Source organism: Cornus florida, unplaced genomic scaffold (assembly GCF_030987335.1).
Source record: "Cornus florida cultivar Cherokee Brave unplaced genomic scaffold, ASM3098733v1 CherokeeBrave_3.0.0_Hap2_Chr11, whole genome shotgun sequence".
Classification (NCBI taxonomy): domain Eukaryota; kingdom Viridiplantae; phylum Streptophyta; class Magnoliopsida; order Cornales; family Cornaceae; genus Cornus; species Cornus florida.
This window is the reverse complement of record NW_026775581.1, coordinates 108,070,781-108,122,108: the sequence shown is the minus strand read 5'-3', so window position 1 is coordinate 108,122,108 and position 51,328 is coordinate 108,070,781. Positions and strand designations below refer to the sequence as shown.

Below are 51,328 nucleotides of genomic sequence, written 5' to 3'. Positions count from 1 at the left end.
CGCAATGGGGGATGCATGTGGTCGGTCCTCTGCCAACGGCAAGAGCTCAGAACAAGTATGTGTTACTGGCCACGGACTACTTCACTAAGTGGGTGGAAGTAGAACCATATCCAAGCGTGACTCAGACTCATGTGAGACGATTTATTTGGAGCAATATTATCTGCCGTTTCGGCGTTCCAAGGTCAATAGTCATGGATAATGGCACGAATCTCGACAGCAAGCAAGTAAGAGAGCTGCTGGAGGAGTACGGAATTAATCAGAAGTTGGCTGCAGTAAGTCATCCTCAGGCCAATGGATAAGCAGAAATTACAAACAGAACAATTTTCGCCTGCATTAAGAAGAAGCTAGAGGACCATAAAGGGAAGTGGTTGGATGAGCTCCCGAACGTCCTATGGGCTTACAGGACCACCCCAAGGCGGCCGACTGGGGAGAGCCCGTTTGCAATGGCATATGGTACCGAGGCAGTTATACCGGTTGAACACTTGGTCCCAACTATCAGAAGCTTAGCATGGAGTCGAGATCAGAACGACAGAATGTTAAGATTGAACCTCGATATGATAGACGAAAGGAGGGACGTTGCAGCAAAAAGGTTAGCATCATACCAGCAAGTATTGGCAAATAGTCACAACAAAAGAGTGAAACACAGAGATTTTGCCCCTGGCGATCTGGTTCTAAAAAGAAAGGTGGGGATAGTCAAAAAAATGATGCCACCCTGGGAAGGCCCATACAGAATTGCAGAAGTCATAGGCAAGGGAGCATATACGTTAAAGACCATGGCGGGAAGGTTGGTCAGCAAGCCCTGGAATGCCACGTCTCTGAAGAGGTACTACCAATAAAAGCTAAGTTTCGGCTTTATTGGGTGTTGTTTGTTGTCAATCAAGTACGTATGAATGTGCAAATTCCTGAAATTTATAAAAATAACTTTCCTCTTCAATGGGTTTTTTTTTAAAAAAATGAATGAAAAGCCAAGTGGCAAGTGGCATTCTAGCCGAGCGCCAGGCACTTAAGCAAGATAAGTGGCAGCTGGCACCATAAGCCGAACGCCAGGCACTTGCTAAAAAAATGAAAAGTCAAGTGGCAAGTGGCATTCTAGCCGAGCGCCAGGCACTTAAGCAAGATAAGTGGCAGCTGGCACCATAAGCCGAACGCCAGGCACTTGCTAAAAAAATGAAAAGCCAAGTGGCAAGTGGCATTCTAGCCGAGCGCCAGGCACTTAAGCAAGATAAGTGGCAGCTGGCACCATAAACCGAACACCAGGCACTTGCTAAAAAAATGAAAAGCCAAATGGCAAGTGGCATTCTAGCCGAGCGCCAGACACTTAAGCAAGATAAGTGGCTGCTGGCACCACAAGCCGAACGCCAGGCACTTGCTAAAAAAAATGAAAAGCCAAGTGGCAAGTGGCATTCTAGCCGAGCGCCAGGCACTTAAGCAAGATAAGTGGTAGCTGGCACCATAAGCTGAACGCCAGGCACTTGCTAAAAAAATGAAAAGCCAAGTGGCAAGTGGCATTCTAGCCGAGCGCCAGGCACTTAAGCAAGATAAGTGGCAGCTGGCACCATAAGCCGAACGCCAGGCACTTGCTAAAAAAAATGAAAAGCCAAGTGACAAGTGGCATTCTAGCCGAGTGCCAGGCACTTAAGCAAGATAAGTGGCAGCTGGCACCATAAGCCGAACGCCAGACACTTGCTAAAAAAATGAAAAGCCAAGTGGCAAGTGGCAAGTGGCATTCTAGCCGAGCGCCAGGCACTTAAGCAAGATAAGTGGCAGCTGGCACCACAAGCCGAACGCCAGGCACTTGCCATAAACACGCACACGACAAAGTTAATATATATAAAAAAAAAAGAATAAGAAAAGGTATATATATATTGAAAATGGGTTTGAACAGAGCGTAACACAAAGGAAAAAGAGAAAAAAGAGTTCTGTCATCTCATTCATGATAAGCATTGGAGTTACAAAAAATGAAGTATTCAAGTCACATTATTACAAAAAAGTATGGAATCGAAGAGTCTGGAGGAGTCCTAGCTAGCTGCACCAGTACTGACAGCCTCCTGGTTGTGCCGGTCCGCCTCCTCGGTCCCGTCAGCCATCTCACCCTCACGAGGTGGGGAATCAAGATGAATAACAGAGTCATTCTCCTCGGGGCCAACGTCAGCAGTGACTATGGGAGATACCACAGTTGACGAATGAGGAGCGGTTAGAGGCTGAACGGTAGGAGGAGCTGTAGTGATCCTAGAGGAAGCAATATCCTGACATTCATCAAATATATGCTCCGCTTCGGTGGGTTCCGGGTCAACATAGACCCCCAGAGGATCAATCCCTAAATCCTTATCGACCTCATCTGGAGTTGAGCTGGTCTGTCCCTCAGCCGGAACTCGGTCGGAGAAACCTTCTCGGAATCCCTGAGCATATCTAAGAGCTTCGACTCTTGAGAATCGAGCATGAAGAGCCAGCATCCCACCGTTCACTCTGCTGATGGTATCAATCAGAGCAGTACGCTTGTCCAGAGCTCTCTTCTCAAAAGCCATCCGAGCAAACTGTTCATCAGCCAGAAGGCGCTGGAGCTCTGCCTTTTCGTCTCTGATTGAATCACGTTCAGTCTGCCAGACACTCTTCTTAAGCTGGAAGGCATCTTTCTCATCCTGAAGAGAGTCATTTTCCTTCTTCAAGACATCTCTTTCTTGTTCGGTTTTTTCAAGCCGAGCCAATACCTCGGTATTCTTGCTGGCGAGAAAGTCGTTTTCCTTATTGGCCACCTCCAGGCTATCAGAGAACTTACGGTCCCTGGCATTCCCTATTTCCACCTGCTTCTGCATAGCCATCATTTCGAACAAAGTCTGCATAGATATACATTAATAATGGTTAAACCGATAGTCTGGTCGGACGAAGGCAAGACCAAATAATATGAGAGGATTCATGAGTTGGAAAATAAAAGTCACCTCCATGGCAGATTAGGGAAAGCGGCTGAACACATCCTTCTTGGATAGACCTTTCGCCGCCTCAAGGTCTTTCAGAGTCCACATGCTCCTATAATACGCCATGGCGGTCTGGCCATCCTTTAGCATGGTCTCGTTCGGCTTCACGAACGTCCCATCCGTTCGGGTGTACCGAGGAGCCCATGGTGGTAAAGTGGGAAGAGAAGGGGAGGTTGAAGCAGAAGCAGAAGCACCAGCTGCAACAGGCCCGGAGGGGGCAGGAGCTCTGACTGGGCGATGCAAGAGAGCACCCGGCCCAGAGACCCGGGTCCTTCTTATAAGAGGTTCCTCCTCAAGGTCGACTCCACCGTCAAGATGAGGCCTTTTGCCTCGTTTTTTGTCCCGAGCGCCCCCAGCGGCAGCAGGGGCAGTAGTGATTTGTGGAGACGCGCTCGGGTTGGTAGCAGGGGTGCTGACAACAGAATCAATAGCCACCGTGCTCGAGATGGTGTCAGAGATGGTGGCTGAGGAAGAGGCTGATGCAGGAGAGGAGGTTGCCCCAGCAGCAGAAGTGGCTGGGGGAGTATTTTTCTTCCTGCCAAAGGATGGAATCTGAAGCCTGCTCATGGTATAGCCGAGGGATGAGAGCGCTAGAAGGTTGTCTGAAGTGAGGAGGTCTGAGCAGGAAGGAATATCGTTCAGAACGTATTTCTTCAAGTAATTACTCCTATCCCTGCAAACACTGTAGCTCAAGTCATCATAAGGTATTCCTAAGGAGCGACATAAGAAAGTACAAAAGCGAGGAACACATGTTTCGCAGGGGCAATCGTTTTTGTGAGATTTGAATTTCTTATATGAGGAAACAGAATAGACGCCAAAGGCGCTCGGGATTGGGTAATCCTCTGCAGCCGGCGAAGACCAGGCCCCACTAATGCCCACGATGTTATCCCTCCAACCCTTTTTAGATTTGATTGTGTCCGTACATATGGACATCTTGTCGATCGGGTAGAGGTGGTAGAATGGCTCGTTAGTTCGGATCTTACTGACTTTATAACACAGAAGAAGATCTATGAGGTCAAGGTCCAGACTTCTGTCACGAATCAACAGTAGCATAACGGATATGATTCTAAAGAAATTGGGGTTTACCTGCAGGGGGGATATCCCCAGTCTATTGAAGACATAATTAAAGAAGGGGTGCAGAGGGAACCTAACGACATTCAGTTGAAGGTTTGAAAATAAAACTTCGCCGGGAAGGAGGCCGGCACCGGTCATAATATTAACATGCTTAGGGCAAACCCTAACTTGGATGTTGTCAGGAAGTCTAAGTCTCATACGAAGAACATCTAGATCTACAACCATGGTGGAAGTGTTTGAAGGATCTAAAAGGGTAAAAAGAAGCCTGCCGAAAGTAAAAAGGAACAAAACTAACCTCTGAGGTAGAAAGCAACAAAGAGCACTGCAAGACCGCTGGAAGAATGACTCTTGAAGGATTTCACCGGAAGAAGTTTAGCACTGTTCTAAAAAGATGAACGAGAGATTTGACTGATGATGGAGACGGTAAAAAGGCATGAAGTGGTATTCTAGAGCCTTATAAAGGCGAGGGGGACCCGAAGGCCGAAGCGTCAGGAAGGCGAGAAATTCATCGAGCCCCGGAACATTGATTCTGGATCTGACCGTCCGTTCCCCCATGTGGATTCCTCGAGCCGTCAACGTCATGATGAGACGCCTTCAATAATTACCCCCTTATTAAACAAGGGGTAATTATGGGGGCAGTTGAGGAGGCCCGAAGTGGCATGGGCCGGATATGACTTGCAAACGCGACATCTGGTCCGTACAGATGGGTCAGGCCCATAGAAAGACACTGCCATATGGGCCGAACGCGAATTAGCCCATCAAAGATGACCAGATCTCATAGAGGAACGGGCCTAGATCCAGCAGTCCATCGACATTTGTAAATATCTATAAATAGGAGAAGTAATGAGTAGAAGGGGGGAGATATTTTTTGGGGTTGAAATGCAAGAGTTTTAGAGAGAGAAAGAGAGGAGGAATCTCTTGCATCTTCAGAGACCAATTCTCTCTGCATCAGCCTGATAGAGGCCGTAGGTAAGCTATTTATGGAAAAACACAGGACAGTCTTTTGGACAGTGAATGCAGCAATTTCATTACATTGCACTGATGTTAGAGAAAATTAGAGCTATGGATGAGAATGCCAAAATCATACATTTACAGTCACGCCTCAGTTTGAAGATTCCACGATACCATTAGTTGTGACCTAATTAAGCCTTCCAAGATTAGGTCACCATTATTGATGCCCTTCTTCTTCACTCTAGAGACGATTGTTTCAGAGAAGGCGAACCTAAGGAAAACGTTTGTTTAGGTGAGCGATGCCCTTCTTCTGATGTATATCTACTGTCCTTTGGACTCTGGTGCCGTAGTGGGTGTAGTTTTGGACCCGACTGCAAATGAGGTATTGTTCGTGATCATCGGCTCATTTAAAACTCGATTTGGGTTCCTCATTAAGCAAACAAGTCCGAGTTCAAATGTGTTTTCTAGAATAGCTTATAAATGAGTTGATCTAAACATACGTTCTAGTATCCAAAGATGGTCGTGCCTATCATGTTGCACTCTCTGTTCTTTCCAATTCGAATAGCTTACCTGTTGTTACAAGTTGTAGCTTCGAGGCGGATTTGGGTCGGATTCTCCCCGCAACTGAAAAAAAGTAAAATTAGAATATTAGAAATGTGGTGTTAAAAAAAAAAAAACTTTCGTAAATAAAAGTTTACTCGTTTACTTTCATAAATATAAGTTTGCGTAGGCTCTTTATATTCAGTAAGATAAGCCGGACCTAGAAAATTTCGTGAAAAGTGGCGCTTTTTAATTTGTGAAGGCAAATTTACATAGTAGATTCATTTTTGTAATTTTAATGGAGTGTTTTTCATAATTTTTTTGAAATGTAAAGTATAAAATACAAAAAAAGAAAAAAAAAAAATTAGTGGCGTGAATTGTAATTTTAGTGGGGCTTCATAAATTTCTAAAAAATTTGAAGTAAAAACTAAATAAAAATTAGTGGGGCAAATTCTAATTTTAGTAGGAGCATCTTTATAAATTTTAAAAAATTTAAGGTATAAAATGAAAATATTGAAAACCTAGCGGGGCGAATGTCCCAACTGGTCCTATATTAGATCCGTGCCTGGATAATCCTTGTGTAGGGCTATGAATATGTTTACAAATTTAAATTTATATAACTTTATGAACATTATGCTCATTAACATAGACTTATGTCAGTTTTTATATATTTAAGAATTCATCATTTTGAGCTCGTCATAAACCCAAATTGAGCCCAAAAATGAATGTGTCAAGTTCGAGCAGCTCGGCTTGATTTGATTCGACTCATTTGCATCCCTTATTTTGGTTAGAAGTAAAAATAAAAAATAAAAAATAATAATAATACTAGAAGGGTGTGCTACGCGGACTGTTCAAAACATATATATAAAGCAATCTTATTAACGCCAAAAGTTTGACTCGAATGAAGAGATGGCGACGGCGACTTTCTCTTTTTAATAATACACGTAATTAGTTCCACAACACTCCTAATATTGAGTATCTAAAAGATATGAACTCTTGGCTCTCTATTTTTTATAAACTCTTCTGCTTTAAAATATTTATTCATTTTTTTTGCTCATGAGTGATCAAGATACCATTATCATATATATATCTTGATCACTCATGAGCAAAAAAAAAAAATCATTCCTATACCATGCACAGTGAGGGTTGGATGTAAAAAAAAAATTGTTACAAAAAAAACCTAGGTCTGCATTGCATACTCCTCAAGTGTAGGTGCAGTTGGCAATTTATTTGCAAACCCAAGTGAAGCAAAAAAAATTAGAGTGGGCATATTAAGTGGTGTCTTCATAGTTCCATACAAAATAATAATATGCAACCTCTACTGGAGGGAGGTAAGAACTCCACATTTCTACCAAAAGAATATATCAAGATCAATCCTTCTGGATCAAAACAAGCTATTCGACCCAATTCTGCAGGTGTTATCGAAGATTTATTACAATCTAAAAATCACAATTTTTATCAGTACCAAAAATAAATAAATAAAAATAAAGCTGTAGGTATTTCCAACAACACAAAAACTGTAATCACCTTTGTGAACACATACTAGGTAGTCAGAACATCATCTGATCCTTGAATGCCTCATGGACATTGCATAACTAGAACAAATTTATATAAACCCCTTCATGCAAAAGTAACCAGCAAATTCTGAACTCCAAGCCCAAACCTCAGTGCAAAATTGCAAAACCAATTGTTCACAGAACCAATATTTCCCATTCAATTATGACATATAGCAGACAAATGAATAAAAGTAGGAGTTTGTCAAGAATGGCCAAATCTGTGGTGACAGAAGCTCTTGATCTACCTTTGTGCCAAACAAGGCCAGTCCAAGAACCCTAGAAAATTTAAATCTGATCTCCCAAACTGTCTGATCCTCTTCTTTTTCCACTTTCATTTTAAGATATCTACTCACCTGGGTCCTCCTGTTATGGATGAGAAGTAGAAGGTCCTTCTCCATTAATAGCCCCTCCATCGGCAGTTGCATCTCCACAATCCACGTCCATCCACGCTGCTTCATCCACAGGCCAATCATCCATTGGGTCCATTTCTTCATTCACTGTGCCATCAGTATGACCCAACTTGAAGTTCCGCAACTGCATATTATACTGAACAAATGTCAGATCAGTCAATCGTTCTTGCTCGATACGATTCCTTCCTTTTGTGAGCAGCTTCTCGGCCAATGTCCTCTTGAGCCCATACTTTGAAGCACCATCGCACGTCTGGCTTTGAACTCGAATGGCCAGTCTCTGCAGTTCAGGACATTCTCCTCCATAGTAGGACCACCAAACAGCTGCAGCCAAATTTTATAGGATACAAAATTAAAGTCTTAATTTCGAAATGATCAAAATAGATAAAGACGTAAACAATCAAGAGGACACAACAGATCTCTGTAACCTGGAGGAACATTCAATCGTTGGTCAATGGCACTTCCCTCGCCAAAGGCACCCTTAGCCTTTCGATACTCATCAATTTGTAGCAAAACCAGATCCTGAACATGTTTGTCTTCCACCATATGGAAAATGGAGCATGATAGGCCACTGAAAACCTCAGTATCAAAGAAGAAATCACTTGAATAAGTAAGAACTGGGTTCAAAAAGTAACCGGCACAATGAAGAGGACTGTGGAGATGCTGGTTCCAAATCTCATCAATTACTTCCCAGAACGGCATGTACTTCGCTTCCTTCTTTCTAAATTCCTCTTTAATTGTTTCCTTAACCTGATCCATCGTTTCATATATTAAACAAAGTTTCGGCTCATCATCCCCATTGATTAATTCCAAAGCACGCACCAGAGGGATAGTTGCCTTCAAAACCATAGTGGCTCCAGACCAGAAAGAGCTGCTCTCCACTAAATTAGCTACTCTTTTCCCTTCCATGCTAGCAGCCCAGATTGAGGTATTCCACTCAGAAGAAACAATCATTTTCTTTAGGTTTGCCTTTTCTGACACAATATTCTCTATAGTCAAGAAGGGCATCGCTGACTTAATGTTGGAGGGCTTAATTAGGTCACAGCCATCGGTGTGATATCTTAGAAGCTCTAAAACTGCCGCATGACCATAAATGAATTTTGTAATGATTTTGGCCTTCTCCAATACCCCTTTAATGACATCTATAGCTCCAATTTTCTCTAACATCAGTGCTATGCAATGAGATGCACTGACTGTCCAGAAGACTGTCCTGTGTTTTTCCATAAAAACCTTGCCTGCAGCCTGCATCCAGGCTGATGCAGAATATGTAACTATTTGTACCACATTCTCAACCCCAACCTCCCCAATAACTTCATCAAGAAACAACTGGAAGGCATCAACATTTCCCACATAGGATGAGATATCAAATGAACGAAGATAAATAGGTCCTTGTGGGCAATCAACTAGAACATTGATCAGATCTTGACCCTTCCCATCGATCCATCCGTCCAGTATAACGCTGCACCCAGTGCTTTTCCATGAATCTCTGATCTTCTTCACATACTGCTGCATCTCTTTTACTTCTTCCTGAAGGATCCACCCTTTCAACCCCTGACAAGTGGGGATCTTAAATCCAGCTTCACCACAAGCTAGAGTGGCGTTAATCATTTTCTGGAAGCTAAGAGATTTCGCAACACGAAAATTAATGCCAGATTCACAGAAGAATCTACCAATGCATTTTTGAGCTTCCCGTGACAACGGACTTTCTATTGCATTGGTAGCTGCTAGGGAACCTATTCTTCCCTCAGAAAAAGAAACAGATGCCCTCTCACTGTTTTTTGATGTAGAGTTCTCCTTAGCCCGCTTTTTGCTCCCACATCCAACTGTTTGAGTGGTTTCCAATGTATTACCATCACCATTCGAGTAAGGAGACCAATTCCTCTTCCAAGGAAGGTTTGGGTGGCGGAGCTCCCCGACTTCCTTGCTCAAGTTTCCTCTTTTCGATTCAAAGAGCTTGTTTCTCATTAGTTCCTTCACCACTGCAGGAACTTCCATACAAGGAGATACATCTCCCCTTATGCCTCCTAAATGGTAACGAAGGCGGCTGAAGCCACTGCTTATAACTTTATCACAATAGTTGCATTTAACTCTTCCCTTTTGCCCATCAAGAGCCATACCGTGATCATGAACATCAATGGAGACTTCATTCGCAGCCATTTTTATTAAATGGATCCGGAAGCCCTAAATAGGTGGTAATCAATCCTACGGTAGAGAATGTATTGCAAAACTGACCAATCACCTTCTTTTTCCTTTTGTTTTTACCTCTTCTTTCTTCCCCAAGGGTTATTGCTCCTCACCAAGTAATACTATAACCAACTCCTGTACTTTTATACTGATCTAAACTAATTTTAGTGATGTGAATGAACAATTGAACTAGCCAAAAATCATGAAAAGCCCATGTATGAGTAAAGCATTTCCACTAAGGTAGGACTGCAAACAGTTGCGAGCTCTAGAATTTGGTCCTGAAAAGTCAAATAATTTACAACATAAAAAACAGAGGTTTACACAGAGTAGTTCAGCCATAGTCCACCGAGTTCAACCATTGACATCATAAATAATTTACATATGAATATATATATATATATGGAAGAAAAAAGGCGCAATAAGTAATGTATTTCAAACAAAATATATAAAATCACAATAAAGAAAACAGAGGCAATATAGAAAATCTACAATATCACAACTGTGATCTTAATGAAAAAAAAATGCAATGCACCAACAATGATAAATGCATTCCCTATACATACTAACATAATAAATCCTTCTAAACTCTAATATTTCAAGATGCAGAATTATAATCAATGGCATGGGTTGCAATCACATGCACGTTTTTTTTTTTCCCTAGTTAATCACATGCACTTCAATACTACTGTTTCAAAATGTTTTCAACAAAATAAAGAGCATTGATAAATTAATCCAAAATCTTACACAAGGAACTCAAAGAAAAAATACTGCGTGTGCAATTCATAACTAGTTCATCAGAAAGAAAGCAAAATAAGAAGAGGACGATAACAACAACAACAAACAAAGCCTTGTCCCAACTACTTGGGGCAGGCTACATGCCATTCCACTCTATTTAAGGTCATAACAGTCAACCATATTTTATCATATCCTTCATTACTAACTCTACCCACGTAAATTTTGGAATTCCCCTTCGCCTAACATTACCCTCAATGTGGACCATGTCACTCTTCCTAACAGGCGCAGTTAAAGGTCTTCTATGCACATCCAATCTAAACCGGTTTTCTCTCATTTTATCTCCAATTGGTGCTACTTCAATGAAGCAAATAGAGATAAACAAAAACTTTTTACAATAGTAAGAAAGACTAGAATTACTCCAATCACCATTGGAGCCTAGATTTCTATAGAAAAATCTGGGAAAAGCCTTAAGAGTAGTGAATAATCTAAAAATATCTCAAAATTATATTGATTTAAGATTTGTTACAACAGAGGGAGACAGAGTGTTGTTCCCTCATATGATATGACTACTAATGACTCTTGATTTCTCCTAGAATGCCTTTCAGAATCCCCACACAGCATTAGTAACATTTTACAACTTCCCTAGGCTAAAACTTAGTAGTTTCAAACCTTATTTAATAACTTATCCTCAAACAAGGAAAAATCTTGACTTCATTAAACAACAAGACACTTTCCATGGCACCATTCTTTATTTGCATCATTCAACCATCTGACGAATGTGTTCACTCTAAGGTCTTCTCTGCACATGTCCAAAATAAGACGAGGACAATTACAAAATACACACAAAAGGATGACATGAGAGCGTATTGGAGACTTGGAAGAACACCCAACTGTACTTCAACACAAATTTAGAACAGACTTATATTTATACTAAAATAAAATAAAAAATATCTTTAATGGGATCAAATTCCAGATAATTGCTATCACAAAAAAAAAATCAGATTTTCTTTCGTTGAAGAATAATCTAGAAGAATGCATTATGAAACCAAAGGAGACCAAAACAGTAAGGCATGTAACCAAGATTAATTTTCTAGTTTAATCCGGGAACAACATTTTGCTCCTGAAGTTACCTACCTTTCAAATAGCCTCCTAGACCTTTTTTTTATCCTTTCCTAATAAATCCACGCCCTCCTTAATTACTTTTATGATTAGGTATCCCTTTTTTTATATTAGTTGTTAACGAACTGAAATTGAGTAAACAGAAAAGAGGATGATCATCACCTAAGGTGTGTATAGGCTGTGACAAGGCATACATTGTCTACTTGTAACATCCACAAAACTCTAAATTTAACAGACAAAATTCTTCTGGTTCAGATCAGATGAGATGTCTCAACTCATACATGATGACAAACAAGTGAACAAGAAAAAGGTAAGTTGTACTTTATACAAAGGTTTGGGACCTTTCATTGATTTGAATTTGAATTTTATATTCCTATAGGTTAGTTTACTTCAGAATCTGTTAGACATGGATTAGAGTGGTGCTTAATGGACTATATAATAGGTCAATGTATGTTACTGAATCTATATATGAGGCTTTTAGCAGGTGCAGAATAGTCTTACTACTGAAAGTTCAAACAATTTCTCTCTTTATCTAACACTTACAACCAGCACCGCAAACCCATAACAAATAAAATTAAAAATAATAATAATGATATGAAGTTAATGCTCAGAGTTTACTGTTACAGTGCTGGAACAATTCAGGAATGACCCTAATATGCACTTATTTACATTCCATTTATCTGACCAAGCCCACATCAACCCTTACCTTTCTTCCTAACTTTCTCACCTTTAGTTCAACACATAAATTATAAAATTAGTTGGTATATAGAATTTTCAGTGAAACCAAATTTCTGAAATTCTTATGGTTATCACTTGTAGACCAAACCAATTACATCCCTTTTATCAACAGCTCCTACAATCTATCTTCCCCCTATTGTTTAAGTCATAAACCTACAGCATTACAGAACATTAGCCCACCATAAACTAAACCATATAAGGTATTCTCCATGTTTTCAAAAGTTATCGTGCATCAATCAACAGTAAGCTCTTTTCATTATTTATCATCTTCCACTTACTTACTTTTCCAACATTTGTACTGCTCAAAGAACCAAATGTCACCCTAAACCAGTGCTTTTTCTAACCCAACGAAATCTTTGAGTACCTACAAAAGGTATTTTACTCTTTCTTCTTAAGGAGTTGTCCTCCATTTTCTTGCATTATGACAAATTTTACTCAGAAGCTTAATGGCACCAAAGCTTCCAGCTAAGATGAAATGATGAAGCACGATGTCTCTACCACCATACAAATTGAAAACAACACCTATGTTTCAGTAGTGACTTAACCAAAAAGGTCAGGATGCCGGATTTTTTGCAAGATCTAATCAAAATGTATATTTCGACCAGCGGCCATGCATGAATGATATCCTTTTTCATCTTAAAAAACCAAGAGGTTATTTCAGTCATTATTTAAATGATTTTCATTCGAGAAATCACACAAGTTTCTGGATACAGTGACGGGATTGGGCATACTAATTACATGGGACAACCAAGTGTTCACCTAGGGGCCTTTACTTTGAAATTACTGCTTGCAATATGGTGATGGGATTGGAATTCATTATATTGAGTTTCTACCAACAGGATGTGCATGTTATTTTGATTATATAGAGATTTTAAACAGGATGGGATCCTTCTGATTCACAATCACTGATTGTTCTAGAAGGTAACGAATTTTGAAGCACCAGATTTTCAATATTGATGAGATTCTAACATGGGTTGTGGATTTGAAACATATGGATCTAGATATTGATGAACAAATAAGTTATTCAACCATCTATTACATGTAATCTTCATAATGCTCAAGAAAGGTCAAATGTTTCAAATAATTTGCAAGGTTTCAATCAATCATTATCTCATTAACAAACTACAACTTTGCTTCAAGATGAGGTATCCATACACAGAGAAGGGAAAAAAAAGGAAAACAAAACAAAAAAAACGAAAAAAAAACATAAAAAATCTCACAGTTCCAATGTTTCTAAATAAAGCTTTTACACATAATTATACACACTAAGGAACTTTACACGCAGGTGATGCAAATAGTTTCTCCCATACCATATAATTAAAATAAGATTTCTTGATGCTCACAATAAAGAAACTGCTCTTAAATAGTATAAAACAAGCACACATAAAACAAAACCAAAACCAAAAGCTAAATATTTTCTTTCTATTGTGGAGGATGTGTGGGCATAACACCGCATGACAAAGCCTTCGTCAGTAATTATTTCTCAGCCGAACTTACTGCACGAGATTTTCTGCACACATCACAGTGTCATCATCCATGCATTGAACTTTCTCACATTGGACCTTCCATTATAGCTTCGTCATGACATTTAATCATAAATTCCCTCAGTAAGATTACAGAAGCCCAAATACTACGTAATCATTGATCCATTATTTACTTTATGAAGGTTGAAAATCCAAAGGCCTGTGATTCTATCAAGATCATTATTTCAACTGAAAATTGATGACACAGAATACATTTAAGAATGCTAATTTGGAAAAGAATCAACGACTTGACCAAAAGACATTAAGGATTTCTCATGGAATAATAAATAGGTTCTAATCAGATCAGAGTTAATCAAGTTTTCTACTCTTCTTTGTTTTCTTTTTTTGCATTACCTTTCATAATCACTAATTTAGAATTAAGCATGAGAAACTAAGAGACTGTTACATTGTCAAGGAGAGTAAAATTAAAGTCAAGTGAGGCAGTTCGTTTCCCTATAAAGAAAGCATGCATTGAAGATTTCCCTGAAAGAGCAGTCATTTAAAAATGAAAACAATCTTAGTTTTTTTTTTTGTCTTCTAAATAATGGTATGGACTTCTTGACGCCTGAAAGAACTACAAAAGTCAGACACATAGATATGGGTAAAAGTTTTGACATTGTTTATTTATTGGTAAATTTTTTTTTTTACTGCAATACCAAAAGAGCTGGAAAAAAGAAAAAAGAAAAAAGAAAAAAAAAAAGAGGGAAAAGAAAAGGAGATTCTAAGGAACAGAAAGATAAAGCAGATAAATTTCAGAGGCCATAGCAACTTGACAGAGATTTCCTTTCTAAGATCACAATCAGAGCGCGCGCGCACACACACACACATATGTACTGTAACCATTCAGACAGATTCACAAGATCAAGAAATAATGATAAACATTTTAATAGCTGAACTAAATTGGAATTGGAGAGAAGAAAAAAATAAAGATTAAAAGGAAGACGGAGGCTTTACCTTGTCAGACTGTGGGGTAAGGTAACAACTAACCCAGCAGTAGAATAGAAGCAAAGAAGAAGAGGGGGCCTGTCTCAGCACTGTTAATTTAGGTTGCCATATGTTTTTATATCATCAGCTATGACAGAAATAAAATTGCACCCGACTCATTGGATAGAGACGACGTTTGCTATTATTATGACAAATATGATGCCCATTCTTTATTCTCTGTGTGTGCGCACGTGGCAGTCAGCCTGTGGGCAAAAGAACTAGAACTGGTAGTGGTAAGAAGTGATAGAGTAGTAATGTTCTAGTTGGTTAGATTCCTCCCTTTTTTAGAGCTCCGACATGTGCTGGACATTTTTTTGGTAAGTAAAAATATATTAGAAAAACGTTCAAAAGGGGAACGTGTCCCTAATACAAGAATAAAAAAGGTCTAAGGACCAATGGAATCCAAGAGATCAAAGAAATCATCAATCGAGGAACAAGCACTTCCTCTTACATAAGAGAACAAAGAATAAAGAATATGAATTTTTAAAGTAGCTAAAGACAATTCTTTTCCTTCAAAGGATCTGTTATTCCTTTCATGCCACAAGCACCACCAGACACAATGTGGAACAATCTTCCAATAATCCCGAGCTTGTTCTTTGACAGGACACCTTGTTCTTTGAGAGGAGTGCTTAGGCATGACCCAAAGAACGCCAAACATGCTAAAAATAAAACTCCAACAATCAAACGCCACAGGACAATGCAAAAGAATGTGGTCCACGGATTCACTATCAGCTTTACATAAACAACACCAATTAACAATGATGTTGCCTCTCTTTCTCAAATTGTCCAATGTCAAAATCTTCCCCAATGCTGGACATATGACGTCTCAGATGCCTATTCCCACCTCAACCCGCAGCCCGACCACAAACTCATGCTTCCGTAAACACACGACTTTCCTACTGTTTCCCCACATCAGGGCATAAATATTGCACCAATTGACATCACTCAATTAATCTATCCCTTCCCACTTGCAGGAGAGAAAGAAAAGAGAAGGAGTGATAGAATTGTCCCTCACATGATGGTGGAATGATGATTGATGATGACGACTATGACGATGCTGAGGTCACCTCAGTCCTACGTACAGAGAGTGTACCGAAAAAAGAAAATTAAAAAAGAAATGTAAAAGAGAGAGAGAGAGACAGAGAGAGAGAGAGAGAGGGATTGATAGGTCATTGAATACAAGGGTACCGCCAAATATTGAGGACAAATCCAGGTTAGGCCAATCTGAGGTCAAGTGAAGAAGGAAAAAGAAATACTAATAGCGGCTTTGAAAAGTCCATAGTAAATGCTTTTTGCCAAATGCCTTTAATGTCAATTAATTGTTGTTAGTTTACAAGTTCACAAATTTTACCAAAGCATTAATGCAACCAACGGCCACATTTATAAATGCTGAATCCTCCCAAATTTTTCTCCAATTAATTTATGTTTCTTGGTTTGGAAAAATAAAAGAGAAGGAAACTTTTCCATCCAAACATCCAATTTTGCCACCAATCAGGCACCTTTGTTTCTCATTTCAAAATTCTATAACTCTAGTAGCTGACTAGTCTAAAACAACAAATACTTAGACAACCCATAATTTGCTTGTTTGACTGTACTCTGAGAGGGATGGAATTGAAAAAGAGTAATGCTACTGAAGTACCATTTTCAGTAGGTAAATTCTCCTTAAGTTGCTTACCTTTCAAATAGGCTTCTTAGCGTTTAAAAATGAATAAATCTAATGGCCTCAACTTTTACTTTCTAATAAACTGGACTCTTTGGGAAGCAATGTATAGGATTGTAAGTTTCTCCTTTAAAGGAAGGAATTGAAATAGAAAAAACAAAGGAAAATGATATTTTAGTTCCTAAGATTCATAAATTTTGTTAAACGGAATAACTTTTATAGTGCTAATATTCTACAAAACCCAAAACTCTTCCTGATCTAGGCAGGTGACATGCCTTGACATACCTAATGCCAAGAATAAGAACAAATAAGAGGCAAGTTAAATTCATGCCAAGAGCAAGTGGGACCTTAAGTAGTCATGTATTGGTATAATTTGAGTCTTCATTTTATATTTCCATAGGTTAATTTACTTCTTGGTAAATTTAAAGTTTGTCAAACATAGGCTTCAGTGGTAATTCATGGGCTTTATAACGAGTCAGTTTGTGCTACTGGGTCAATAAATGTAGCTTTTAGTAGGTCTATAATAATCCTGATAGTCAAAGTTGTTTCAACTCTTCCCTTCATCAAATAAGTATTCCTAGGAACACAAACCTACAAAAAACCCCAAGTCAATCTTTACTTTATGAAGGTAGAAATTTGCAAAAGGTCTAGAAATGGCAATCCATTAAGGTCATTATTTAAAAAAATAAAAAATCAATGACACGCTCAAATGAAGAATGCTAATCATAAGACATTCACGATTTCTTATGAAGCAAATAGATGATCAGACCACTCGGTGAATCAGGTTTTCTAAATTTTTCCCCTTCTTAAATGGGGCTTTAGGTTAAGAATTCGAAACAAAGGAGACTAGGAGGATGATCATTAAGGAGAGTAGCACAAAAGAGGCTATTGCCTTCTCAAGGCAGCATAGATGGAAGAGTAACCCGGAGATCGGTCAGTTAAAATTGAAGTTTGGTCAAAAATAGCAGTTTTGACATTCTGATGCCTGAAAGAACTACAATAGATAGAATACGGTAAAAGCATCTAAGACTATTTATTTACTTATATATTTTACTTCTATTCAGAATTTGTAATGCAATACCCAAAGCAAAAAAAAAAAAAAAAAATGAAAGAAAGAAAAGAAAAGGAGGGTTTTAAAAACACAACGAGATAACTAATAAGACAGATCACTTGCAGAATACAAAGACATACATAGCCATTCAAATAGGTTCAGGAAATCAAACACAGATAAAAAGGAAAAGAAAGAGGCTTTACCTCAGATAGTGGGGGTGAGGTATAACCAAGCAGGCAAGCTTGTTTCACTAGTGAATGGTGATTTGCACCTTAAGAACACCACCTACAACAAAAACAATAGACGGAAAACAAAGAATTAGAACAGAAGCAAAGAGGAAGAGGAGATTTGTCTGAGGACTGTGGACTAGGGTTGCCAATTGTATTTTGTAGATTTATATTCGTATCATCGGTTACAATGGAAGTAAAATCGCACTCATGTGATTTGGATAGAGATGTCATAATTATGTAATGACAAATATGGTGCCGTTTCTCTCCCTCTCTCTCTCTCTCTGAGTCAAGTCTGTGGGCCAAACCTAGTAGTAATCTCTCTCTCTCTCTCTCTCTCTCTCGGAGTCAAGTCTGTGGGCCAAAAAACTAGTAGTAATGGTGGTGGTAAGAAGTGATAGATAAGTAACGCCCATTTGCTTAAAATCCGTGGTGGTAAGAGGAAATAAAGAGGTAACGCAAATTAGCTAAAACTCCTCCTTCCTCCAGTGCTCTGACGTGTGCTAAACAAATGTCTCATATGTCCATCGCCACCTAAATCCCACCCTAAACAGACACACATGGTTCCTCGAAGCTGTGGCTTTTCTATCATCGGTTACAATGGAAGTAAAACTGCACTCGTGATTTGGATACAGATGTCATTATTATGTAATGACAAATGTGGTGCCGTCTCTCTCTCTCTCTCTCTGAGTCAAGTCTGTGGGGGCAAAAAACAAGTAGTGGTGGTGGTATGAAGCGATAGAGAGATAATACCCATTTGCTTAAACTCCTTACACCTCCAGAGGTATGACGTGTGCTAAACAGATGATGTCTCAGATGTTCATTGCCACCTAAATCCCACCCCCAAACAAACACACATGGTTTCTTAAAGATGTGGCTTTTCTAGTGTTCCCATCTGGGTAGTGTCCGCATCTTCCAATCAGGCTGTCCCATGTCAGGGCATAAGGATTGCCCCTTTGACGTCTCTATATTCATCCCCTCCCTTACCACATCCAAGAGAGGGAGGAGAGGAGATTGAATGACATAATTGCCCCTCACACAATGATGAATTGATGACAGATGATGATGATGACAACGTGATCTGGACTCCTGACTGCAAAGCAAGTGGAAAAAAAAAAAAAAAAAAAAAAAAAAGGGTAGGTCATTGTTCACAAAGTCACAACCAAGTGTGAGGACAACTCAGCGATGTCATGCCAGGTTGAGATGGGAGCCAAAAAGGTTTAAAAAAATAAAAAAAGAAAAAAAAACACTATAGCAGTTTCGGAAAGGCTGCCAGTAATACTTTGAGCTGAGTGCCCTTAACATTAACCAAATCAGTAACTTTGAATCCTTTACAACTTCATTAGCGTTACTGAAGTGTTTCTACATCCAATTACGACATTTATAATTGGTGAATCCTATCAAAATCTATCCAACCATTTTGCTTTCTTGTTTGGAAAAAGAGAAGAGAGCAAAGATCTCATTCTATTTATTGAAATATCAAATTTTATCCCCAATTCAGGACATTTTTGTTTTCCATATTTAAATTCCAGTGGTTGACTTGTCTGAGCAACAAAAAATCAAAACCTTTGCAACCATAATTCACATGTTTCACTGTGTTCTAGCAAGAAGGATGGACTTGAAATAGAGTAAGCTAGTGTTTCTCCTGAAGTAATATCCTTAATAGGTCACTTGCACCTGAAGTTGGTTACCTTTCAAAGGCCGCCTTAACTTTTAATTGATATATAGCCTCCTAAATGACTTCTAATTAAGTAGCCATTTTGGAAAGCTATATAAAGGCTTCTAAGTATCTCCTTTTAAGGAATTAACACATTTAGGTTGTGAGAAGCATACATGCTCTACTGGTAATAATATTCCACAAAACTTTAAATCAAGAGACGGAATTGTTATTGTTTAGTCAGGTAAAATGCCTCACGCTACCTGATTCAGAGCACGTGAACAAGAAAAAGGGCAAGTTAAATTTCATACCAAGTGCAATTGGGATCTTATGAAATCATGTCATGGTATAATTTGAGATATCATTATGTTTCTATAGGTTAGTTTACTTTTTGGTAATTTAAATTTGTTTGGGCTTATTGGTGGTCAACTTATATTATTGAGTCTACATATGTGCCTTTTTACAGGTCTAGAATAGTATTTCATACCAAATTAATGTTCGGAGCTTACTCTTCTACAGTGCATGAAACTTCAACAAACTAATTTTCCATATTAATGGCCGTTAATATCATTCAGTGGTGTGGAAGTAACTTAATTGGCCATCTGCTTGTTCACTTTTCAAATAACCTCAACTTTATTTTGATAAATTAAATAGCTGCCTTAATTATTTTCTAAGTAAGTAGCCTTTTTGGACAGTTACAGAAAGGATGATAAGTTTCCCTTTTTGAGGAAGCAATGGAAATAGTGCAAATAAATAAAAGGATAGTTTAGCTCCTAAGGTGCATTTAGGTTGTGAGAAGGCATATTTTCTCTAATGGTTGCATTCCAAAAACCCTAAATCAAGAAGACCCTTCTGTTCTAGTCAAGTGAGATGCCTTAACCAAGTTGATGCCGAGCATCATATGAACAAAAAAAGTGCAGGTTAAATTTCATGGCAAGAGCAATGAAATACGTTAGACATGGACTGTAGTGGCAATTCATTGGCTGTAGAAGGGATCAATTTATGTTGTTGGTGTCTATTAAGGCTTTACTAGGTCTAGAATGGTCTCGTTAGTCAAAGTTTGAACAAATCTTCCATCATCAAAGGCTTAATCCTTATAACCCTTAACACACACACACACACACAGACACAGAGGACCAAAGTAATGCTCAAAACTAAGTACCTATAAAGCACGGACATGTGTGGACAAAATTGAAACGACATGATAACCATAAGCCAATAAGAAAAAATTCTTAATATACAAGACAAGATATGGCAACGACACAAAAAATATATTTACATGTATATTTTGTATGTATATACATATATATATAAATCAAGTATTCCTTTACAGATCTAAAATTATAATAGTTTGTCATGTTATATCCATATATTATAAATAACGTTATGACTGTCTAACTTACAATATTAAATAAGGGCACGGAAAAAATAAAAGTGATGCTGCATGGACATGGACTTCGAAAATAATAAGACATGATATGTTCTCATTAGATCTCTCAATTCTTCTTACCCGAGAAAGACAAAGTATTTGAAACACTTACCATGCTTTTATTTTACTATACCAGAAATATGGTATTATAATGTTTCGATGTGTCAGGAAGTGTTGTCAAGTATTTGAAAAGTACTAGATACAAGTTTGAAATTACCAAAAAAAAAAATCAAATTATAGATACGTTAAGAAGTTAATGACACCTACCAACGAGTATTCGAGGAGCATCGGGCCTATTGGAATCTAATACAAATACGATAAAGATACCACTCCCTTAGAGAATTATTTGTGTTTCATAGGAGCTCACTATTTAGATTGCTGGAACAACTATCTCACAACTCTGATCCACCCAACCCTCATCAAGCCTAACCTTTTTCCGCACTTTTTTATTTTACTATAGTTTAACACCCTCACTTTCTAATTAGTTGGGATGCAGAATTTTAGGCAAAACCAATTTTTTGAAATGATAGAAACCTATCACTTGTAAACCAAGCCAATTCCTAAACTTACATCTACTACTCCAACAATATTTTTTCAACCGTTTTTAAATCATAGATCTTAAACCACTAGAAACTTTAGCCCATACGACAAAACTAAATAAGCACATAGTGTTATACTAAGTTTTTGAGAGCAATCTTCCATGATAATTGCAGTAAGCATAATGTTTCCATTATCCATTATCTTCCAATCCACTTATTTTTACTAGGTTTTTCCTACTCTGAACCAAAAAGTAACCCCTAAACCGAATACTTTCTTTGACCCAAAATATATCCTTCGAAAGATTAATGATTTACTTGTTCATCATGAAGAGACAACAAGTGGCTTCACATCCCTAATTTATAGGATTTTCATTCAAGTAATAAAATGAGTTTTCAAATACAGTTATGCGATCCAGCATGCTCTTTACTTGGGACATACAAGTTTCCAACTACGTAGGGGCCTTTATTTGGAGAATATTTTTTCCCCATACAGTGAATGGGATTGGAACTCCAACAGCTAACCAACAATAGAGTGTGCAAAATAGGTAATAGTTCTATTTTTGAATGAAAGGGTCATAGATATTTATGAAATTTGTTCCCATAGGCTAGAGGTTCGAATAATATGTCACCAGATGCTAGATATTAGTGAATAACAAATGGATTCAACCATCTGTTGCAAACTTGCACGTAATCTTCATAGTGCTCGAAATAGATAAAAAAAAAAAAAAAAAAAAAAAAAGTTCAGTAATTTGACTTCCAAAGTTTTAATCAATCATGATCTTAGTTGAGCAGACTCTACAATTTTGCTTCAAGATGTGGTCTCCACGATGATTAGGAAATTCCCATTCGAATTCCAATATTTCCAAAGAAGATCAGATATGATTTAGCTAAGATTGCTCCTTGATTCTCACTGTGAAAAATTGCTCTTAATTAGGATGAGACGATTGCAGAAAATAGACAAAGAAAAAGAAAAGCATGTCCTTCCAAGTTTGAAGGATGGGTGGGTATTGTTAGAGAATTAAAATATTAAAGTTACATCCTCTCTAACAGCTTACATCCTCTCTAACAGCTTAAGCTTTTAAGTAAATGGTGGTTAACATGGTATGTTCAAAGTACCGTCATCATAGTAATTATAATTAAGACACGTGTTTGACAAAAAGAATGCCACACGTGAGAGAAACGTGTCAGAGGATTTAAAAGTTAAAGTCACACACTCTCTAAAAACTTAAACTTAGAATAGGTGGTGATTAATAGGTATAACATTGTGCGAAAAAACATCTGTCAGTAAGTGTTTCACAGCCCAACTTCTAAAAATTAAGTTCACATATTAAAGTTCCATGCATTGAACTTCCTGACATTAAACATCCATATCATTGCTTTGCCTTGACATAAATCCACATAATTTTCCATTGTAAGATTAGCAATTTTCTATACCCGGTAAAAGATTTGTCTATGGTTCACTTCATACCAAGTTTAAATCCAAAGGCCTAGAAATGGGAATCTATCAAAATCATTATTTTAAAAAAATATCGATGACCTAATTAACACAATCAATGACTTAAGAAAAAGGCATACAGGTATTCTCATGAAGCAAATAGGTTCTAACTATACCAAATCATTTTCTCGGTCGAGTATGATACATTGATAATACTATAGCATGGGGGGTGAAACATTATCATCATCCTTTCCTTGCCTTGATCCCAATCAAATGGGGTGTTCCTCCTTCAATTCTTTCATATACTAAGTTATGCATTTTCTAATATCCTTTTTTCAAAGATATATTCTTGTTACTTTTACTTCATCTCATACTAGTTTTTTGTATTCATTGACACTCACCTATTGCTTCAACAAGGTTTTTTTTAAAATATATATATATATATATATATATATATATATATAATAAATAAAACAATTAAAGGTACATCTACTGGTCTACGTTATATATGTCCATACTACCTTTCTTTATCTTAGTATATCACTAATAGGTGCCACCTCCAACTTCGTCTAATTTATCCGTATGTCCATTCTTGTTTCAGTAATATCAATCTAGTGAGTGGCCTCTAGAATAACATGAAACTCATGTGAGGTATGTTATTGCCATCTAGAGGAAGCATTCAAGGTAGATTTCCACCTAAAGAGCAATCATTTAAAGCACTTTCGTACTTCGGGCCCGTGCCATTGTAATGAAAAAACGGTTTAATCACTAGAGCTGTCATAAAAAAAAAATTAATAAAAAAATATGTTGGTTATTTGTTGATACGTTATAAAAAGTACTTTTCACAATTAAACTACTTTTTAATTTATTTGGTAAATATTGTTTAAAACACCTCTATTAGTAATTTTACAATAATGTATTCTAATGGAGTGTTATTATATATGATAATAGTAGGACCTTATAAAAAAGGATAAAATTATTTTTATAAAAAATAAAATAGTCTGACGAAAAAGAGCTGCCTACAAAGCATTTCTTAAGCGGTTCAACAGCAATCCCAATCTCGCAGTTAAAATAATGCTGTTCTTACCAGAAAGAACTGCAAAAATCCTACACAGATAAGTGGGTAAAAACATTTAAAGTGATTGATTGATTGATAATGCTTTTATATAATTGTTGTAATGCAACTCCCAGCGCCACCTTTTTTTTTTTTTAATCTTTATTGAAAGAGAGAGAGGGTATAAAAAGAGAACGTGAAAAGACTAGTTATTTTCAGAGGGCACGTCAACATGAGCGAGAAAATACCATTCTGGGATCACATTCACAATAGAGAGGAAAAAAAATTGAAAGTAATAATAATAATAATACAATAGAGGGAAAAAAAAAAAAGACAGAGGCTTTACCTTGTGAGACAGTGGGACTAGGTAATGAAGGGCTCGTTAAGAATAGCAGAGCAGTACTGATAAACTACTATACATCACGATTTCAAATGCAATTATAAACGCGTGAGTGTAATTCTTCCTTTCCTTTCTTTTTTTTCTTTTCTTTTCTTTTCTTTTCCGTGTCCGATGGGGCTGACCGCTTTGACATCACTCCTTCCTCCTTCGTTCCAGTGATAACCACATCCCATAGAGAAACAGGTAATAAATGACATAATTGCCCCTAGCGCAACGATCTGTTGACGATGCAGAGATTCCTCTCCTCTCCTGTGTCCTCGTCCTCTTGACTGCAATGAAAGAGAGAGAGAATGACATACTTTGGACAGAAGGATCGATGGGAAGGGAAAACTGATCAATGCTCCAGTCGCCCACAAGGCCCTATTTATCTTTGGTCATTTGATATTTCAGAGTATGTTGGAAATGTTGACGCCTTCCAGTTGTTTCTTGATGAAGTTATTGGAGGAGGTTGGGGTTGAGAATGTGGTACAAATCGTTGCATATTCTGTATTAGCCTGGATGGAGGCCACAGGTAAGCAATTTGTGGAAAAGGACAGGACAGTCTTTTGGAGAGTGAGTGCAGTGCCATCTCATTGCAATTGCATAGCATTAATGTTAGAGAAAATTGGAGCTATGGATCTTATTAAAGGGGTTATTGGAGAAGGCCAAAATCATTACAAATTTCATTCCCTTAGAGAATTATTTGTGCTTCATAGGAGCTCACTATTTACAAAGCTGGAGCAACTATCTCACAACTCTATTCCACCCAACCCTCATCAAGAATAACCTTTCCCCCCACTTTTTTTACTTTAGTTTAACAACCAAACTCTATAATTAGTCGGGATGCAGAATCTTCAGCAAAACAAATTTTTTGAATTGATAGAAAACCATCAATTGTATGCCAAGCCAATTCCTAAGCTACCGTCTACACCTCCTACAATATGTTTCCACCGCTTTATTAAATCATAAATCTCAAAGAACTAGAAACCTTAGCCCATACCACAGCACTAAATAGCACATAGTGTTGTACTAAGTTTTTAAGAGCAATCTTCCATGACAGCTGCAGTAGGCATAATATTTTCTTTATCCATTATCTTCCACTCCGCTTATCTTTTCAAGGTAGTCCCTGCTCTTAACCAAAACAGTGACCCCTAAACCGAATAGTATCTTTGACCCAAAATATATATGGTGACAAGATCAATGATTTACTATTTCATCATGGAGAGACAACAAGTGGCTTCACATTTCTAATTCATAAGATTTTCATTCGAGTAATTAAATGGGTTTTCAAATACAGTTACGCAATTCAGCATGCTCTTTACTTTGGGACAAACAAGTTTCTAAGCATCTAGGGTCCTTAATTTGGAGAATATTTTTTTCTGAAATAGTGAATGGGATTGGGACTCCAATAGCTAGCCAACAATGGGATGTGCATGGTAGGTAATAGTTCTATTTTGAAGCATAGAGTTATAGATATTAATGAAATTTGTTCCCATAGGCTAGAGGTTCAAATCATATGTCACCAGATGAAAGATATTAGTGACATAACAAATGGATTCTACAATCTGTTTCACGTGATCTTCATAGTGCTCAAAATAGATTAAAAAGTTTAAATAATTTGAATTGCAATGTTTCAATCAATCATGATCTCAGTTGAGTAGACTCTACAACTTTGCTTCGAGATGTGGTCTCCTCGAGTTTCCAAAGAAGATCAGGTATGATTAGGCTAAGATTGCTCCCTGATTCTCACTATGAAAGATTGTACTTAATTAGCATGAAATGATTGCACAAAATAGACAAAGAAAAAGAAAAAGAAAAGCATCTCCTTCCAAGTTTGAAGGGTGGGTGGGTATTGTTAGAGAATTTAAATATTTAAATTACACTCTCTAACAGCTTAAGCTTTTGGAGTAAATGGTGGTTAACACAATATCAGATCATGCTAAGCCTTGAGTTCAAAGTATTGTCACCCTAGTAATTAAAATTAAACACGTCTTGAACCAAAAGAATGCCACACGTGAGAGAAATATGTTAGAGGATTGAAATATAAAAGTTACACCCTTTCTAACAACTTAATCTTTTAGAGTAGATGGTGATTAATAGGAATAACATTGTGCGAAAAAAACATCTGTCAATAAGTGTTTCACATCCCAACTTCTAATTTTAAGTTCACATATTAAAGTTCCATACGCTGAACTTTCTCACATTAAACCATCCACATCATTGCTTTGCCTGTCCGCATTATTTCAGAGTAAGATTAGAAATTTTCTATAACTGGTAAATGATTCAAACATGGTTTACTTCGTACCAAATTAAACGCAAAGGCCTAGAAATGGGAATCTTTTTTTTTCATAATTCTAGAAATGGGAATCTATCAAAATCATTATTTAAAATATATATATATATATATATATATATATATATATATATATATATATATATATATTGACAATGTATGACCTAATTAAGACTATCAATGACTTAATCAAAAGGCATGCAGGTTTTCTCGTGAAGCAAATAGGTTCTAATTACACTGAACCATTTTTCTAGGTCAGGCTTATGATATTATAGCATGGGGTGAAACATTACTCCATCCTTTCCTTGCCTTGGTTCCAATCAAATGGGTTGTTTCTTCACCAATTCTTTCACATACCGAGTTATGCATTTCTTATATCCATTTTCTTAAAAGATATCTTCTCGTTACTTCATCTATTACTAGTTTTGCTACCTCACTGACACTCACCTATTGTTTCGACAAGGTATTTCTTTTAAAATAAAAATAAATGTCTATACCACTTGAGCTTCTTTATCTTATTATATCACTAAAAGGTGCCACTCCAACTTCCTCTCCTCTTATAGTTTACTCTAATTTATTCATATGTTCATTCTTGTTTCAATGTTCTGAACCTAATGGAATGTCAGCAGTGGGATTATAGCAAATTTGATCAGAGTAATCAGTATGTATACCAGTACTTACAGATATTTAAAATTCATGGGGATGAAGATAAGTTGTTGTGGTAACCAAAATCTTTTTCTTTCAAGGCAGCTTGAGAGGCTTCCAGAGTGAAGAGGCAAGAGGTTTTCTGGTATGGTTTAGGGTGGAATGGAGGTAGACCAAGGTGGTCCATCCAAACAGTTCTGGTCTTAAACAATGCTGCTATAACCAGTAACTATTTACAGAAAAGAGGCATCTCATTAGCATCCATCTGTTTTATATGCTTCAATAATGAGGAGGGCATTGATCACTTATTTTGTAGTTGTGAGTTTGCAAGGCAAGTATGGACTGGCCTATCAGAGATTTGCCATTGGAATTTGCAGGAACCTGATACAAATCTGGGGCTGGCGCAGCAATTTGTTCACAAATTTTCCTCCAAGAGCAGTAGGAATAAAATGTCCAGAATGATATTCTCTGCTGCTTTGTACTTCCTATGGACCGAGAGGAATGAGAGGTTACATAAATCTCAGCATAGAGATCCTAGGGAACTAGTGAAACGTATCATTTGGGAAGTTTCAGATGTCTTTGGGGTATGCCTCCAAGACATGATCTCCTAGTTTTTTATTTATTTCAAGGACAAAAAAAAAAAACTAATGGATTGTTACTGCCATCTAGAGGAAGCATTCATGTAAGAATTCCACCTAAAGAGCTGTAATATAAAGCACTTTATTGAGCCAATGCTGTTGTAATGAAAAAGGTGTTTTTATCACTGGAGCTGTCACAAAATTGTTGTTATTAGAAAAATCTATTGCTTATTTGTTGATCCATTATATAAAGTACTTTTCACAATTAAAGTATGTTTTAATTAATTTGGTAAATATTGTTTAAAACAACAATTTAATTACTAATTTTACAATAATGTCTTATAATGGAGTGTTATTATCTTTGTAACAAATGATAACTTTGTTTTTATAAAAAATAAAAATGAATAAAATTGTCTGACAAAAAACAGCTACCTACAATATAACAACTCTCTGACAAAGCATTTTCAAAATATAGAAACTTTAGCTTTATTCAAAATCTCTAACATAGAAAATAAAAATAAAAATAATATATATATATATATTAAAATAATGGTGTTCTTGCCAGAAAGAATTGCAAAAATCCAACACAGATAAGTGGTAAAAGCATTTAAAGTTATTTATTTATTGATTGATAATGCTTTTATATAAGACCCAGCGCCACTTTTTTTCCTTTACTGAGAGAGAGGCATGTCAACATGAAAGAGAAAAATACCATTCTGCGATCACATTCACAATAGAGAGATTAAAATATATATATATATATATATATATAATAAAAATAAAATAAAATAAAGAAAAATTGAAAGTATAATAATAATACATTAGTGGAAAAAATAATAATAATAATTTTTTTTAAAAAAAGCAGAGGCTTTACCTTGTGAGATAGTGGGAGTAGGTAATGAAGGGCTCCTCATTAAGAACATCCATCCTGTCAAAAAAATAATAATAATAAAATAAAATAAATTTAATAAAATACGATACATCGTCACAAAAAACAGAGGATGAATAGCAGAGCAGTACTGATAAACTACCATACACGTGCGAGTGAATTTCCCTTCCTTTCCGTGTCCAATCCCTCTACTTCTATTCTTCCTCCTCCGTTCCATCAGCGGTCACCAGATCCAATAGGGAAACCGATGGAAAAATGATAGATCGAAATAACATAAGCGATCTCTTTTCTCGTCCTCTTGACTGCAAATCGAAGGGAAGGGCATGGGTCGAAAGAGTGAGAGGGCATCTGTTTCTTTTTCAAGGGGAAGAATAGGTTTCCTAGCAGCCACCAATGTAATAGAAAGTCTGTTGTCACGGGAAGCTCAAAAATGCATTGCTAGATTTTTGTATGAATCTGGCATTGATTTTAGTGTTGTGAAATCTCTTAGCTTCCAGAAAATGATGCGACACTAACTTGTGGTGAAGCTGGATTTAAGATACCCATTTCAGGGGTTGAAAGGGTGGATCCTCGCGGGAGAAGTAAAAGAGATGCAACAGTATGAGAAAGAGATCAGAGATTCATGAAAAAAAACACCGGATGCAGCGTTATACTGGACGGATGGATCAATGGGAAGGGTCGAGACCTGATCAATGTTGTAGTGGATTGATTGACCGCAAGGACCTATTTATCTTCGGTCATTTGATATTTCAGCCTATACTGGAATGGTTGATGAGGACCTTACAGTTGTTTCTTGGATGAAGTTCATAGGGGAGGTTAGGGTTCTGAATGTGGTACAAATCGGGTTACATATCCTGCATCTGTCTGGATGGAGGTTGCAGGTAAGGTATTTATGGAAAAACACAGAAAATTCTTTTGGTCAGTGAGTGCAGTGATTTCATTGCATTGCACTAATATTAGAGAAAATTGAAGCTATAGATGTTATTAAAGGGGTATTGGAGAAGGCCAAAATCATTGCAAAATCATCTCTTTACGGTCATGCGGCAGTTTGATTCTTCTGCGATGCCATTAGTTGTGACCTAATTAAGCCCTCCAAGATTAGGTCACCATTGCCGATTACCTTCTCTTCTTCTTCTTCTTCACTCTAGAGACGATGGTTTCAGAGAAGACGAAACTAGAGAAACAGAAACTGTTTGTTTAGGTGAGCGATGCTCTTCTTCTGACGTATATATCTACTGTACTGTGGTGGGTTGTTGCGTTTTGGACTGTGGTGGGTTGTCGGATAGTGGGGTAGGCTTTGGACCAGGGCTTACAAATCAACAAGTTGTTTCATAAAGGGCTTGGCCCGTCTAAAATTCGGTTTTTTTTTTGTTTTTTTTTTTTTTTTTTGTTTTTACCCAGTTATATTATGTTTTGTATTGTTTGTGAATAGAGGAGGTTTTGTGAACACAAGTTCGTTTAGGGTTCTTGAAAACGTTCATACACATAAATTTATATCAATTCATGAACATTATGCTCATAAACAAGTCAAAAAAAACTTTAAACATGAACTCGAATGTTATAACTAAGCCCACGAATGAGAGCCGAGTTCTTCAAGTCCAACACGTCTCAACGGTTTATTTGTTTCCCTAATTTGGATTATTCGAAGAATGAAAAATAAAAATATGAAAGGGAGAGAAGGTTGTGTTATGCAGACTGTACAAAGCATTTTAGTGGGATTATCTCATAATCATGTTGTATCAAACACAATACAACACGTCAAAATCTACAAAAACAGTACATGACTAATATACACTTAAATAAAAATATTCATTTTTATATATTTTGAATAAGATATTTATAATTTATATGCTAAAATTACATAAATTAGATAATGAAGCTAATCAAATATCAAAACGAGTATATTATATTATATATAATATGGTTCATTGCGTACAATGACGTATTTTGAGTGTTAAATTTTTCAATATTATAATGTAAACGGATTTCTGTAAGACGAATACTGGATGACATGTTGATTGAGTATCCAAAAGTGTCAAACCAAGTTTCTATGATGCGTTGATCAAGTCTTTATTCAAAATGTGTCGTTAAGTGTCAATAATAATAAAAAATATTTTAAAATTATGGACAAGGCTATCTCAAAAAGTGTCGAATACAGCAACTTTGTAACAGCGTATGATAATGGATTCAAACCATGGAGTTTAAAAAATAAAAAAGGTAGCTCAATGTACGAGTTGCATACCATTATTACCATGAAATTTTATTATACAAAAGGACAATTTATTTTTCGTTTCAATTCTTTCATGGATACATTTTTTGTTTATCTAATTTTCAAAATCCCAAATGGGCATTATACAATGGCCTAATTGATTCAACTCTTAAGAGAGAGACGTAGCAGAGTATGTGAGATATGGCGACTTTTAACAAAAGATGTTGGGGGTAATAGTGTAAAAAATTTCAAGACCAATTTTACATTTTATAGTTATATAATTCAAAAATTATATATTATTAGGTATATAAACAAAAAGGAAAAAAATTCATGAGCCTAAATTAGGTCCATGCGTGACATGTTCTAATTCCCCACCTAATTCGTCGTAACACAATGAAATAATCTTTTATTATTATTCAGACTCTCTAATAATTGGGCAAATTAATGTCATCCGTAAATGCGTTTTTCTTTATTATTATACAAACCCTCTAATAAATGGACAAATTAATGTTATTCATAAATGCATTAATTAATACATAGTTAGCCGGTAGATAGTGTTTCGTCCACGTATTAATTAATTATTAATGATGCCAGTAATAGTTAGTGAGTAGACAACGTTTTTGTTAATATGGCTAATAAGATTGTAGAAAGATGTTTGACTGATAGTTGGCTATTGCAATTTGCAACACTCATTAATTGCATCCTTTTGCCTTAAAAATTCAATATAATTTGAATATAATTGGTTCAAAGTTCAAAAAAACTAATACTTCAATATTTTAAAAGTAATGCTCTGAAAAATACTTGTTCATCATGAATTTTTCATTTTGGCATGAGAATAGTGCAGTTCTATGATTTAGTTCTAAAATCTTTTGAAGTTGTTTAGAGAGTCGTAAAGTATTGTAGAGGGTGTTGGAATGTTTTAAAATATTAGAAAGATCCTAGAGAAGTATAATTTTTTAATTTGTAAATATCTATAATGTAACTAGAGACGTCTAAATAGGTGAGGGGTCGTTAGTAAACAAACAAGTCTGTGAGGGAGCCTTGTACACTTGAATAATAGTAGCCTGAGTGTGCAAACCGAGAGAAGGGCTTCCTCGGGTAAAAAAAAAAAAAAAATCATAATGAAACCATTTTTTATTATTACTTTAGTCAACACAATAATTAATTATTCTAACCCAAAAAAGAATGTGCTTTTTGGGGAGTGAAATTTTTAAGGGGACATGTGGGCTATGTATTGTCACTTGCCCTTTTAAGTTTTGAATATTCAAGTTTGAAATTTTAAACTCTAAGGACATATATAGAAAGATGTAAAATATATTATTTGAAAAAGGAAAATAGATAATTATTTATTTTGGGACAACCCAAAAAAGGAAAAATGGACATTTTTTTTGGGACAAAAGGATTATTAATAGTGTTAGCAATTGTTCCGTGTTCGAATTCCCCAACCTAATTCGTCAGAATAAAAATAAAAAATCACAATGAAATAATCTTTTCTTATGATTCAGACCCTCTAATAAATGGGCAAATTAATGTCATTCGTAAATGCTTTTTTTAATTTACTATACAGACCCTTTAATAAATGGACAAATTAATATTATCCGTAAACGCATTAATTAATACTATGGCCAATAAGATTGTGGAAAGATGTTTGACTAACCATTGGCCATTGCAATTTGCAACACTCATTAATTACATCATTTTGTCTTAAAAATTTAATATAGTTTGAACATAATTGGTTCAAAGTTCAAAAAACCTAATACTCCAATAATTTAAAAGTAATGCTCTCAAGAAAACTTGTTCATCGTGAATTTTTCATTTTAACTAATAAATTATTATTGTATTAAAATAAAGTTAATTAATTTGATCTCTTGTAATTGCAAAAGGTTACACCACGCAGGCAACAAGCGAGTGCTGAGGCATGACATGCGAATATTGCATTTCTATGATCTAGTTCTAAAATCTTTTGAAGTTGTGTAGAGAGTCGTGAAGCATTGTAGAGAGTGTTGAAATGTTCTAAAATATTAAAAAGATTCTAGAGAAGTATAATTTCGTAATTTTTAAATATCTATAACGTAGCTAGAGGCGTAAAAATAGGCGAGGAGTCATTCATAAACAAACAAGCTTATGAGAGAGCCTTATACACAGAAATAATAGAATTATTATTCATCTGAGTGTGCAAACCGAGTGCAGGGCAATGCAACCATTTTAAAATTATTACCTATGCGTGCAAATTAATGTCATCCGTAACGCTTAGAAAGTGTGAACGCATTAATAAACCGTAACACATTAATGAATTACTAATGTTACTCGTAATACTAGTACTATTTACTCAGCGCAATAAATAATTACTCCATTTATCTCAAAAAGAATATATTTTTTTATTAGAGAAATTTATAAGGGGACATGTAGGCCACTTGCCGTTTTAAGCTTTGAATATTGAATATTAAAATTTTAAATTCTAAGAATATATATGAAAAAATGTAAAATGTAATGTTTGAAAAAAGAGAGTGGACAATTATTTTAAGACAACCCAAAAAGGAAAATTTGACATTTTTTTAGACAGAAGGAGTATTAATAGTGTTAGTGATTTTTTAGAGAATACAATTTAACGGTAAATTTTGAATATTGAACATTAAAATTTTAAATTCTAAGGACATATATGGAAAAATGTAAAATATAATGTTTGAAAAGAGAGAGCTTACAATTATTTTGGGACAACCCAAAATGGAAAAATGGACATTTTTTTAGTCAGAAGGAGTATTAATAGTGTTAGTGATTTTTTAGAGAATACAATTTAAGGCAATAATTAATTACTCATCTATCCCAAAATGAATGTCATTTTTGGATTGGAAAAATTTGTAAGGGGATATGTGGGCTATGTATTATCACTTGCCTTTTTAAGTTTTGAATATTGAATATTCGAATTTTAAATTCTAAGGATACATATGAAAAAATGTAAAATATATTGTTTGAAAAAAGAGAGTGGATAATTATTCTGGGACAACCCAAAAAGTAAAAATGGACATTCCTTTTTAGACAGGAGGAGTATTAATGGTGTTAGTGATTTTTTAGAGAGTACAATTTAACCAAATAATTAATTACTCTATCTGTCCCAAAAAGAATGTCCTTTTTGGATTGGAGAAATTTGTAAGGGAACATGCAGGTCATGTATTGTCACTTGCCCTTTGAAGTTTTGAATATTGAAAATTGAAATTTTAAATTCTAAGAATATATATGGAAAAATATAAAATATATTGTTTGAAAAAAAAGAGTGAACAATTATTTTAGGACAACTCAAAAAGAAAAAATGAACGTTTTTTTTTAGACGTAAGGAGCATTAATAGAGTTAGTGATTTTTTAGAGAATACAATTTATACATTGTTCAAAGTTTTTTTTTTTAAAAAAAAAAAAAAAAAAAAACTAGTACTCCAATATTTATCACTTATTCATCATTTAATCTAAAGCATGTAATTTTAAGAAATAGTGCTTTCAAGAAAACTGATTAACCGTGCAATGATATTTATTACTTATTAGTAAAACTGATATTCAACAAAGCAATTAAAAAAATCATTTTCTCAAATAGTAATTAAATTTTATTATTTTAAATAATTACATTTATATATTAATTAAAATAAACGGATTACAAGATTAAATAATGATAACAATTTATAAAATCTTTAAAGTAATAAATCAAAAATCATTCTATAAAACATAAATAGCAAAATTTTAAAATGAGCAATGAACATAAAATTTACACTAGTTAAAGTGATAATAATAATAATTTTTAATTGAACTTCAATAGAAATTCAGTTATTACTCCTAAAACAATATCAAAATCAAGAATATTTTTTTATTACAATTTACTAATATTTTTTTAGTAACAAATAATATTCAACAAATACAAAATTCTTACAATAATAAATAATTAAAAAATATTCTATAAAACATAATAAGCAAAACTATAAAATGATTAATGAACATAAAATGGACACAAGGTAAGAGAGGTAAATAATAATAATAATAATTAATTAAACTTTTGAATTCAATTAAATTATTTTTATTTTCTTTATCTATACTAAGACGTGGGAAACTAAATTATAAATTATTTTTATTTTCTTTAGAATATAAGAAAACAGAATTAGAATATAAATGGGAGACTAAATTATAAATTATTTTTATTTTCTTTAGAATACAAGAAACAGAATTAGAATATAAATGGGAGACGAAATTATTTATATACTCTTTATAAAATTAGAAAATATGTGGGAGACTAAATTATATATTTTCTTTATATATTTTCTTGTCTAATTAGATTTTTTTTTATTTATTGAATTTCAATATATTTGATTTTTTCAATATTATAAATAAATACTGAAACTCTTTATACTTTTAATAATAGTATAGATAGATATATATTATTTTTAAAATTATAAGTGGAGACGAAATCATTTATTTATTTTTTATATTTTTTTGTCTAATTAGATTTATTTTTATTAAATTTCAATATTTCTTATTACATTATAAATAAATACTGAAATTCTTTATACTTTTAATAATAAGTATGATAATAGATTCATCGTTTAATCTCAAAGCATGTAATTTTAAAAAGTAGTTTTTTCATGAAAACTTGTTCACTGTGAATTGTAATATGCAAAGTCTACTGGAAGGATGTAAGAACTCAAGATTTTTTTTTTTTTTTTGAAAAGTAAATTAATTTTTAGGAAGAAAGAAACTGTACATAAATTTCGGACTAAGTTAGGCCCGAATCAAACTAGAACTTCGCTAGCCAGCCCAACCCAAAACAAGAATTCACGAAAGCCCATCCCCAACATTGAGACACAGGAATGGTGCTCTGGTTGACACCCGAGCATCGCTGGTCTGTACCGAGGGAGAAGGCGACGAGGATGAAAAGAGGAGGAAGGTCCCACTCCATCACTCGAATTGCAGCTGCCGAGGGTTTCCAACAAAACAAAAAATAATTAGAATAAAGCTACAGATATTTCCAACAAAACAAAAACTGTGATTACCTTTGTGAATTTAAGACAATATAAGGATAGTCAGAACATCATCTGGACCTTCAATGCCTCTCTATCATGAACATTGCATCACAAGAAGAAATTTTTATAAACCTCCTCATGCAAAAGTACTTTTTCTTAATTCTTAAAACACAAATAAACAAGACTGCAAGCTCCGTTACAAATGGTCGCATTATTTTAGAAACACAAACGCTAAACAAATGAGTACCACCTTATGAAGTACTAGTTTCAAGTCTTCATTCCATCTGATGCCATCCTCTCCTTTTTTTCCACTTTGTTTGAATGAAACGATGCCCCAGCTCAACTCGAGACCAAGATTCCTTACAACTCGCACCAATAGCGGCACTGAGCGGCCGGAGATTGATTGAAAAGGCCGCCCCTCCCCCCTAGCCGCCTACCTACTCTTGCTCGTAGCTCGATTGGAGGTCAAGATTCTGGTCTGGCCGAAAAGCAGAGCAAAATGGGGTTGATGAGCGCAAACACTGTCACATCACTGAAATAGGCTTGTCACCCATTTTCTGTCTTATCAATAAAGACCAGCCAACTCATTGGGATGACTAAAAAGGCATTCAACAAGATATCTACTCACTTGGCGGCTCCTGTCTTGAATGAAAAGTAGAAGGCCCTTCTCCATTAATAGCCCCTCCACTGGTGGTAGCATCTCCACAGTACACGTCCATCCATGTTCCTTCATCACCCTGGAACACAATCTGTTCTGCTTGATCCACAATCCAATCATCCATAGGGTCAATTTCTTCAATCACAATGCCATCATTAAGACCCAATTTGAAGTTCCGCAACTGCATATTATAATGAACAAATGTAAGATCAGTCAATCGTTCTTGCTCGATACGATTCCTTCCTTTTGTGAGGAGCTTCTCAGCCAAAGTCCTCTTTAGCCCATATTTTGAAGAACCATCACATGTCTGGCTTAGAACTCGAATGGCCAATCTCTGCAGCTCGGGACATTCTCCTCCATAGTAGGACCACCAAACAGCTGCCGCCAAATTTTAGAGGATGCAAAATCAAAATCTTAATTTAGAGATGAATCAAAATAGATAAAGATGCAAACAATCAAGAGGACACAATAGAAATTCTGTTACCTGGAGGAACATTCAATCGCTGATCAATGGCACTTCCTGGACCAAAGGCACCCTTAGCCATTCGATACTCATCAATTTGTAGCGAAATCAAATCTTGGACATGTTTATCTTCCACCATACAGACAATGGAGCACAAAAGGCCACTGGAAACCTCATTATCAATGAAGAAATCACTTGAATATATATAAACTGGGTTCAAATAGTAACCAGCACAATGAAGAGGACTGTGGAGATGCTGGTTCCAAATCTCATCAATAATTTCCCAAAACGGCATGTACTTCGCTTCCTTCTTTCTAAATCCCTCTTTAATTGTTTCCTTAGCTTGATCCATTGTTTCATATATATAACAAAGTTTTGGCTTATCATCCTCATTGATTAATTCCAAAACACGCACCAGTGGGATAGTTGCCTTCAAAACCATAGTGGCTCCAGACCAGAAAGAGCTGCCCGCCACTAAATTAGCTACTCTTTCCCCCTCCATGCTAGAAGCGCAGATTGAGCTATTCCACTTGGAAGAAACAAACATTTTTTTTAGGTTCGCCTTCTGAGACACAATATTCTCTAGAGTCAAGAAGGGCATCGCTGACCTAATCTTGGAAGGCTTAATTAGGTCACAGCCATTAGTATGATGTCGTAGAAGCTTTAAAATTGCGGCATGACTGTAAATGAATTTTGTAATGATTTTGGCATTATCCAATACCCCTTTAATAATATCCATAGCTCCAATTTTCTCTAACATCAGCGCTATGCAATGAGATGCACTGATTGTCCAAAAGACTGTCCTGTGTTTTTCCATAAATAGCTTACCTGCAGCCTCCATCCAGGCTGATGCAGAATATGTAACTATTTGCACCACATTCTCAGCCCCAATCTCCCCAATAACTTCATCAAGAAACAACTGGAAGGCATCAACATTTCCAACATAGTCTGAAACATCAAATGACTGCAGGTAAATAGGTCCTTGTGGGCAATCAACTAGAACATTGATCAGGTTTCGACCCTTCCCGTCGATCCATCCGTCCAGTATTATACTGCACCCCGAGTTTGTCCATGACTCTCTGATCTCCATCACATACTGTTGCATCTCTTTTACTTCTTCCTGAAGGATACACTCTTTTAATCCCTGACAAGTGGGGATCTTACATCCAGCTTTACCACAAGCTAGGGTGGCGTTAATCATTTTCTGGAAACTAAGAGATTTCACCACACTAAAATCAATGCCAGATTCATAAAAGAATCTACCAATGCATTTTTGAGCTTTGCGCGACAATGAACTTTCTATTCCATCGGTGGCTGCTAGGGAACCTATTTGTCCCTCAGAAAAAGAAGTAGATGCCATATCACTGTTTTTTGATTTAGAGTTCACCTTAGCACGTTTCTTGCACCCAACTACAGCTGTTTGAGTGGTTTCCAACTTATTGCCATCACCATTCGAGTGAGGAGAGCAATTCCTCTTCCAAGGAAGATTTGGGTGGCACAGCTCCCCAACTTCCTTGCTTAAATTTCCTTGTTTCGTTTCAAGTAGCCTGTTTCTCATTAGTTCCATCACATCTGTGGGAACTTCTGTACAAGGAGATACATCTCCCTTTACGCATCCTAAATGGTAACGAAGGCGGGTGAAGCCACTCATAACTTTACCACAATAATTGCACTTAACTCTCCCCTTTTGCCCATCAAGAGCCATACCGTGGTCATGAACATCAATGGAGACTTGATTCGCAGCCATTTTTATTAAAAATGGATCCGGAACCCCTAAATAGATGGTAATCAGTCCTAAGGGAGAGAACGTATTGCAAAACTGACCAATCACCTTCTTTTTCCTTTTGCTTTTACCTTTTCCTTCTTCCACAAGGGATATTGCTACTCACAAAGGACTGCAAAAGTAGTGTGCTCAACAATTTGGTCCTGAAAAATCAAAAGCTACAACTGAGAAATAAGTTTCACCATGGTAATAGAACCAGAATGTTTACAACAACATAAAAAACACAGGTTCACACAGAGCAGTTCAACCATAGTCCACCGAGTTCAACCACTGACACAATACATAGTTTACATATGGAAGGAATTAGGCACTATAAGTAATGTATTTCAAAAATAAGATAAAAAACCATATCTAGTTTTGAATGCATTGCACCTACAATGATAAATGCATTTCCTGTACATACTAACATAATAAATCTTTCTAAACTCTCCTGTTTCAAGATGCAGAATTATAATCAATGGCATGGGTTGCAATCACATGCACTTCAGATCTACTGTTTCAAAAAAAATTCAACAAATTAAAGAGCTTTGATAAATTAATCCACAATCCTACAGAATTTTCTGAAATTATTACAGTCCATCGCTTGTAAACCAAACCCATTCCATCCCTATTATCAATAACTCCACCAATCTGTCTTCCCCTGTTTTTAAAGTCATAAACCTACAGCATCACAAAACATTAGCCCACCATAAAACTAAACCATAGAAGGTATTCTCCAAGTTTTCTAAAGCTATCGCGAATCATTACAACAGTAAGTTCATCTTTTCATTATTTATCATCTTCCACCCACTGATTTTCCCTACATTTGAACTGCTAAAAGAGCCAAATGTTATCCTAAACCAGAGCTTTTTCTAACATAAAGAAATATGTGAGTACTGCCAAATGTCCTCCATTTTCTTGCAAATTTTACTAAGAAGCTTAAAGGAACCCAATCTTCCAGCTAAGATGAAATGATGAAGCATGATGTCTATACCACCTTTACAAATATAAAATAATGCCTATGTTTAAGAAGTGACTTAACCAAAAAGTCCAGGATGCCGGAATTTCTGCAAGAACTAAACAAAATGTATATTTTGACCACCTGCCATGCATAAATGGTATCCTTTTTCATCTTAAAAAACCAAAAGGTTATTTCACAGTCATTATTTAAAGGATTTGCATTCGAGTAATCGCATAAGTCTCTGGATACAGTGATGGGATTGGGCATACTTATTACAAGGGACAACCAAGTGTCCACCTAGGGCCTTTACTTTGAAATTACTGTTTCCGATATGGTAATGGGAATGGGATTCATTATATTGAGTTTCTACCAACAATAGGATGTGCATGTTATTTTGATTATATAGAGATTTTCTAAAGGATGGGCTCCTTCCTATTCACAACCACTGAGATAGTTCTTACAGGTAATGAATTTTGAAGCACAGGATTTTCAATATCAATGAGATTCTACATTTCTACTCGTAGGTTATGGATTTGAAACATAAGGTTCTAATATTAACATAAATTATTTAACCATCTCTTACACGTAATCTTCATTATGCTCGAGAAACGTCAAATGCTTCAAATAATTTGACTTGTAAGGTTTCAATCAATCATTATTTCATGAACAAACTACAACTTTGCTTCAAGATGTGGTATCCACACACAGGAGGAAAAAAAAAGCTCAAGTTCCAATGTTCCCATAGAAGCATACACATGATTACACACTCTGAGGAACTTAAAATGCAGGTGATGCCAATAATTTTTCCCATATCATTGAATTAAAATAACATTTCTTGATGCTCACAATAAAGAAACTGTTCTTAAATAGTATAAAACAAGCACACATCAAACAAAACCAAAACCAAAAGCTAAATGTTTTCTTTCTACTGTGGAGGATGGGTGGGCGTAACACCGCATGACAAAGCCATTGTCAGTAAGTATTTCACAGCCAACTTACTGCTCAAGATTTTCTGCACATGAAACAGTGACATCAGCCATGCATTGAGATTTCTCTTATTGAACCTTCCATTATAGCTTCCTCACGACATTGAATCACATAAATTCCCACAGTTAGATTACAAAAGCCCAAATACTAGGTAATAATAGATCCTATGTTTACTTTATGAAGGTTGAAAATCCAGAGGCTTGTGATTCTATCAAGATCATTATTTCATATAAAAAATTGACAACACAGGATACATTTAAGAATGCTAATTTGGAAAAAAATCAATTACTCGACCAAAAGACATTAAGGAGTTAGCATGGAACAAATAGGTTCTAATCAGATCAGAGTGAATCAAGTTTTCAACTCTTTTTTGCATTAACTTTCTTTATCACTAATTTACAATTAAGCAAGAGAAACTAAGAGACTGTTAAATTTTCAAGGAGAGTAAAATTAAAGTTTTCCCTTTTTTTTATAAGTAAAAGTCAATTAGAAGAGCGTTTAAAAGGGGAATGCATCCCTAATACAAAAAATGAAAATTGAACCTAAGGACCAATATAGTCCAAAAGATCAACCAAGTCATCAGTCGAGGAGCAAGTGCTTCTGTTTACATAATAGAAAATAGAACGAAGAAAATTAAAGTTTTCCCTTTAAAGGCAACATGCATTGAAGATTTCCCTAAAAGAGCAGTCATTTAAAAATGAAAACAATATTAGTTGTTTATTTTTCCTTCTAAATAATAGTGTGGCCTTCATGACGCCAGAAAGAACTACAAAAGTCGGACACATAAAACTTTTGAAATTATCTATTTATTGGTAGATTATTTATTTATCTTACTGCAATACTCAGAAGAGCTGGGAAAAAAAAAAAAAGAAGAAGAAGAAGAAGAAGAAGAAGAAGTAGAAGAAAGAGATAAAAAAAAAAAAAGATTGAGCAAAAAGAAAAGGATATTTTAAAGAACAGGAGAGAGAGCATATAAATTTCAGAGGCCATAGCAACTTGACAGAAATTTCCTTTCTGAGATCATAATCAGAGCACACACGCACAGAAATATAGAGTTGTCATTCAAACAGATTCAAGAGATCAAACGATAATGAGAAACATTTTAATTATTAAAATAAATTGGAAATGGAGAAACGAAAAACATAAATATAAAAGGAAGACAGAGGCTTTACCTTGTCAGACGATGGGCAAAGGTAACACCTAACCAAGCAGTAGAAAAGAAGCAAAGAAGAAGAGGGGGCTTGCCTCAACACTGTTGATTTAGGTTGCCATATGTATTTATATCATCAGCTATGACAATGATAAAATTGCCCCCAACTCATTGGATAGAGACAACATTTGATATTTTGACGACAAATATGATGCCCACTCTTTACTCTCTGGGCGCGCGTGTCAGAGTCAGCCTGTGGGAAAAAGTAATAGTACTGGTAGTGGTGGTGGCAATAGAGAAATAATGTTCGAGTTGGTTAGATTCCTCCCTTTTTTAGAGCTCCGACACGTGCTGGACAGATGATGTCTCAGATGCTTACTGCCACCCCAACCCCCACCCCGACCACAAATACACGCTTCCATAAACACATGACATAAATATTGCCCCAGTTGACATCACTCAACTAATCTTTCCCTCCCCACATGCAGGAGAGAGAGAAAAGAGATAGAGTGACAGAATTGTCCCCTCACATGACGATGGATTGATGATTGGTGATAATGACTATGACGATGCTGAGGTCTCCTCACTCCTATATACAGAGAAAATGTACAGAAAAAGGAAAAAGAAAAGAAATAAAAAAGACAGAGAGAGAGAGAGAGAGAGAGAGAGAAGGATTGATGGGGAATTGAATACAAGGGTACAGCCAACTGTGAGGACACATCCAGGTCAGGCCAGTCTGAGGTCAAGTGAAGAAGGAAAAAGAAATACTAATAGTGGTTTTGGAAAGTTCATAGTAAATGCTTTTTGCCGAATGCCTTTAATGTTACTGAATTTTTGTTAGTTTACAACTTCACAAATTTTACCAAAGCATTAATTCAACTAACGGCCACATTTATAATTGCTGAATCCCCCAAAACTTTTCTCCAGTTAATTTATTTTTCTTGGTTTGGAAAAATAAAAGAGAAGGAAGAGGTCATACTTTTCCATCAAAACATCCAATTTTACCACAAATCAGGCAATATTGTTTATCTTTTCTAAATTATTTAATTATAGTAGTTGACTAGTCTAAAACAACAAATACTTAAAGCCATGACAACCCATAATTTGCTTGTTCCACTGTATTCTAAGAGGGATGGAATTCAAAAAGAGTAATGTTACTGAAGTAGATTCTCAGCAGGTAATTTTCTCCTTCAGTTGCTTACCTTTCAAATAGGCTCCATAGCTTCTTAAAAAAATAAAAAATAAAAAAATAAATCAAATGGCAGGTGAGATGCCTAGACCTACCTAATGCCAAGAATGAGAACAAGAAAAAGGCAAGTTAAATTCAGCAATTGGGACCTTAAGTAGACATGTATTGGTATAATTTGAGTCTTCATTTTATGTTTCCATAGATTAATTTACTTCTTGGTAATTTTTAAGTTGGTTAAACATAGGCTTAAGTGGTGGTAATGGGCTGTATAGGTCCACAATAGTCCCGATAGTCAAAGTTGAAACAACTTTTCCCTTTATCAAATAGGTAATCCTACGAACTCAACCACAAAAAACCCAAGTAAATCTTTACTTTATGACAGTAGAAATTTGCAAAAGGTCTATATTACGACAAACAACCGCGAACCAAGAAACAATCATGAAACACAAAAAAAAACAAGAACTACACAAAACACAAAGATTTACGTGGTTCGGCTTAAAGCAAGCCTACATCAACGGTGAAGATCGGGGGAAATAATTCACTAAGCGAAAACAGGAGATTACAAGTTTCAGCCCCCAGCATCTAGCGCTCTTTATCATTCTCACAGTCTAGAAATGGCGATCTATAAAGCTCATTATTTTAAATAAAAAATAAATGAGTTGCGCTCAAATAAAAAATGCTAATCATAAGACATTCACGATTTATCATGAAGGGAAAAGGTTCCAATGAGATCAGAGCACTCGGTGAATCAGGTTTTGAAAAATTTTCCCCCTTCTTAAATGGGGCTTTAGGATTAAGAATTTGAAACAAAGGAGATCAGGTGGAAGATTGTTAAGGAGAGTGGCACAAAAGTTATGCAAGAGGCAGGATCGATGAAATATGTACCCCCGGAGACCGGTCAGTTAAAATTGAAGTTTGGTCTAAAATAACAGCCTTGCCATTGTGATGCCTGAAAGAACTACAAAACTACAACAGATAGTACAGGGAAAAGGCATCTAAAGCTATTTATTTACTTATTCATTTTACTTCTATTCAGTATTTGTAAAACAAAACACAAAAACAAAAGAAGAAGCAAAGAAAAAGAAAAGAAAAGAAAAGGAGGGTCTAAAACAGAACGAGATAACTCATAAGATGAATCACTTTCATAGGCAATAGCACATGACGGAAAATCCCATTTGGGGATCGTACTTTCAGTATACAAATACATAACATAACCAGTCAAATAGGTTCAGGAAATCAAACAGCAATGTGAAACAAATTAATAATCAACTAAATCACAAAAAACAAAAGAAAAACACAGATTAAAAAGGAAGATGGAGGCTTTACCTCAGATAGTGGGGGTAAGAAAACCAAGCAAGGAAGTTTGTTTCATTAGTGAATGGTGATCTGCACCTTAAAAACACCACCACCAACAAAAACAATGGACGGAAAACAAAGCTTTAGAACAGAAGCAAAGAAGAAGAGGAGACTTGTATAAGGACTATGGACTCCAGTTGCCAGTTGTATTTTGTAATTTTGTACTTATATCATCGGTTACAATGGAAGTAAAACCACACTCGTGATTTGGATAGAGATGTCATAATTATATAATGACAAATATGGCATGCTCTCTCTCTCTTTGAGTCAAGTCTGTGGGCCAAATAACTAGTAGTGAGGGTGGTGGTAAGAAGTGATAGAGAGGTAAAATCCGTGGTGGTAAGAGGTGATATAGAGGTAATGCCCATTTGCTTAAACTCCTCCCTCCTCCAGAGCTCCAACGCGTGCTAAGCAGGTGATGTGCCATATGTCCATTGCCACCTAAATCCCACCCCAAACAGACACACATGGTTCCTCAAGGGTGTGGCTTTTCTATTGTCGGTTACAATGGAAGTAAAACCGCACCCATGTGATTTGGATAGAGATGTCATAATTATGCAATGACAAATACGGTGCTGTTTCTTTCCTCTCTTTGTGTGTGGGTGTGCCACGGTCAAGTCTATGGGCCAAAAAACTAGTAGTGGTGGTCGTGGTAAGAAGCGATAGAGAGGTAACGCCCATTTGCTTAAAATCCATAGTGGGAACAGACGATAGAGGTTATGCCCATTTGCTTAAACTCCTCCCTCCTCTAGAGCTCCAACGTGTGCTAAAAAAATGATGACTCAGATGTCCATTACACCTAAATCCCACCCCAAACAGACGCCGCATGGTTCCTTAAAGGTGTGGCTTTTCTAGTGTTCCCACCTAGGTAGTGTGACTAGTGTCCGCATCTTCCAATCAGTCTGTCCCATGTCAGGGCATTAGGATTGCCCCTTTGATGTCTCTTGAATCATCCCCACCTTCCCACATCCAAGAGAGAGAGAGAGAGAGAGAGAGGAGATTGAATGACAGAATTGATCCTCACACAATGAAGAATTGATGATGACGACAACAACTAAAATGTAATCTGGACTCCTGACAGCAAAGCAAGTGCAGCAAAAAATTAAAAATATAAAAAATAAAAAATTGTATAGGTTATTGTTCACAACCTAGGTAGCCAGTAATACTTTGAGATGAGTGCCCATAGCATTAACTAATCAGTAACTATGTATCCTTTACAACTTCATTAACGTTACCAAAGTGTTTCCACATCCAATGACCACATCTATAATTGGTGAATCTTACCAACATATATCCAACCATTTCGCTGTCTTGTTTGAAAAAGAGAAGAGAGTAAAGATCTCATTCTTTCCATTGAAATATCAAATTTTATCCCCAATTCAGGTAATTTTTGTTTTTCATATTTAAATTCTAGTGGTTGATTAGTCTGAGCAACAAAAAATCAAAACCTTCGTAACCATAATTCACATGTTTCACTGTGTTCTAGCAAGAAGGATGGAATTGAAATAGAGTAACTAAGCTTTGCTCCTGAATTAATATCCTCAATAGGTCACTTGCACCTGAAGCTAGTTACCTTTCATATGGCCCCATTAACATTTAATTGATAAACCAAATAGCCTCCTTAATGACTTCTAATTAAGTAGTTGCACCTGAAGTTGGTTACCTTTCATATGGCCTCCTTAACTTTTAATTCATAAATCAAATAGTCTCCTTAATGACTTCTAATTAAGTAGCCATTTTGGAAAGCTATATAAAGGCTTCCATATTTCTCCATTTAAAGAATTAATTTAGCTCCTAAGGCACATTTAGGTTGTGAGAATCGTACATGATCTAGTGGTAAAATATCATAAATTTTTAAATCAAGAGATGGAATTGTTATTGTTCTAGTCAGGTAAGATTCCTCCACCTACCTCATTCAGAGCACGTGAACAAGAAAAAGGTGAGTTAATTTCATACCAAGTGCAATTGGGATCTTATGAAATCATGTCATGGTTAAATTTCATACCAGGTGCAATTGGCCATTTGCACCTAAAGTTGTTCACTCTTCAAATTACTTCAACTTTATTTTGATAAATTAAATAGCCACCTTAATTAATTTCCATGTAAGTAGCTTTTTTGGACAGTTACATAAACGATGAGACAAGTTTCTCTTTTTGAGGTAGCAATGGAAATAGTGCAAATCAATAAAAGGACAGTTTAGCTCCTAAGGTGCATTTAGGTTGCGAGAAGGAATATATTCTCTAATGGTAGCATTCCACAAAACCCTAAATCAAGAAAACTGTTCTGTTCTAGTAAAGTGAGATCTGCCTTAACCTAGTTGATGCAGAGCATCAGATGAACAAGAAAAGGGTAAATTAAATTTCATGGCAAGAGCAATGAAGACTTTATGTTATTATGTCATTGTAAAATTTAAGTTCAATTATATGCTTCCATAGGTCAGTTTACCTCTTGGTAATTATAAAATGCGTTAGACAATGGACTGTATAAGCAATTCATTGGCTGTATAATGGATCAATTTATGATATTGGCGTCTATTAAGGTTTTAGTAGGTCTAGAATGGTCTCATTAGTCAAAGTTTGAACAAATTTTCTATTATCAAACCCGAGAGAGAGAGAGAGAGAGAGAGAGAGAGAGAAGACCAAAGTAATGTTCAAAGCTGAATACCTATAAAGCACAAACATGGATGCACAAAATGGAAATGACACGATAACCTTAAGGCAATATGAACAAATTCTTAATATACAAGATATAGATATGGCAATGACACAAAAAAAATATATTTACATGTATATTTTGTATGTACATACGTATGTATAAAATCAAATATCCCTGCACAAATCTAAAATTATAATAGTTTGTCTTGTTATATACATATATTATAAATAACAATATGAATATCTAATTTATAATAGTAAATAGGGCATGAAAAAATAAAAAGTTATGTTGCATGGACATGGACTTTGAAAAAAAATAAGACATGAACTGTTCTCATTAAATCTCAATACATTTTACCTGAGAAAGACAAAGTATTTGAAACCCTTATCATGCTTTTATGTTAGTATACCAGAAATGTGGTATTTTATAGTTTCGATGTGTCAAGACGTGTCTTCAAGTATTTGAAAAGTACTAGATACGTGTTTGAAATTAGGAAGAAAAAAAATCAAATTATGGATACATTAAGATGTTAATGGCACCTACCAGTGAGTATTCGAGGAGTATCGGGCCTTTTGGCATCTAATACAGATACGATACATATACCACTCCCTTAGATAATTATTCGTGCTTCATAGGAGCTCACTATTTACAAAGCTGGAACAACTATCTCACAACTCTATTCCACCCAACCCCGCGTCAAACCTAAACTTTTTCCCCACTTTTTTTACTTTAGTTGAACACCATAACTCTATAATTAGTTGGGATGCAGAATTTTCAGAAAACAAATTTTTTTAAAAATGATAGCGAGCTTCATAGTGCTCAAATGGATTCTAGATATTGGTGACATAACAAATGGATTCTACCATTTGTTTCCTGTGATCTTCATAGTGATCGAAATAGATTAAAAAAAAAAGACTTGCAATGTTTCAATCAATCATGATCTTTGCTTAAGACGTAGGAAATTCCCATACAAATTCCAATATTCCAAAGAAGATCAGGTATGATTAGGCTAAGATTGCTCCTTGTTTCTCACTACAAAGAATTGCTCTTAATTAGCATGAGACGATAGCACAAAATAGACAATGAAAAAGAAAAGCATGGGGTGAAACATTCTTATCATCCTTTCCTTGCATTGATTCCAATCAATCTCCCTTCAATTCTTTCATATACCAAGTTATGCATTTTCATATATCCATTTTTTAAAGACATTTTCTTGTTACTTCATCTCATATTAGTTTTGGTACCTCATTGACACTGACCTATTGTTTCAGCAAGTTTATATATGTGTGTGTGTGTGTATATTGTATAGGTACATCTATTGGTTTACGTTATATATGTTTATAACACCTAAGCTTTCTTTTTGTTATTATATCACTAGTAGAAGCCACTCCAACTTCCTCTCCTCTTATAGTTACTCTAATTTATCCTCATGTCCATTCTTGTTTCAGTGATATGAACCTAGAGAACCATTCATGGAAGGTTTCCACCAAAAGAGCAATCATTTAAAGCACTTTTGTACTTCTTTTATTGCGCCAGTGCTGTTGTAATGAAAAAAGTTTTTGTCCGCTGTCACAAAATTGTTTGTAATAAAAACATGTTAGCTGTCAATCATATAAGGTACTTTTCACAATTAAAGTTCTTTTTAATTTGTTTAATAAATATTGTTTAAAGGCTAAAGCACTTTTATAACTAATTTTACAATAATGTCTTCTAATGGAGTGTTATTATATTTGATAATAATAGAACTTTATAAAAGAAGGGATAGAATTGTTTTTATAAAAATAAAAAATTAATAAACTTGTCTGGCAAAAACAACTACCTACAATATAACAACTCTACTTGAAGGAAGTTTTAAAAGAAATAAATTTTAGTTTATTCAAAATCTGTACCATGAATAAAAAATAAATAAAAAGAAAAGAAAGTGCCTTTTTGTTTACCAAACAAACTTAAAAGCAATTTTTTTGTTTTTAAAAAAAAAAAAAACTTTTCCAAGTGGGTTAAACTTTCATCCCAACCAGACCGTTAAAATAAAGTTGTTCTTACCTGAAAGAATTGTAAAAATCCAACACAAAGTAGGTGGGTAAAAGCATTAAGTTGTTGATTGATTGGTAATGTTTTTATATAATTTTCGTAATGGAACCCCTTTTTTTTTTTTTTTTTTTTATTTATTGAAAGACAGGGTATAAGAAGATAAGGTGAAAAGAGTTGTAATTTTCAGAGGGCACATCAACATGAGAGAGTAAATACCATTCTGTATTACATTTACACAATACAATACAGAGTTAAAAAGTTTAAAATAATAATAATACATTAGATGGAAAAAGAAAAAACCTTGTGAGATTGTGGAGGTGAGGTACCGAAGGGCTCCTTAAGAATATGGACGTACATCAGCTGCTACGCAGTGATAGTAGTCACTGGAACATAGACGACGACCATGTCCGGTCTCTTCTTCACCGGCGGCGGCGGCGATTGGAGGTAAAGAACTCATTTTCTCGAGAACTTTGACGGTTGCTGGGCAGTCAAAACACATGATCAGAGTCACAGTCACAGACAATTTCAACCGCGAACACACGCGCAATGATCTATTGACGGTGCAGAGACTCCTCTCCTCTCCGGAGTCCTATACTCCTATTGACTGCAAATGATGAAAGATTCTCTCTGCATCAGCCTGGATGGAGGGCGCAGGTAAGCTATTTATGGAAAAACACAGGACAGTCTTTTGGACAGTGAGTGCAGCGATTTCATTGCATTGCACCGATGTTAGAGAAAATTGGAGCTATGGATATTATTAAAGGGGTATTGGAGAATGCCAAAATCATTACGAAATCCTCCATTTACAGTCTCTGCAGTTTTGAAGCTATAAGATACCATTAGTGGTGACCTAATTAAGGCCCTCCAAGATTAGGTCACCATTACCAGTGACCTAATTAAGCTTTAGGTCACCATTACCAATGCCCTCCTTCACTCTACAGTATGTTGTTTCAGAGAAGGCGAACCTAAAGAAAACGGGGCCTTTCTAACTTATATCGAGACGGTGTTGGGCGTGGCCTAGGCTCCAAAACGGGGCTTCTGAGCCCAGGAAGGAGTTCCGCATGGCAATGGGGTGGGGCGGGGCGGGGGATCATACCCATACCCGGTGAATTTTTTAATCCGCGTTTCTACCCTTTAAAATTTCACCGCCATTCTCATACCTCCTGCCCATGTCCCGTCCCGCCCCTGTAACTGATTAATACACACTATAATTTTTTTTTTTAGTACATAATTTTTCTTATTCCCAAATTCTAAGGTTTAGCACAATCCAATTATAATTTTTCTTAAATGTGTTTATCTATACTTAATCTAATTTAGTAATATATTATAATATATAAGAGTGTTTTAGTAAATGTACACCCTAAACTAGACGGGGCGAGGTGAGTTTTCCCTATCCTGTCTCTGTTGAAGTTTCAAAAACTACCTTCATCTCCATCCTCATTTACATAAAAGGGTCCCAAACCCGCCCTAAACGGGGCGGGGTGCAGACCCGTCGGGTTTGGATATTTTGTCTTCCCTAACCATAAAGCTCCTTCAAAAACTACCATACTCTCCTGTGGGGGTAGCGACCCGTGGGTGTAGTTTTGGTTAGGGCTGCAAATGAAATGCTCTGCTTTTAAAAAATATGGTTCGACTTCTGCTAATTTGTTATACAAATGAGTTGAGTGTAAGTTCAATTTCGCTTTTCTGCCTTGAGTAGCATATTAGTCGATCCGAATAATATTAAGTTCAGCTTATGAATATAAACTCGTGTAGGCTAAAATATATTCATGAACATAAGCTCATAAACATGTTTATAAAGACAAACGTGTATAAAGTTCATGAACATGTTTATGTTTATGAATATAGACTCTATGAACATAGACTTATGTAAATTTATTTATGTTCGCGAATAAGTCAAACGATCTTGAACACAAGTTCAAATCGAGTTCGAATGATATTTGTTATTAAACAAGTTGAGCCCGACCTTAGCTTTTTAAGCTCGTTGCAATTTCAAACTGTGCCCACAAACAAACGAATCGAGTCCGAATAAACTCAAGCTCAACTCAGCTCAATTCATTTGCAAACGTAGTTTAAGGTTACAAGTAAATGGGAATGAAAAATAAAAAGGTATGAAAGGAAGAAAATAGTGTGTTATGCGAACTATACAAAGCATTTCTTAGGAATTGTTTAAGGAGCATTCTAATATCAAACGCAATATGACAGTTAAATTGGCACGTCAAAATCTAAAATGGTAGCATACGAACATGGCATAGATAAGGTTAATATAAATATAACTATAAATATTCATT

The 51,328-nt window shown here is 35.7% G+C and overlaps 2 protein-coding genes across 9 annotated transcripts; both read right to left on the bottom strand.

Moving 5' to 3' along the window:
* Nucleotides 1–6,882: 6,882 nt before the first annotated feature.
* On the bottom strand, nt 6,883–29,829 carry LOC132283648 (uncharacterized). Of its 7 annotated transcripts, none has more exons than XM_059785638.1 (6): nt 28,751–29,829; nt 28,605–28,658; nt 24,182–24,504; nt 17,698–17,779; nt 7,929–9,962; nt 6,883–7,824 (listed from the first exon to the last, which is right to left on the bottom strand). In XM_059785638.1, exons 5-6 carry the CDS (start codon nt 9,655–9,657, stop codon nt 7,460–7,462), a joined length of 2,094 nt encoding a protein of 697 aa, XP_059641621.1. In that variant the 5' UTR covers nt 9,658–9,962; nt 17,698–17,779; nt 24,182–24,504; nt 28,605–28,658; nt 28,751–29,829; the 3' UTR covers nt 6,883–7,459. The 7 variants fall into 7 exon arrangements, with proteins under 7 accessions (XP_059641621.1, XP_059641619.1, XP_059641620.1 ...); XM_059785636.1 differs by having other exon boundaries at nt 28,762–29,829; XM_059785637.1 differs by having other exon boundaries at nt 28,767–29,829.
* Nucleotides 29,830–35,825: 5,996 nt separating this feature from the next.
* On the bottom strand, nt 35,826–50,019 carry LOC132283333 (uncharacterized). 2 transcript variants are annotated; one of them, XM_059785274.1, is made up of 3 exons: nt 49,338–50,019; nt 36,968–38,887; nt 35,826–36,861 (listed from the first exon to the last, which is right to left on the bottom strand). In XM_059785274.1, exons 2-3 carry the CDS (start codon nt 38,691–38,693, stop codon nt 36,446–36,448), a joined length of 2,142 nt encoding a protein of 713 aa, XP_059641257.1. In that variant the 5' UTR covers nt 38,694–38,887; nt 49,338–50,019; the 3' UTR covers nt 35,826–36,445. The 2 variants fall into 2 exon arrangements, with proteins under 2 accessions (XP_059641257.1, XP_059641256.1); XM_059785273.1 differs by having other exon boundaries at nt 36,968–38,872.
* Nucleotides 50,020–51,328: the final 1,309 nt, after the last annotated feature.

What these genes read in the sequence shown, in the direction of transcription:
- LOC132283333 (XM_059785274.1), bottom strand. Translation starts at nt 38,693, where the DNA reads ATGGCTGCGAATCAAGTCTCCATTGATGTTCATGACCACGGTATGGCT. An exon ending in GCGATTGAATGTTCCTCCAG is followed by an intron (nt 36,862 to 36,967) that starts GTAACAGAATTT and finishes ATTTGGCGGCAG; the next exon opens with CTGTTTGGTGGTCCTACTAT.
- LOC132283648 (XM_059785638.1), bottom strand. Translation starts at nt 9,657, where the DNA reads ATGGCTGCGAATGAAGTCTCCATTGATGTTCATGATCACGGTATGGCT. An exon ending in ACGATTGAATGTTCCTCCAG is followed by an intron (nt 7,825 to 7,928) that starts GTTACAGAGATC and finishes ATTTGGCTGCAG; the next exon opens with CTGTTTGGTGGTCCTACTAT.